Here is a 68,109-nt window from a genome sequence, read left to right as displayed (position 1 = left end):
ATCAGACCCAACACCAAGGGCACGCACAGATTAGATGGATCCTTGTTGGCACTGGGGGACAGGGACCCAGTGTGCCAGTCACCATGCGGCCAGGTCCCTGCTACCAGTTTGGCACCAACGCTTTCTCAGGCTGCCTCTCCCCTGGCTCCCATGCCTTTGCTGATGCCCACCTTCGATGAGTGGTTCTGAAACATACTCAGAGAGGAGCTGCTACAGATAGTGCAGAGGCACACCACTCGGGCATCAAGAGTGCTTGCGCCACCTGTGGAACAGCCTCAGGCCCACTCTGAGCCTCTATCAATACTGATGCAGAGATTTTCGACACCAGTGCCCCACAGTTGCATCTGATTATGCTGCAGTCTGATTGGGATCACTCATGGGAGTTAGGTGAGGATCCACTTTACTTATCAGAAGAGGAGTCATATGGAATACCATCTGACCCCTCTCCTCCTCAAGAGAGATGGAAATCTCCACCTGAGGCGCACTCTTTCATTGGTTTTGTCAATGAGATGGCTGCAGCTGTCCCATTTAACTTGGAGCTGGAGGAGGAGCCCAAGGCAGAAATGTCTGTCCTAAGCTACTCCTCCTAAGGAAGGGGTCACTATCATTGCACCCTATCCTGAAGGATGTACTGTTGAAGAACTGGGAATCTCCCTTCACAGGTCAGGTCACAACTAAAAAGGTAGATACGCAGTACCATATCCAAAATGGTAATGGCTTCGAGAGGGCACAATTGCCACACCACTCCATGGTAGTTCAGTCTGCTCACAAGTGGGCCAAGTGTTCTCAGTCTCATGCCTCGGCACCTCCAGGATGAGAAGCCAGGACCTTGGATTCGTTTAGGAGGAAGACTTTTCAGGCCTCTAATCTCTGCCTGCATCCAGTCCTACCAGCAATACATGAGCCTATACTTGGAGTCTTTGGTTAACAGTACATTTTGGCGGATTCTCTCCCACTGGAGCAGGCCACAGAGCTTTGCCAGTTGGCCAACAAGCAGATGGAGTGTAGGCATTATCTGTCCAGGAGCGCCTATGATTCTTTTGGTGTTGTATCCGGACTCTGACATGGGTGTCAAAATGTGTAGACTCTCATGGCTGCATATCTCTAACCTTGAATCTGTGGTTCAAGAGAAGTTAGCAGATGTGCCGTACCAAGGGGAAAATCTGTTCTCCCAGGGTCGCTTTACTCATACTACCCCTCTCCTCAGGTCGCTTCACTGGCTCCCTATCCGTTTTCGCATCCTGTTCAAACTTCTTCTACTAACCTATAAATGTACTCACTCTGCTGCTCCCCAGTATCTCTCCACACTCGTCCTTCGCTACATCCCTTCCCGTGCACTCCGTTCCATGGATAAATCCTTCTTATCTGTTCCCTTCTCCACTACTGCCAACTCCAGACTTCGCTCCTTCTGCCTCGCTGCACCCTACGCCTGGAATAGACTTCCTGAGCCCCTACGTCTTGCCCCATCCTTGACCATCTTTAAATCTAGATTGAAAGCCCACCTCTTTAACATTGCTTTTGACTTGTAACCACTCGCCTCCACCTACCCTCCTCTCCTCTTTCCTCTACACAATTGATTTGCTTGCTTTTTGTCTATTAGATTGTAAGCTCTTTGAGCAGGGACTGTCTTTCTTCTATGTTTGTGAAGCGCTGCGTACGCTTTGTAGAGCTATAGAAATGCTAAATAGTAGTAGTAGTAGGTCATTGACCTCATTAAAAAGCATACAGACACCATCTCCATTCTGTCTTGGCATCCTCCATCTGCGTCTTCTTCAGCACGAAAGTTTTCAAGTGGGCCTAGGCGGCGACCCTATTACTCGCATAGGCTCCTGCCTCCTGCTCACTCGGCCTAGCGTCTTAGGCCTGGCCAGCCCCATGCCCAGAAGCCCCAGCTGGTTCCTCAAAGCAAGGCATGTGCAGAGCATAGCTGCACTCAAAGTAACCATCTTACTGGTAAGGAGGAGACTGAAAGTTATCATCACAGATGGCCCCTTGTAACTGCCAACTGGTGGGTTCTTCAAGTAGTCCATATCAGTTATGCTCTAAATTGGCATCTGAGCATCTTTCCTAAGCTCTCAGCACAAGCAGGTACTTATAGAGGAAATCTTGTCCTTCTACAGGCCCAAGCAGTTGAACCTGTGCCACCATGGGAAGAAGGGAAGGGATTCTATGCCAGGTACTTCCTTGTGACCAAGAAAACAGGAGGATTCTGGCCCATCCTAGACCTATGGGCCCTGAACAAATTCCTGGTCAGGGAAAAGTTAAGGATGACTTCCCTGGGCACCCTTCTCCCTCTAATTCAGAAAAATGATTGGCTATGCTCTCTGGATTTAAAGGATGCCTATACCCACATTTCAATACTTCCCAGTGACAAGGGAAACACCACTTCCAGTATCGCATTCTGCCATTTGGTCTAGCATCCACTCCAAGAGTATTTACCAAATTAGCACTAGTAGCAGCGTATCTACGCAGACTGGGAGTGTATGTGTTTCCCCCTTTGGACAATTAGCTGGTCAAGAGCACATTGAAGGGATGGAGCATCATAATGTCAGAGCCATGGCTACTTCAGTAGCTCACTTGAGAGCCTCCATAGAGGAGATTTTCAAGGCTGCAACATGGTCTTCAGGCCACACTTTCACATCTCATTACTACCTTGATCAGGATACCCGACATGACAGTTGGTTTGAGCAGGCAGTCCTGCAGAATTTGTTTGGTATCTAGAATCCAACTCCACCCTCCTAGGCCCTGTTTTATTCTGTTTGACTGCACCTACAGAGCTAGAATCTATATAGTTTCAGGTTGATTGGAGTTTGTCTTGATGTTTTGAGACTTGATTGTCCTAGCTTTGTTGTTTTCAATGAGACTGGTAGCTAGGGAGTCCCACATGTGAGAATAAGAAGGCCCTACTTGTCCTAGGAGAAAGTAAAGATACTTAACTGTAGCAGATGTTCTCCGAGGACAGCAAGTTGATTATTCTCAAAATTGCCACCTCCCCTAGGAGTTGAAGATATCTTGAAAACCTGATTAGTCTGCATCCCTCAAGGATTATACTTGGATATCCCTGGCCTACACTGTTACCATATCTATACCTTCTATAAAAATAAAGCTTCCACATTTTATACAACATGTCCCCTCTTTTCTTCTTTTCTCTCATAAGTTAGTCTATTGTCGAGCCTCCCAAGCTGACCTGAACATTCACCTGTCGATGGAGAAGCTTGTGTTCTCACCATATATGACCGATGAGCAGGTAGATGCAGAAATGATAAAAGACATCAGAGACGCAAACAAAATGGGCAATGTGATAATAATGGGTGACTTCAATTATCCAAATATAGACTGGGTAAATGTAACATCGGGACACGCTAGAGAGGTACAATTCCTTGATGAAATCAAGGACAGCTTTATGGAGCAGCTGGTGCAGGAGCCGACGAGAGAGAGAAAAATTCTAGACTTGGTCCTTAGTGGAGCGCATGATCTGGTGAGAGGAGTTATGGTACTGGGGCCGCTTGATAGCAGTGATCATAATATGATCAGTTTTGATATCAACCTTGAAGTAACTATACACAGGAAGTCAAATACGTTAGTGTTTAACTTTAAAAAAGGAGACTATGATAAATTGAGAAGAACGGTAAAAAAAAAACTTGGGTAACTGAGAGAGTAAAAACTGTACAACAGGCATGGACGCTGTTCAAAAATACCATCCTGGAGGCCCAGGCCAAACATATTCCGCGAATTAGAAAAGAAAGACGGAAGTCCAAAAGACAGCCGGCATGGTTGAAAAGTGAGGTGAAGGAAGCTATTAGGGCTAAAAGAAATGCCTTCAGAAAATGGAAGAAGGAACCGTCTGAAAATAACAAGAAGCAGCATAAGGAGTGTCAAAGCAAAAGCAAGGCACAGATAAAGAAGGCCAAGAGGGATTACGAAAAAAAGATAGCATTAGAGGCAAAAAAACATAGCAAAAATTTTTTTCAGTATGTTAAAAGCAGGAAGCCGGCAAAAGAATCGGTTGGGCCGCTGGATGACCGAGGGGTAAAAGGGGCGATCAAGGAAGATAAAAACGTAGCAGAGAGATTGAATGAATTCTTTGCTTCAGTCTTCACCGAGGAAGATTTGGGTGGGATACCGGTGTCGGAAATGGTATTTCAAGCGGACGAGTCGGAGAAACTTACGTCACGGTAAACCTGGAGGACGTAATGGGGCAGTTCAGCAAACTGAAGAGTAGCAAATCTCCTGGACCAGATGGTATTCATCCTAGAGTACTGATAGAACTGAAAAATGAGCTTGCGGAGCTACTGTTAGTGATATGCAATTTATCCTTAAAATCGAGTGTGGTACCGGAAGATTGGAGGGTGGCAAATGTAACGCCGATTTTTAAAAAAGGTTCCAGGGGAGATCCGGGAAATTATAGACCGGTGAGTCTGACGTCAGTGCTGGGGAAAATGGTAGAGGCTATTATTAAAAACAAAATTAAAGAGCACATCCAAGGACATGGATTACTGAGACCAAGTCAGCACGGCTTTTGTGTGGGGAAATCTTGCCTGACCAATTTACTTCAATTCTTTGAAGGAGTAAACAAACGTGGGCAAAGGGGAGCCGGTTGATATTGTGTATCTGGATTTTCAAAAGGCGTTGACAAGGTACCTCATGAAAGGCTACAGAGGAAATTGGAGGGTCATGGGATAGGAGGAAATGTCCTATTGTGGATTAAAAACTGGTTGAAGGATAGGAAACAGAGAGTGGGGTTAAATGGGCAGTATTCACAATGGAGAAGGGTAGTTAGTGGGGTTCCCCAGGGGTCTGTGCTAGGACCGCTGCTTTTTAATATATTTATAAATGATTTAGAGATGGGAGTAACTAACGAGGTAATTAAATTTGCTGATGACACAAAGTTATTCAAAGTCGTTAACTCGCGACAGGATTGTGAAAAATTACAGAAGGCCCTTACGAGACTGGGAGACTGGGCGGCTAAATGGCAGATGACGTTTAATGTGAGCAAGTGCAAGGTGATGCATGTGGGAAAAAAGAACCCAAATTATAGCTACGTCATGCAAGGTTCCACGTTAGGAGTTACGGACCAAGAAAGGGAGCTGGGTGTCGTCGTCGATAATACGCTGAAACCTGCTCAGTGTGCTGCTGCAGCTCGGAAAGCGAATAGAATGTTGGGTATTATTAGGAAAGGTATGGAAAACAGGTGTGAGGATGTTATAATGTAACATACATAGTAACATAGTAACATAATAACATAGTAGATGATGGCAGAAAAAGACCTGCACGGTCCATCCAGTCTGCCCAACAAGATAACTCATATTTGCTGCTTTTTGTGTATACCTTACTTTGATTTGTACCTATGCTCTTCAGGGCACAGACCGTATAAGTCTGCCCCGCACTATCCCCGCCTCCCAACCACCAGCCCCACCTCGGCTCTGGCACAGGCACAGACCGTATAAGTCTGCCCAGCACTATCCTCACCTCCCCAGCCCTGCCTCCCAACCCCGGCTCTGGCACAGACCGTACAAGTCTGTCCAGCACTATCCCCGCCTCCCAACCACCAGTCCCGCTTCCCACCACCGGCTCTGGCACAGACCGTATAAGTCTGCCCAGCCCTATCCCCGCCTCCCAACCACCAGCCCCGCCTCCCGATCTTTACTAAGCTCCTGAGGATCCATTCCTTCGGCACAGGATTCCTTTATGCTTATCCCACGCATGTTTGAATTCCGTTACCGTTTTCATTTCCACCACCTCCCGCGGGAGGGCATTCCAAGCATCCACTACTCTTTCTGTGAAAAAATACTTCCTGACATTTTTCTTGAGTCTGCCCCCTTCAGGAGCAATACTTTACTTGCCGCTTGGCCATTTCCTGTAGGAAAGTCAGACGTCTCTTTTACCAGCTGCGGCAAAAGGGGGCCTCACAGTGTGTGTAAAACACACGCCAACACCAGCGCTTGTTCCCGATTGCCGCAGCTTGGTAAAAGGTGCCCTAGTTGATTTTTGAAAGTACAGAGCTATATATATGTACATACATTTGGGGAGGGGGGGTTGAGTAGATTTAAAAGGCAAAATGAAATCCAGAGCCATTCTCTGCAGCAGCTGGATGGTTTCATGAGTACGAGGAGGTGTGCAGTGTGTTGTTGAAATATGTAAATGTTACCAGCGATACAGCGAATGGCAGGTAGTAGTTACTGTGATAGCAACTTCACAACAGCACTTACCATTAATCTTTGCACCTAGATAAATGAAGAAAAGCTTCATGTATCCCATTTTGGACACTCTTGAGACCATGAGCAAGTACACAGAAAATGATTGGCAGCAATATCACGATTCTGCACTGCAGTCTGTGCGTAAAGTCGGTCATTTTGGATGTTAATAGGCAGTTCAACCATAAAATTTTTATCACCTTCTTTAAAATATTTTTGATAAAAAATTGATAAAATTTTTATCAATTTCTTTAAAATATTTTACGCTTACTCGCTTCCACCTCTTTTCTGGAAACTCCAGATATAAATCTCAAAAAAACGGGCTCAACTGATCTCAAATCAGGAAGTGGCCTGATCAGTTTGCACTGAAGAAAATATTGCGACAATTGAAGAACTTGTGCTGAGTCAAGAGAATACACCTATCCGTTTGTCAAATTAGTTGAGCAACCGGCATTTCTCATTCAATGGTGTTTTGGATCATCCACAGTGATCTTGACCTACAGTGTCTTAAGCAGAGGCAAGCGCAACAGCTAATCGAGAACAATTGCATTGCTCCTATGACATGGTCTGTCCCGTTCCTTTACAAGATCTATCCACATACTGTCTGTTTCATTTGGTTTACAGGTGATAAAATTTTATGGTTGAACTGCCTATTAACATCCAAAATGACCGACTTTACGCACAGACTGCAGTGCAGAATCGTGATATTGCTGCCAATCATTTTCTGTGTACTTGCTCATCTTTCAGCAAATTGGTCATGGTCTCAAGAGTGTCCAAAATGGGATACATGAAGCTTTTCTTCATTTATCTAGGTGCAAAGATTAATGGTAAGTGCTGTTGTGAAGTTGCTATCACAGTAACTACTACCTGCCATTCGCTGTATCGCTGGTAACATTTACATATTTCAACAACACTCTGCACCTCCTCGTACTCATGAAACTATCCAGCTGCTGCAGAGAATGGCTCTGGATTTCACTTTGCCTTTTAAATCTACTCAACCCCCCCCCCCCCCCAAAAAAAAAAAATGTATGTACATATATAGCTCTGTACTTTCAAAAATCAACTAGGGCCCCTTTTACCAAGCTGCGGCAATCGGGAACAAGCGCTGGTGTTGACGTGTGTTTTACACATACTCTGAGGCCCCCTTTTGCCGCAGCTGGTAAAAGGGACGTCTGACTTTCCTACAGGAAATGGCCATGCGGCAAGTAAAGTATTGCTCCTGTATCTTCAAGGTGTGCCGTGGGGGGAGGGGGATCTGAGGGGTCCAGGGGTTGGATCAGGTGTGTAGGGGGTGCTGTTTACAACAACAAAAAATTCCTAGGAGGGGGATTAAAGCAGTGCTGAGTCTGACAATTCTCATATTGGGAGGGGGGAATAAAAGCCAGTTCTGGAGGCTCTGCTCCCATCAGGTGGAGGGAGGGATAGTGAATAGGGGTCAGTGCTAAGTCTGGCGTTTGTGCTTACATCATGAGAGCTATTCTCATATCTTGGAGGGGGGGTAGGCCCAGTAAGAGTCTGGGGCTGCTCTTATATCACAGGAGTAGGGGGGATGGGGCAGTGCTGAGTCTGTGGGCTATTTTATATCAGGGGCGAGGGAATGGGGCAGAGAAAGTCCAGGTACTTTTCTGAACATCACAGGGGTGGGGAGGAGGATGAGGCAGTGCTGAGTCAGGGGGCTATTTTATATCACAGGGAGGTAGCGCAGGTGTAGCACAGGGGAGGTGGTGGAGGGAATAGTACAGAAAAAGCCCAGCTACTGTTCTGACATCACAGGGTAGAGTGGAGTGGGGCAGTGCTGAGCTGGGGGGCAGGGGGGGTGGAGGGAATAGAAACAGAGAAACACGATGGCAGATAAAGGCCATATGGCCCACCCAGTCTGCCCATCCTCTGAAACCCCTAACTCTTCCTTTTCCTAAGCGATCCCATGTGCTTATCCCATGCCTTTTTAAATTCTGACACAGTTCTTGACTGCACAGCCTCCACTGGGAAGGCCATTCCACGCCTCCTCCACCCTTTCTGTGAAATAATACTTTCTTAGATTGCTCCTAAACCTAGTTCCTCTTAACTTCATCGTATGCCGTGTTGCTCGAATTTATTTATTGTTACATTTGTATCCCACGTTTTCCCACCTATTTGCAGGCGCAATGTAGCTTACATAGTGATGTGGTAAGATAGTTCATGTGCTACAGCCACATTAGGGAATCGTTCAACGGAAGAGTTATGTAATGGCCATTTCGTACATTAGGTATGTTGTGTTGCAGAGATCAGGCGTTTATAATGGATTGGTCGGGTATGCCTTTTCGAACAGGTTAGTTTTTAGTTTTTTACGAAAGTGTATTTGGTCAAACGTGGTTTTCAAGGCTTTTGGTAATGCGTTCCACAGTTGTGTGCATATTATGTAGGAGAAATTGGAAGCATAGGTTGATTTGTATTTTGAGTCCTTTGCAGCTTGGGTAGTGCAGATTTAGGTACGTTCGTGTGGATTCGGATGTATTTTTGGTTGAGAGGTTGATCAGGTCTGTCATGTATCCCGGGGCTTCACCGTAGATAATTTTGTGGACCAGAGTACAGATTTTGAAAGCAATGCATTCTTTGATTGGGAGCCAGTGTAGTTTTGCGCATAAGGGTTTCAAATCACGTTTTTCTGAAGATGAGCCTAGCTGCCATGTTTTGAGCGGTCTGGAGTTTCTTTAACGTTTGTTCTTTGCATCCCACATAAATTCCATTTCAGTAGTCTACGTGGCTTAGTACCATTGATTGTATCAGGTTCCGAAATGTTTCCCTTGGAAAGAATTGTTTCACTCGTTTGAGTTTCCACATTGAATGGAACATTTTCTTTGTTGTGGACGTCACTTGGCTCTCTAGTATTAGGTTGCGGTCCAGTGTAACGCCTAGGATTTTCAGGCTGTCTGATATAGGGAGAGTGTAATCTGGGGTGTTGATAGTTGTGGGATTGTCTGTATTGTGTTGGTATGAGAGGATAAGACAGTGTGTTTTTTCTTTGTTGAGTTTTAGTTAAAAGGCATTTGCCCAGGAGTCCACGGTGTTCAAGCTGGTTGTGATTGCATTGGTGATTTCTGTCAGTTTGGATTTGTAAGGAATGTATATTGTGATGTCTGTGTAGATTTTTTTATTGCACTTGTATCCCACATTTTCCCACCTCTTTGCAGGCGCAATGTGGCTTACAAAACATCATGGATAATGGAAATGAGAAGAGAATATACATTTGGTGTTACAGAAGGATGTTGGATTGCTTGGTGATGGAATACATGATAGTAATATAATAGAATGCATTAATAACATTTCTGGGTATATGTATGAGGTTCACATGATTTGATCTTTGTGGTATATCTTGTCGAAGAGATGGGTCTTTAGTAGTTTACGGAAGTTGGTCAGTTCATAGGTCGCTTTTAGGTTGCGTGGCAGTGCGTTCCAGAATTGCGTGCTCATATAGGAAAAGGTTGATGTGTGAATTAATTTGTATTTTAGACCTTTACAGTTGGGGAAATGAAGATTGAGGAATGTTGCGAGATGATTTTTTAGCATTCCTGAGTGGTAGGTCTATCAAGTCTGGCATGTAGGCTGGGGCATCGCCATGGATGATTTTATGTACTAGGGTACACATTTTGAACGTGATACGTTCTTTGATTGGGAGCCAGTGTAGCTTCTCTCGTAGGGGTTTTGCACTTTCATATTTTGATTTTCCAAATATGAGTCTAGCAGCCGTGTTCTGGGCTGTTTGGAGTTTTTTTGAGTATTTGCTCCTTGCAGCCAGCATAGAGAGAGTTGCAGTAGTCTAGATGACTGAGTACTAATGATTGTACAAGATTACGGAAGACGGTTCTTGGGAAGAATGGTCTTACTCTTTTTAATTTCCACATTGAGTGGAACATCTTTTTGGTTGTGTTTTTCGTGTGATTCCCAAGTGTTAGGTGCTGATCAATGGTAACTCCAATAATTTTCAGGGTTTCCGAGATTGGTAAATTTAGTTATGGTGTTTTGATGGTGGTGAATTTGCTCGTGTTGTGTTGAGAGGTGAGTATTAAGCATTGGGTTTTTTCTGCGTTGAGTTTTAATTGAAAGGCATCTGCCCAGGAGTGCATGATATGTAGACTTTGGTTGATATCATTGAAAATTTCTTTTATGTCTTGTTTGAATGGGATGTAGATCGTTACATCATCAGCATAAATGTATGGGTTGAGGTTTTGGTTTGATAGTAGTTTGGCCAAGGGTGTCATCATTAGGTTGAATATAGATGAAGGGGTTGAGGCCTTGGTTGGATAGGGACTTGACTAGAGGGGTCATCATAAGGTTGAAGAGGATCGGTGATAACGGTGATCCTTGTGGTACTCCGCAGTTTGCTTTCCATGGTGATGATATGTTAGAGTTTGATTTTACTTGGTATGTTCTTCTGGTTAGGAAACCTTGATCCAGCTTAGTTTGTTTCCAGTAATATTAATATATTGTGGTTTACCATGTCGAATGCACTGGACATGTCGAATTGGAGGAGGAGAATGTTTTTGCCTATTGCTATTTCCTGCTTGAATTTGGCTAGGAGAGTGAGTAGTACTCTTTCTGTGCTGTGTAGGGGGTGGAAGCCTGACTGTGATTCGTGTAATATTGTGAATTTGCTTATGTAATCTGGCAGTTGTTTGGTTACCATGCTTTCCATCAGTTTGACTGACAACGGGATGGATGCTACTGGGCGGTAGTTAGTGATTTCATTTGCTTTTTTCTTGGTATCTTTTGGTATTGGGGTGAGTAGTATATTGCCATTTTCCTTAGGGAAGAGACCTTGCTGTAGCATGTAATTTAGGTGGGATGTGAGGTCTACTATGAAGCGGTCAGGGGTGGATTTCATTAAGTAGTTGGGGCAGGAATCAAGTTTACAGTGGGTGTTGGAGAACGGGCTGATTGCCCGTGCAACTGCATCAACGGTCAGCTGGATATTCTCCTGTGGTTGAGTCCAACTCGTTAAGGAAGTTTTCGATGTCAGTGTTGCCCTGAGATAACATGTTGCGTAGGTTTACAGTTTTTTCGTTGGAATACTTAGCAAGTTTGTCTGCAGATGGGACGTCTATGTTCAATGTGGTGACCAGGTTGGTATCTATGAGTTTGTTCACGAGTTGGTATAATTTCTTCATGTCTCTGTAGTCTGTCCCTATTTTAGTTTTATAGTATGATCTTTTGGTCTGTCTTATGGCGTATTTGTACTTTCTTAGTGATTGTCTCCATGCGTTGAGTGTGTGTTCATCTTTTGTTTTTTTCCATGCTCGTTCGAGTTTCCTGGATTGTTTTTAGCTTTTTTAGTTCCTCATTGAGCCACGGTATTGAGTTGTTCTTACGTGAAGATCTTGTTCTCAAGGGTGATATTTCATCTAGTATGTATTTGCGTCTTTTATCCCATTCTAAGAAGTAGTATATGGAGTCTGTTTGTGCTATCCATTCATTGTTGTATATCTGTAGCCAGAATGTTGTATGGTCTACTTGGCCTCTTGTTCTGTAAGTTGTGTGTTCTTGTATTTGGTGTAGACCCTTCTTCCACCAGTGTAGGGATAGGTTTAGTTTGTAGTGATCAGACCAGGGTGTTTCTGTCCATTTGATATCTGTTATTATTAAGTTCTGGTCCGTTGAAAGTTTGTGTGAGATGAGGGCCAATGTGTGCCCTTTGATGTGGGTTGATTGGATTTGTGGCCATTTGAGATCCCATAGTTGGAGGAATTCCATACATTCTAGTGCGTTGGTTGAGTTCGGGTCTTTTAAGTGAAGGTTGATCTCTCCTATTACTAGTACATTGGAGTTGGTTACACATGTGTTTGAGATGAACTCACTGAAGAGGAAACTACACATCTTTCCTCCTTGAAACTAACTACCTGTTCCTCTGATGCTATTCCCACCCATCTACTTAACACTATCTCTCCTACTGTCATCCCGTTTATCTGTCATATCCTCAATCTTTCACTGTCCACTGCGACTGTTCCTGATGCCTTCAAACATGCCGTAGTCACACCACTCCTTAAAAAACCTTCATTGGACCCTACCTGTCCTTCCAACTATCGCCCCATCTCCCTCCTCCCTTTCCTATCCAAGATACTTGAACGTGCTGTGTACCGCCATTGCCTTGACTTTCTTTCATTTCAAGCTATTCTTGATCCACTTCAATCTGGCTTTCGCCCCCTTCATTCTACTGAAACCTTTGCTAAAGTCTCCAATGATCTGTTCCTAGCCAGATCCAAAGGTCTCTATTCTATCCTCATCCTTCTCGATCTATCTGCTGCTTTTGACACTGTTGATCACAGCCTACTCCTTGATACGCTGTCCTCACTTGGATTTCAGGGCGCTGTTCTTTCCTGGTTTTCTTCTTATCTCTCCCAGCGTACCTTTAGTGTATACTCCAGTGGATCCTCTTCTACTTCTATCCCACTGTCAGTTGGTATACCTCAGGGATCTGTCCTGGGACCTCTTCTCTTCTCCATCTATACTTCTTCCCTTGGTACTCTGATCTCATCCCATGGTTTTCAGTATCATCTTACGCTGATGACTCCCAGATCTACCTCTCCACACCAGAAATCTCAGCTGAAATCCAGGCCAAAGTATCAGCCTGTCTGACATTGCTGCCTGGATGTCTCAGCGCCATCTGAAACTAAACATGACCAAGACTGAGCTTCTTATCTTTCCCCCTAAACCAACCTCTCCTCCTCTACCATTCTCTATTTCTGTGGATAACACTCTCATCCTTCCTGTCTCATCAGCTCGAAACCTTCGACTCCTCTCTCTCCTTCTCTGCACATATTCAACAGACTGCTAAAACCTGTCGTTTCTTTCTCTATAATATCAGCAAAATTCGCCCTTTCCTTTCTGAGCACACTACCAGAACCCTCATCCACGCTCTTATCACCTCTCACTTAGACTATTGCAACTTGCTTCTCACAGGTCTCCCACTTAGGCATCTCTCTCCTCTTCAATCTGTTCAAAATTCTGCTGCACGATTGATATTCTGCCAGGGTCATTATGCTCATATTAGCCCTCTCCTCAAGTCACTTCACTGGCTTCCTATCCGTTTCTGCATACAGTTCAAACTCCTCTTGTTGACCTATAAGTGCATTCACTCTGCAGCTCTCCCTACACTCCTCTCCACTCTCATCTCTCCCTACATTCCTCCCCGGGAACTCTGTTCACTGGTTAAATCTCTCTTATCTGCACCCTTCTCCTCCACTGCTAACTCCAGACTCCGTTCCTTTTATCTTGCTGCACCATATGCCTGGAATAGACTTCCTGAGCCGGTACGTCAAGCTCCATCTCTGGCTGTCTTCAAATCTAAGCTAAAAGCCCACCTTTTTGATGCTGCTTTTAACTCCTAACCCTTGTTCACTTGTTCAGAACCCTTATTTTATCATCCTGACTTTAATATTCCCTTATCTCTTGTTTGTCCTGTTTGTCCTAATTAGATTGTAAGCTCTGTCGAGCAGGGACTTGTCAGCGCTGCGTATGCCTTGTAGCGCTATAGAAATGCTAAATAGTAGTAGTAGTAGTAGTAGCAAATCCCTCCAGTAAGATCCCTGCAACCTGCACTTTAGGCTCTTTTAGTAATTCAGACTTCACATTCTGTGCCTGCAACATCAGGGTCCAATGGACTATTCTCTCTGTCCTAATTCTACTACAAGCCAACTTGCCCCCACAATGAATTTAAGGGGGGTGTGGTGGCTACATATGTAAGTGGTTTGAGCCCCAATAATGTACGTAAACTTTTGCATAGCAGCATATGCAGCCAGAACATGTTTTTTACAGGTTCCCATTTTAAGTTCTGGAGAAGTGAGAACTCTGGAAAAGAAAGCAATTGGCCGGTCTGTCCTTCCTAAGCGCTGTGTTAGGGCAGCTCCTATACTGTTCTCACCAACCACTGGGTATAGGAAAAAATTCTGCTTGTGATCTGGGGGAGCAAGGACAGGAGCAGAAGTCAAAGTCTACTTGAGTTTAGTCACTGCCTATGTGTGTTCTGCCTCCCAAACATATTCTTTACGTTTAAGCAAGGAGTGTAGTGGAGCAGCCACTTCAGCATAGTTGTGCGTAAAATCACGGCAGAACCCTGTAAGCCCTAGAAATGATTGGAGGGATTTCTGGTCTGTAGGAAGAGGTATTTTCTGTATGAGATCTATTCTCTGAGAATCTATGGATTTCCCTTCCTGGCCAATAGTGACTTCTAGAAAGGAAACCTGTGGTTTACACAGCTGAGCTGGGTTTACTTTAAGTCCAGCTTCCAAAAGAGATTTTAAAATCTCTCTTACATGGGCCCAGTGGTCAGATTCAGTTTCAGTTTGAATTAGAATGTCATCAACATATTGGATTATATTGTCTCTACAAGACACCTGAGCTATGGCTTCCTGCATGTATTTGTGGAAAATGGATGGAGAATCCTTATAACCCTGGGGTAACGCAGTCCATGCGTACTGTTTATTTAGCCACTGAAATGCTGTTTTGTACTGGCATTCTGGGGCCAGGGGCAGGCTCCAAAACCCATTTGAAATGTCTAGGACAGAAAAAAAATTACAGTTGGGGTTTAATTTCGAGATCATTTCCGGGTATGAGGCTGCCACCGGTACCACAGATTTTGATTTGATTTAGGGCGCGGAAATCTATGGTCAGTCTAAAGAAGCCTCCTGGTTTAACTATTGGCCATGCTGGTGAGTTGCATGTAGAAGAGATTGGTCTAATTATGCCCCTCTCTTCCAGTACCTGTATAATCTTAGCTACAGGTTCTGTTGCCTGATGAGGTACTGGATATTGCTTTTGTGGCGGAGGATCCTCTCCTTCCAACAGGATTTCTGTGGACATTCTGCCACATTCTAGTTTGTCTTGTGCCCAAACAGGGATGTCTGTAACCTCTGTGGGAATTACACTCGGATCATACTGTTGGTCAGCTTTTGTGCATTGTGTGGCCAAATGCGTGGGAATTGCTTCGTGCACCAAAATTGTAGACATTTTTGGAGATCCAATACATTGCCACAATGTAAGATTAGCCATATCCACTACCAAATTTAACTGGTTGAGGACATCAATTCCAATTATCCCCTTTTTTGTGCTTACTATAGTGGCGGCACTGGTTTCCAAAATTTCATTATCGGGGGTGGGCGTTTCCAAGATGGCGACACGATGTTGAATGTGAGCGATCGAGCTACTCTGGATTAAGAATTGTTACCTCGTTTATTACCTAAAATGCCTCATACCAAGAGGAAAGGAGCGGTAAAGAACCTACTGCCAACGGTTCGCACCTCTTCGCCTATCCAGACGACGCTTGACCGCTTTACAACAAATTTCACACAAGATACCGGCGTTCAGCAGGCCGCTGTGAGTGCTGACGAAGGAGCGTCAGCCCACCAGGCAATAGAAACAACTCTCTCGCCGCCGGAGGTTAATCCCCCACCTTGTCCAGCTCATCAACGGGAGAGGGGGTCAGACCCAATTGCTTCGGAAGACGAGGGCGACGGATCTGTAAATGGCGGCTCCCCCCCCCCCCCCCCCCAACGAGAGCAGAGGAATCATTCTTGGAGCAACAAGCTCCCCAGGTGGACACGCTGGAATTGATCTGGAAAGCCATACAAGATCTCACAAAGACGGTAGTGAATTCGGCCCGGGAGACCACATCACTTGTGAGTAAAGTTAATGCCTTAACTGAAACTGTGGAAAATTTAAAAACAGATACAACAACAAGAATTGATTCGATTCAATCGGAAGTAGCGACACTGAAAACGATTAACACGGCTTTGATTAAAGATAAGCTGGCGATACTGAGGAAGATTGAACAAATGGAAAATTTTAAAAAACGTCTTAATTTAAGGATATTGAATTTTCTTGTAATAAATGGCCTGAGCCCGATGGAATTATTTCGAAAGTATTTGATTGAAAATTTACAATACTCCCCATCTCATATTCCTCCAGTAAATAAAATTTACTATATCCCTTTGTCTAAAAAGAAAGATGGGGTAGTGAAAGAAATCGGAGACCAGGCAGTTTGTGGAGGGAGTGAACAAGAAACACAAGATCTTTCAATGTTTCTGGAACAATCTTTTTCAGTGGTTACTCAGCGGCAAACTTTGATCATATCGTTAGTATTTGAACAAGCTCTCAGTGCTATATTAAAACTATATTTTAAAAATTCCAAGAAAATCTTTTGTGGATCCCGGGTTTGGATATACCCGGATGTGAATAAAAATACTCAAGACAGGAGGAAATTATTCCTTGCACTTAGAGAGGAAACTAGGGCAATGGGAGCGTCATTTCTCTTGTCTTATCCATGTAAATGTATTGTAAAATATCTGAATGTTAAATATGTTTTCTTTGAGCCTGAGCAACTTAAAAGTTTCTTGGATCAAAAAAGGCTCTCCAGTGGATCCCAGTGAATAGTTTAACAGCTGATTAATATATTAAGAAAGTGAATTTGAGTTAGGCCGATTCCTTTATGATTTTGCATGTGATCTCCTTATCTTTATGAAACGACCCCTATTTTTGAGGTCTAAGAAAGAGATTAATAATATTGATGTTTGTATTGTGGAAAACGTTTTGTTTAAAACAAATTTCTCTGTGTTACTTTTACAAGATGTAAGGCTTGTTAAAATTAATAAATAAATAAATTAAAAAAAACTAAATTTCATTATCATGTTCCCTCTGCATCTGCACTGGGATACCCCATTTAACTGGGATAGCCACACAGTTGGTAACTGTGTCATTGATCCCTTGGATTTTATATGTTTGCACATTTTCCTGGTCTGAAGTGGGAGAAACCCTGCTTGTAAAACTGATTCCAGCCCCTGTGTCAATCAACGCTAATTTATCCTGACCCCCTATCCTGCTGTTCACATTGGGGCATCCACAAGTGTCCAAAATCAAGGGTGCCACAAACTTTAATTTATATTCTGAATCTGTCTCCTTTCCCTTATCCTGAGGTGCTGGAAGTGTGTGCTCAGGTAAGTGAAAGGAGTCAGGCTGGGCACAAAAAACTTGGGATTGTTTGATATTTGGACTCTGGAGATCAGGACATCCCTATTCCTTTTTTTCTTGATTATCCTGGGCAGCTATCAATTCACTTTTTATTCTGTCTAATTCTTGCTGCATGGTATATTTATCTTGCTCCCACTTAAAGCGAAAACTACATACCTGTAGAAGATATTCTCTGAGGACAGCAAGCTGATTGTTCTCACTGATGGGTGATGTCGACGGCAGCCCCAGGACCGGAATTCTCTCTAGCAACAAAGAGTTTGCTAGCCTCGTGCTCCCATGCATATCGCGCATGCGTGACCGTCTTCCCGCCCGAACGCGAGCGTGCTCCTCAGTCCAGTGAAAAGCAAAGAAAGGGAAGACACAACTCCTAAGGGGAGGTGGGCGGGATTGTGAGAACAATCAGCCTGCTGTCCTCGGAGAATACCTTCTACAGGTATGTAGCTTTCGCTTTCTCCAAGGACAAGCAGGCTGCTTGTTCTCACTGATGGGGTATCCCTAGCCCCCAGGCTCACTCAAAACAATAAACATTGGTCAATTGGGCCTCGCAACGGCGAGGACATAACTGAGATTGACCTAACTTATACAACTAACTGGAACAGAACAAAAATGGGACTGGGGGGAGGAGTTGGATTCTAAACTCCAAACAGATTCTGTAGCACAGACTGCCCAAATCGACTGTCACGTCGGGTATCCTGCCTTCAAGTGGGCCACTGAAGCAGCCATGGCTCGAACATTATGAGCCGTGACATGACCCTCAAGAGTCAGCCCAGCCTGGGCATAAGTGAAGGAAATGCAATCTGTTAGCCAATTGGATATGGTGTGTTTCCGTACAGCCACTCCCCTCTTGTTGGGATCAAAAGAAACAAACATTTGAGCGGACTGTCTGTGGGGCTGTGTCCGCTCCAGATAGAAGGCCAATGCTATCTTGCAGTCCAATGTATGCAGTTGACGTTCAGCAGGGTGGGTATGAGGACGGGGAAAGAATGTTGGCAAGACAATTGACTGGTTCAGATGGAACTCCGACACCACCTTCGGCAAGAACTTAGGTGGAGATGGATAGTCCAGGACCTGGAACATCTCAGCCCTGGGCTCATCCACCGTCTCCATAGGGAAGGGAATGGCTGTAGACATTTCCCGGACAAATGAAGAGAAAGAAAGACTCTCCGGGGGAGAAAGCTTTCTCTCAGGTGAGGGAGTAGGATCGGAAGGGAGTCCACAGGACCCCTCATCTGAGAAATACCTGGTGTCCTCCTCCGCTTCCCACGAGTCCTCTCCATCGGTATCGGACATGAGTTGGTGAACTTCGGTTCGAAGCCGGGCCCGTCAATGCTGAGGAACGATGTCCTTCGTGGCGTTGTCGAGAGGGAGACCCCCGAGCCGCAGGTGATGAAGCTTCCTCCAGCGACGTCGGCGGGGAGTCAACCTGGGTAGTGGCCGATACCGGTACCGCAAGCCCCCACCCTACCCATCTTCAAATCCTTGCTCAAAGCCAACCTCTTCAATGTTGCTTTTGGCACCTAACCTTTATACCTTTCAGGAAATCTAGACTGCCCCAATTTGACTGCCCCTACTTGACTGACTGTACATTTGTCCTTTAGATTGTAAGCTGTTTGAGCAGGGACTGTCCTTCTATGTTAAATTGTACAGCGCTGCGTAACCCTAGTAGCGCTTTAGAAATGTTAAATAGTAGTAGTAGTCGGAGACCTCACCACGGGCGACGAGCCAACTGCTGCCTCCCTCAACGGTACCGACGGCGCAAGCACCTGTGGTACCGGAACAGACGGTACCGATGGCGCAAGCACCGAAGGTACCGGAGATGGTCGCAACAGCTCTCCCAGAATCTCTGGCAGTATGGCCCGGAGGCTCTCGTTCAGAGTAGCTGTAGAGAAAGGCAAAGGAGCCGGTACAGGCGACGACGACAGAATCTGTTTGGGGCTCGGAGTCGGTACCGGGCTGTCCTGTGGAGGGCGCACCGACACCTCCTGAATGGAGGGTGAGCGATCCTCCCGGCATTGGCGCTTCTCGGGTGCCGAAGACCTTGGCGTCCCGGAGCTCTCAGTACCGTGGCGGGCACGCCAACGGTACCCTCCGGTACCGAAGAGGAAGACGTGGAATCCACACGTCTCCTCAGGGCCGGGTCTAAAGAAGGTTGATCCCGGGGGGCCTGTAGAACAGGAGTCCTCGAGGCAGGTGGAGACCCGCTCGATGGCTCACTGCCACCAGCATGGGACCTATGGACAGCCCTTACCTGCACTCCGGACATCGATGCAGTCTCCGGTACAAAGTACAGGCGTTGGGACGATGGCCAGCTCCCAAACACTGAAGACACAAAACGTGTCTGTCAGTGAGCGAAATTGTCCGGTTGCACGACGTGCACTTTTTAAAGCCGCTGGTAGGCCTCGTGGACATGGGCAGAAAAATCACGCCGGCGAGGTCAAACGTGATGGTGTCGAAAAAAGAGGACACCAAACAAAGAAAAAAAGGGGTCCCGCATGGGCGACCCAAAATAGCCGCTGAAGAAAAAGAAAGAAAACTTATGGGAGCAAAGTTCTACGAAATAAAGGAAAACAAAAACTTTTTTTTTTTTTAAAGAGAAGATCGCGAAAATAGCCGAAAAACCAGCGAAAAAACTCATGGGGAGTCCGTAAAACCGCAGCGAGGGGTCTCTGGGGCAGAGAACAGCAGTGAAGCAGCGTCCCGAGCTGTGGAAAAAACAAGACTGAGGAGAACGCTCGCGTTCAGGCGGGAAGATGGTCACGCATGCGCGATACACATGGGAGCGCGAGGCTAGCAAACTCTTTGTTACTATGGAGAATTCCAGTCCTGGGGCTGCCGTCGACGTCACCCATCAATGAGAACAAGCAGCCTGCTTGTCCTCTTGAGAATTTGCTGCTGTTCTAACTGATCGCTCTGTGCTTTGAGTTCATGAAACGGGATGTAGCCTGAGGAATTTCTAAAATTACCTCTGCCCTGCCCTCTCCATGGGGCCTGTCCTGTGTTTCCTGACCTATTGCTGTGGGATGGCCCTTCTGCTTGCCATTTTTTTGCTTCTGACACAGTAATACCTGGGATGGCTGAGTTTTCCACACAGATCCAATCCTGAGCATTAGCGTGTCAAAAGGAGTTTCTTTGGGGTCCTCAGCAAACAATCTGAGATGTTAGTAATTTCAGGGGATAGGATTTCCAATAAAAATGCTTTATGATGTTCCTGACCATAATCTTCTGTTTTGGCCCAACCATCCTGGTCTCAAAAGGCTGCTTCCAGTACCCACAATCGGTGCACAAATTGTTCTAGTGTGTCATTTGGCAGGGGTGCAAGTATTCTAAATGCTTGCATTTGAATACAGTGAAATAATTGCTCAAGACCCTTTTTCACCAACTGATATGGGTGGGTGAGAGATCCTATTTTAAAATAGAGGGGTCCTAAAGCCACATGCATAAGTCTGTCAAAGTCAGATGTTTTCCTCTTATACTTTCCTAGGCCCCAGTGAATCAGAATATCAGTGGCCCATTTGCACCATTCATATTAAAAGGCATAGGGCCGACCTTCTGTGTTATCCTTTCAATGTCACTATCTTTTAATGAGTCATACAGTACCAGGTTTACTGGTGTTCTGGGGTCTGTACTGGACTCAGTCTCTGTCTGCAGAATCCTCCCTAACCCTCAGGTCAGTGCTTGAGCCTGGGGTTTCCTCATCTATGCATATTTGAGTGCTTAAGTCAGCGTTTTCAGTCTTAGAATTGCCCCCACTTCTCAAATCCACTACACACACTTCTGTGTGCTTTGTGGTTCTATGAATTGAAAACCTGGCTTATAGGGTGTTTCATAGGCTGGAGGTGCTGAGGGAGAAATAATCGGGGCCTGCCAGTGCACAGAGTTAATCTTGTCCTTTGAGGCACATTTACTTTTTAAATGTTTTGATTCTGTTTTAGCCTCGTCCAATTGTTCATTTACATGTAAGAAGGAATTTGTTGCTTGCACAACTTGGGCCCTTTGCATAGAGATGCAAACTTGTGCTTCCTCTAGGTCCCTGGTTAATTGAGTGCACTGAGTGGTCAGGTCTGCATTTTCCTGTTTCAAACTAATGAGCCCCCTACACAAGCCTTGTTTAAAAAGACATTTCTGTTTGTTTGTTTTCTTTTTGAACTCTTGGGAATGTGTATCATTTGTTTTTGGATGTTATACCAGGAATCCTCTGAGAATTCCCCTTCATATGGGCTTCCCTTTTTGTTAGAATCCGTACAAAAGCACACAATATTGGAACGCACTACCCATGGCCCTGAAAACCATAACCAATCTAACAAGCTTTCGCAAAGCTCTGAAAACACATCTCTTCAACAGAGCCTACAAAAGTCACCCTCAATGAAACATATCATTCCGTAAACTTTATAAGGCACCTACAACACCTCCCACACGACCTTACCTAACACCTTTCCATCTGAATTCCTCTTCCACCTCAGCTTATGATTGACTGTTTTTGTTCTTTCAAATCATGTAACGACGTTTTCATTTTCCATTCTCTGTAAGCCACATTGAGCCTGCAAAAAGGTGGGAAAATGTGGGGTACAAATACAATATATATATATATATATATATATATATATATATATAAACTAGCTCTGTGTGGCTCTTGGAGTTGGAACAGCCCTCTTTATAAAGAAGAGGGACTAGAGAGACAGTGCAGAATTAATATACATTAAGCAAGGCAGGTGTTAAAAGATTAGATATGCCAACTGTCAGTTCCTGTCAGGCAGAGCTGACTTTCACCAAGACAGAGACTGGCTGAATATAGAGAAATAGTTCAAAGTGATAGGAAATTAAGTGATTACCAAAGACAGATATGTAGTGTTTAAAAATGTGGGACTGTTTAACTTGGTACCCCTTCCAATAAAGTTGGAAGATCTATCGGTCTTTTCTGAGCAGCCCCAAACACAGCATTAAATTAATTCAACTTTTAATCCCCCTTAACACGCCTAGAATTACATATGCAAACATGCAGAGAGCAAAAAGAAATTTTCTTACTTACCCAGCTGGAGATCCTCTAGCGAGACCGAGAGGAGCCCCCAAATGTCAGCAATCATTGTCTAGGGTTGGTCCCGACCGAGGTCCAGTTCACAGCGGCAGTGAGTTCGTAGAGACAGTAGGTTCTCAAAGAATACACAATCCACACGAGTTTGGATATATAAAGTATATTATATTTGCAGATATGTATAGGCTCACAGCACTTAGTACAGGTAACTGTACAGCGCTGCGCAACCCTAGTAGCGCTTTAGAAATGTCAAGTAGTAGTAGTAGTAACTGGTACAGGCTGTCTCTGGGTGTGTGTTTAGAGAGAGAAAGGCTAGGGTGTTTGTTCAGAGGAAGAGAGAAGCCTTGGGGTTGTGCTGCAAGATGTATATATGTGTGCAGAGAGAAAAACTGCCATCCCCAGAGCCCTGTGCTCTGGGGCTCAAGATGGTTGTGGGCAGAGGGAAAGAAAGAAGTGCCCCCAGAGCTCTGTGCTCTGGGGCACAGAGAAAGACAGAGCGAGAAAAAGATGGAGAGAGATCCCCTGCAGATCCATGTGCTTCTGCTTTTATACCTCCAGAACAAAGAGATCAAAAACTTATCTTCCTTCCCAGCCAAACTCCAGTGTACCTTCTCTGAAGTCAGGAAAGGTGACCAATTTCACAGGTTCTCCTTTTGAAGTCCCAGGCTATGGGAGCCTCTCTGGCTTCCTTTGTTCTCAGAGCTCTGGTCCCAGATGGAACAAAAGGTATGGTAATCAGGAGTAATTAAACACAGGGCTAGCAGGCAGCTCAACACCATTTGGTCCATTTTGCCATCCTCTGATTCCTGAGGGAGGGGGAGTTCTCAGAGGTCAGAAGCTGGTTTAATATTACTGTATATTAATTTTGCATATGTCCAGCCATCCTGACAGGACTGTCTCTTCATGTTCAAGTGTACAGCGCTGCGTACGTCTAGTAGTGCTATAGAAATTATAAGTAGTAGTAGTATGAAGTCCATGAAGTTAGTCTGGCTTTCGTTCCAGTTACCTGGAGGTCTGTAGAATAGGACGCATGACAAATGTTCGCGAAGAGTTTTGTTGTGGATTTTGATTGAGGCCATTTCAAGTTGAGGTGTCATGGACTCTGCAGTAGTTTCAGTGGTAAAGTGAGATGGGTAGATTAGTGCTAAGCCTCCACCTCTCTTTTCCTTTCTGGTCCAATGTGTGATTTTGTATCCTGGAGGGCATAGGTCTAGGATTATAGGGTCCTTCTGGTCATGGATCCAGGTTTCATTGATGAAGAGTAGGTCAAGGTCCTCTGCCATGATCCAGTCAGTTAGTATTTCTGTTTTGTTTACTGCAGATCTTGCGTTGATGTAGCCTATTTGGATTGTTTGGAATGGGTCTCCTGCGTTTGGTGTTGTGTAGACTTTTATTATTTGTCGTTTTTTTGTTGATGTGGGTTTGTTTGGACCCTTCTTTGCATTCTGTGGTGGATGTCCGCATGTTGGTGATCTTCCTTTGTTTAAGTTGTTGTCTGTTTGTTTAGGCATGGTGAATCTGATTAATCGTTGATTGTTTAGTAAGGGTATAGTGTTGCTTTCTGCAAGAGGGTTGGTTGGTGTTGCGTGAATCAGTGTTAAGGAGTAGGTTATTAAAAGTAGTTTGAAGGTATGCATTTTGGTTTCTATTGTCTGGGGCTACTGATGAGACTGTGTTCCGGTGTTTGGATGCGTGATGAGACTTTGTTCTTTTTTTATATATATACCTTTATTTTTGAATTTTAACAAATTACAACAAAACAATCAGCTGGAAAGCAGCTCCAGTGCTAATCATACACTACAAGATAACATTACAATCATTTCTCTCCTTCCCCCTTCCCTCTTCCCCCCCCCCCTTTCCTCCCCCCTCCCCTACACCTGTAGCTGTCTTTAAGTATCGCAGTTACTATGCTAACAAAGAGGGACCAGGCCCTGCAGACCACTGGCTATATGGATCCCAGATGCGATGGTAGGGCCCCAACTGCCCCGTGCGTAAGGCTGTCAACTTGGACATTAAATTAATATAGTCCACCTTTCGCAGAACTTCTCGAAGACCCAGGAGGGTTGGTTGCTTCCATGCTGCTGCTAGCAACAATTTACTAGCTACAAACACATAGGCAATTAGCTGGTGAGTAAAGGATTTCACCCCGTAAGGTCTAACATGTAAGAGGCAATGTTCCATCTTCAAAGGATATTGTATTCCTGTGAGAGCAAGCACAAAGTCCAGAATAGTAGCCCAGAATTCCTGCGCACGTGGGCAAGTCCACCATATATGCACCATATCAGCCTCTAATCTGCAATGGCGCCAACATAAGGCTGAACTGGTAGGGAACATCTTGGAAAGCCTTTTTGGCGTGTAGTACCAGCTATACAAGATCTTATGGCCATTTTCCATCAAATTACTAGAAATTGACACTTTAAGCAGAGATTTAAAAATACGTTCCCACTGGTTAGAATCATAAGATACACCAATGCAGCCTCCCACTTAGACAGATAATATATGATCGGCCTTTGATAAGTCAAAAGAGCTCTATATATTCTTGAAATACATCCCCTAGTTGCTCCACTCATCAGTGCCCACTCTAAGGGTGCTTCAGTTAAATTCAATTCGCTTTTGGCTCTCCGATTCACAAAGTCCCGCACCTGCTGATATGAAACTCAGTGAGTGGGAGGCCAAACTCTTCTTGGCTAACTGGAAATGATACAAACTCACCCTTCTCCCAAATTGGCCCAACGTATACAAACCCAGCCTTTCCCAGGAACGAAAACAGGGATCAATGGTCCCTGGCATGAAAGACGGAGCAAATCTAATATACATATGCAAAAAATATTTTCGTCCCGGGAAAAACCTGTTTCGGATTGCAATCCAAGTCATCAAAGGCCATCTAATAAGTGGTGAGGCAGCGTGAGCAATCCTTCGCACAAGCTGTTCCGGCATCCAGGGAATGGCCTTCAGTGGATAAGAGGCAAGCTCAGCCTGTTCAAGAGACTGCCAAAATTTTCCAGACCCCCTGAGCCACTCTGCCAAGACAAGAAGATGTGCAGCATGATAATATTCTACAAAAGAAGGAACCCCCATACCCCCATGCTCACACTTCTGGAACATCACTGCCGCCCGTACTCTTGGGGCTTTCTTTTTCCAAATATAAGAGAACACTTTTTTTTTTTTCAGGTTTCGAAAGAATTGATCTGGCAGAGAGGTAGGAAGAGCCATAAATAAATATAACAACTTGCGAAGTATTATCATTTTAATCGCACTGACGCGGCCCATCCAAGAGATCGTTAAGCCCTCCCAGCGATCTAACTCCAAGAACAGTTCTCGCAGTTTCCCCGGGAAATTCACATCATATAAATCTGCTATGTCGCTAGTCAAATTAACCCCCAGATATCGAATAAACTTCTTTGCCCAGCGGAAGGGGAAGTCGGATTTCAACCTGGATACTTGAGCATCAGCATAACCAACATTTAAAGCTTCCGACTTCTCCAGATTAATTCTGAATCCCGAAACCTGCTCATACCACTCCAAAGCAGACGACAATGCGGGAAAAGAGACATCCGGATTGGTCAGTGTCAGTAAGATATCATCTGCAAATAACAAAATTCGCGACTCCACCCCTTTAATACACACTCCCACAATATCCGGATGTTCGCGAATATAACAAGCCAGGGCTCCACCACCAATGCAAAAAGTAAAGGCGATAAAGCACATCCCTGCCTTGTGCTCCTGCTTAATAAAAATGAGGGAGAACTATGTCCATCGATCTTCACAGAAGCACAAGGCTCCGCATATAAAAGATGAAGCCAAGAGAGAAATTGATCTGCAATTCCCACTTTTTGCAAAACTGCGAACATGAATGGCCAGTGCACCCTGTCGAACGCTTTTTCTGCGTCTAAAGAGAGCAACCCCATAGGTATTTTTGCCGATCTAGCATAGTAGATGAGATGGAGTGCACGTCTGATATTATCAAATGTCTGCCGATCCTGAATAAAGCCCGCCTGGTTCTCATGAACCAAAGTAGGGAGATAATTTTGTAGGTGAGTAGCTAATATTTTGGTAAAGATTTTATAATCTACCCCTAACAAAGAAATGGGGCGATAAGAACCACATTGAAGAGGGTCTTTACCTGGCTTTAATATTACTGAAATAGTCGCTAAGTTCCAAGTTTTCAGGATCGGCTGACCTCTACCAAAGGAGTTAAACAGACGCAAAAAGAATGGCCCTAAGACTTTAGCCAAAGGTCTTGTAAAATTTGTAGTGAAACCGTCTGGCCCCGGAGCTTTACCCACAGATAGGGCACGAATCGCTCACAGAACCTCATCCAACTCAATAGGCCGAGATAATTGATATTGAGCCCCCACTGAAAGCATCGGTAGCTTGACCCTACCCAAAAACATCAAAATATCCTCCATCGAGGGATCAGCATCGGGAGTATATAGAGTTTCATAAAACTGTTGGAACAGGTTTTGTATATGCCCTTGCTCTGATGTTATTGTGCCATCTCTAGTTTTGAGAGTAGAAATATGATTCCACAAAGCCTGTTTTTTAAGCTTGTAAGCTAAGAGCTTACTGGATTTGTTCTCAAATTCAAACTGGCATTGTCGCACCCGCTGCAACTGTTCAGCTATATCAGCCAACTGCTGCTCATGCAGCTCGTGTTGCAATTTCTGCATCTGTTCCAACAAGAATGAGGAGTGTTGCGGAGCCCTCCGATGTAAAATCCTCTCTATTGCTAGCAATCGTCTCCGCAAATCATTTTCCACTGCTCTTCGTTCACTCTGTACATGGGCTTTTAATGCTATAAAATGGCCACGGCGTACAGCCTTCAACCCGTCCCATACAACCCTCAAGGGAACTTCGCCATTATCATTAAATTGAATATACTCTTTAATTTGATTTTCTAATTGGACGACATATGACAACTCTGACAAGATAGAATCATCTAGATGCCACTCCGATCGGGCTCTCTGCGCCACCGGCATGTCCAACTTCAGTACTACGGGACTATGGTCTGACCACGTGCGGCTAGCGATTTGATGTTCCAGAATTCTGTGAATCAACTCAATATCCCCCAACCAGAGATCAATTCTTGAGAATGACTTATGAACCTGTGAAAAACAGGTATACTCCTGGGCAGCAGGATTCATTTGCCTCCAATAATCTGATACTTGCCAGCGCGCCAGAAAACTCCGAAACAGTTCGCGATCTCTCTTCGCGTACATCACTGTTGTGTTAGAGTTATCCAAATAGGGGTTGAGGGTTAGATTAAAGTCTCCCCCAATTAACAAATGTCCAACTCTGTGCTTCAGCAATGCTTGATCCAGTTGATAAAAAAAAAATGTCTTGTGATCAGAATTAGGGCCATACACATTCAGCAAAGTATAATGAAGATCCCCTAATGACATATTAAGTAGCAGATATCTACCCTCTTTATCTCTAATAACTTTATCCACAACCCAGGGCCGTGACTCATAAGGGCAATACGAAGCCCTTTAGTTTTAGTACCATCTTTATTGGAAGCAAAATATTGATAGGGATTCTTTCGATGTCTGCAGAGTAGCTCATGAGCTGGCTTCAAATGCGTCTCCTAAACAAAGGCAATATCCGCCTTTAAACACAATAACTCCCTGAACAATAATTGACGCTTTGTCGGTATATTCAAGCCTCTAACATTTAAACTTACAAAAGTTATGTGAGACATTTACATTCATAGCAACATAATATCATGCCCGAAGCCCCATCAAATTCCAAATACCTAGACCCCTCCTCCCAAAGCTCTCCCTCTACCCCTATTCCATATAGATATTTAACAGGCATATCTTTTGTAACAGGATTCCCCCCCTTTCCCCCCACCCCATCCAAATCATTTAGAACCTCCCTTAAATATCAACAGAGAGGTATCCAATAGAGGAAAGTGATGTACTCTCACTGCCCCTTCCCATTCTCAAAATAACCACATACTTGTGCTTAATAAATGCATACGAATCCCAACAGTGTAAAACCATGTCAGTTATTTACTTACTCACTGACCCAGAAACATATTCTTATCAAACAAAAACAATAGCCTAGCATAGTAGTAGATTCACTTGAGTCATTCATGTAGGTTGTCCATCTGTCTTTTGCTGCTGCAAACGCTTATGACCTTTCTCTACTCGCTGCCACTGTGGACGCGCTGACAGAGAGGTCGCTCTAGTGCTTCTCGTAGTTGCTGATGACTCTTTAGCATTTCCCAAGGGCAAAATCAACTGCGCTTCCTTGAGAGACTTAAATTGGTGCATGCGGCAATCTTTGTAAAAAACTAACGCAAATGGATGTTGCCAACGGTACTTGATTCCCAGCTCTCGAAGCTTAAAAGTGATGGCCTTCAGCTCAGCTCTGCGTTTCAGAGTAGCCAGGGCTAGATCTTGATACACCTCAATAGCATATGTATCCCACTTGAAATTTTGAGCTTTACGAGCTGCTTGCAATACCTGCTCCTTGAGCTTAAAATCTTGGAAACAAGCTATAAGATCCTTAGATTGATTTCCTCGAACAGGACCAAAATGCTCTATGCGAGCGTTCCAGACTGATCTCTTGTGGTTCTATCGGTGTTCCCACCGCAGCTAGCTGACAATTTTCTACACTGTTGCCTCACAGTCTTGATATAGTGGGACTTCAGGTAAGCCCCTAAAACGTAAATTGCGTCGCCGGCTTCGATTTTCAAGATTCTTGATTTTTTCAGTAAGGTGTTGAACATCCATTTGCATGTCCGAGAATCTCCGATTTAATGCACAGAATTCCTCTGTCTGCTCATCAATCCTATTTTCGGTGTCTTCCACCCTTGCTCCTAGCTCGCGGATCTCTCCGCGTAAGTCTGCTCCCAGGGTCACCAGCTCATCCCGGACTGCCTTGAGATCCCTTCTAATTTCCTGGAGCCATTCTTTAAATTCAGAGAAAGGCACCATTTCGGATGGTGCAATATCTGTTTGGGAGTCGAACAGATCTTTCGGGGATGATTCCCCCGAGCGCGGGGCCTGCCTCGAGGCTTCCGACGTCGGGCTCACCACGCAGCTTGCGGTAGCGCCGGAGAAGCCATACTTCGATAAATCCGACTGCCAATTCATCCTTTCAGGTCAGTATTTTGTTCCTGCAGGCAAGCCTAACAAGAATCTTGTATTTCCCTCACTGCTGGCTGCACGCGGCAAGAGATAAGCGCGATTTAATTAGGAAGGGAGCAGGAGCTTGTTTTTCAGGCGACCATTACAGTCGGTGACATCACTTCTTCCGAGACTTTGTTCTTTGGTCGGTTTCTTAGCGACTGATTGCTTCCCTTCCTCCTTGCCTAGAGTCTTCAGGGCTCTGTGTCTGGTTTTGGCTGGGAGGAGGGGGGAGCTTCAGAACACCTTCAAGGTAATTAGCAGGGAGGTGTCATGCATGCAGCATTAAGGAGCTCAAGTTGGGACATTCCTTTTCCCTCTGTTATCCTGCTTCAGAGTTTTTAGTCAATTCTGCTACAGAATTGTGGCAGAGAAACCCAGGTACTTTTCTGAACATCACAGGGGTAGGGGGGAGTGGGTCAGTGCTGAATCTGGGGAGCAGGGGGGTGGAGGGAATAGAAACAGAGAAACATGATGGCAGATAAAGCCCATTCCACACCTCCTCCACCCTTCCTGTGAAATAATCTTCAAATCTTCAAATCCTTGCTCAAAGCCCATCTCTTCAATATCGCCTTCAGCTCCTAACCACTTTACCTCTATTCCTAACCACTTTACCTCTATTCTGGAAATCTAGACTGCCCCAACTTGACATTTTGTCCTTTAGATTGTAAGCTCCTTTGAGCAGGGACTGTCCTTCTTTGTTAAACTGTACAGCGCTGCGTAACCCTAGTAGCGCTCTAGGAAATGTTAAGTAGTAGTAGTAATACTTAGATTTCTCCTAAGCCTATGCCCTGTCACTTGAATGGGGCAGAGAAGCCCAGGTACTTTTCTGAACATCACAAGGGTAGGGGGGAGTGGGTCAGTGCTGAGTCTGGGGGGGCAGGGGGTGGAGAGAATAGAAACAGAGAAACATGATGACAGATAAAGGCCATATGGCCCACCCAGTCTGCCCATCCTCTGAAACCCCTAACTCTTCCTTTTCCTAAGCGATCCCACATGCTTATCCCATGCCTTTTTTAATTCTGACACAGTCCTTGACTGCACAGCCTTCACTGGGAAGCCATTCCACGCCTCCTCCACCCATTCTATGAAATACTTTCTTAGATTGCTCCTAAACATATTCCCTCTTAACTTCATTGTATGCTGTGTCGCTCGAATGGGGCAGGCAGGTACGTTTCTCAACATCACAGGGGTTGGGGGAGTTGTGCAGTGCTGAGTCTTTTTTTTGGGTGGGGGGGGAATGGGGCAGTGAAAGCCTGGTACTGTTCTCACATCACAGGGAGTGGGGGCAGTGTTGAGTTTGGGGGGGAGAGGGAATGTGGCAGTGAAAGCCCACATACTGTTTTCACATCACAGGAGTAAGGGGGATGGGGCAGTGCTGTTTGGGGGGTGGGTGGAGGGAATGGGGCAGTGAAAGCCTGGGTAACTGTTCTCACTTCACAGGAGTAAGGGGGATGGAGCAGGGCTGAGTTGGGGGGTGGAGGGAATGGGGCAGTGAAAGGCCAGGTACTGTTCTCACATCACAGGAGTAAGGGGGATGGGGCAGTGCTGTTTGGGGGGGGGGGGTGGAGGGAATGGGGCAGTGAAAGCCTGGGTACTGTTCTCACTTCACAGGAGTAAGGGGGATGGGGCAGGGCTGAGTTGGGGGGGGTGGAGGGAATGGGGCAGTGAAAGCCCAGGTACTGTTCTCACATCACAGGGGTAAGGGGGATAGGGCAGTGCTGAGTCTGGGGGCTATTTTATATTAGTGGGAGGGAATGGGGCATTGAAAGCCCGGGTTCTGTTCTCACTTCACAGGAGTAGGGGGAGTGGGGCAGTGCTGAGTCTTGGGGTGAGGGGTGGAATGGGGCAGTGAAAGCCCAGGTACTGTCCTCACTTCACAGGAGTAAGGGGGATGAGGCAGGGCTGAGTTGGGGGGGGGGTGGAGGGAATGGGGCAGTGAAAGCCTGGGTAACTGTTCTCACTTCACAGGAGTAAGGGGGATGGGGCAGTGCTGTTTGGGGGGGGGTGGAGGGAATGGGGCAGTGAAAGCCCAGGTACTGTTCTCACATCACAGGAGTAAGGGGGATGGGGTAGTGCTGTTTGGGGGGGGGGGGGGGGGGGGGGGAATGGGGCAGTGAAAGCCCAGTTACTGTTCTCACATCACAGGGGTAAGGGGGATAGGGCAGTGCTGAGTCTGGGGGCTATTTTATATTAGGGGGAGGGAATGGGGCATTGAAAGCCTGGGTACTGTTCTCACTTCACAGGAGTAGGGGGAGTTGGGCAGTGCTGAGTCTTGGGGGGGGGGGTGAAGGGAATAGGGCAGAGAAAGCCCAGGTAATGTTCTCACATCCTAGGGGTAGGGGGAGTGTGGCAGGGCTGTCGGGGGGGGGGGGGGGTTGGTGGTAGAGGGAATAAAAATAAAAATCAGACAAAAGATTGCAAATTAATACTGTCAAGTACTGAGCATGATCTAAATAGGAACAACAAACATAGTTTGAAATGTCTATATGCGAATGCCAGGAGCCTAAGAAATAAGATGGGATAGTTAGAATATATTAATCTGCAAACGAACCTTTTCCGGAGATGCGAAGGCGGTAGAACGAGAGGACATGAAATGAGATTGAAGGGGGGCAGACTCAAGAAAAATGTCAGGAAGTATTTTTTCACGGAGAGAGTAGTGGATGCTTGGAATGCCCTCCCGTGGGAGGTGGTGCAAACGAAAACAGTAACAGAATTCAAACATGCATGGGATAAACATAAAGGAATCCTGTTCAGAAGGAATGGATCCTAAGGAGCTTAGTCGAGATTGGGTGGCAGAGCTGGTGGCGGGAGGCGGGGATGGTGCTGGGCAGACTTATACGGTCTGTGCCAGAGCCGGTGGTGGGAGGTGGGACTGGTGGTTGGGAGGCGGGGATAGTGCTGGGCAGACTTATACGGTCTGTGCCCTGAAATGGACAGGTACAAATCAAGGTAAGGTATACACAAAAAGTAGCACATGTGAGTTTATCTTGTTGGGCAGACTGGATGGACCGTGCGGGTCTTTTTCTGCCGTCATCTACTATGTTACTATATGTTACTATGTTACTGTTGGAATGTTATTGTATTTTACATGCATTGCCTGTCACCTATTATTTCTCTGTGATTACTCTGTGACCTCTGATGTGAATTACTTAGAGAGGTCACACAGCTATGCAACTTCCTGTGGGGGTTAGACACTGCAGATGCAGCAGATGCAGCACATGGAGCACATGGAGCTCATGATCTCTCCTAACCTGAGAGGATCTATGGTGGTGTGAGCATCCATTACCATCTAAGCACATGGAAGGAGCTGATAATACAAATGTATAGTAATATGTATATATAAGCCTGTCTGATTATAATCTAACTACAAACTGTGAGTAAACAGATGTTTTGTTACTTCAACTTTAAAGTGACTCAGCAGTGAATTATTCAGGGGTGAATGAGAGAGAGATGAAGAAAGAAATTAACATTTCTAAAGCTGAAGCTGTGTGTACTAAAATCTGCTAATTATTTACTACAAATAATCCAACAAAAGGGTTATGGGCCTGGGCCAGGAATTGAAAAAGAAGAGAAATATTACCAGGCAGAAAAAAAGGCCACATTTTTCTCTTAAGTTTTAAAGGAAAGATTCAGTCTGTCTCTCTCTCCCCCCCACACAGCAGACAGAAGGCTAAGAAAATGGCTGAGGGAAGAAATTCACCATTGTTCTATCTCTTCAAGGTGCCTAAACTTAACTGAGTTTAATTATCGGCAGTGGGAATTAAGATTTCATATGTCTCCTTCGAGCAAAAGGATTTAAATATATGCTTAGACCAAGACAGAACAGATGAAAATATGGCTGAATGGGACAATGCAAACTATTATGTGAAGTGCATGCTTTTGGAAGCTCTCTCAGAGAAACAAGCCATATTAGTGGAGGGAAAAGATACCACCAAGGACATTTTATATAAACTGAGAACTCTGTATGCAACTACATTGCAAAGCAGCAACCAATTTGGTTGGCAGAGTTGAATGAAACCAATTAAGGGATAAAAGTAAATGTAATGATCACATTATGCATCTTATGTCTTCATTTCAAAAGCTAGAACTTTCTGGAATTCCCATGTGTGATGCATTGAAAAGAGCATTTCTTTTTACCTCACTATCAAAGAAGTTTGATGTTTTTAGGTCTGTAAATGAGGCCATTGAAGGGCAATCTTTTGAACAGGCAACATCAAAACTAAGGCAGGAATGCATAATAAATGATTCTGAGGAGATGTGTTCTCAAAGCAAGTCAGAGAGAAATGAAACAAATTTCTTGGCAAAGAACAGAGGAAGGCGGAGCTATGGGAAAACTCCACCCAAGGGCAAGCTGATTTGCTACTCATGTGGAAAGGAGGGACATGTATCTAAATGGTGTAAGGAAACACAAAACACTCCCTCTAGCTCACCTAAGCCAATGGAACTAAAGAATTTTCAAACCAGGAAATGTATGAAGGACAAAGATAAACACAAGGGCTTTCTAATGGCAGAAAAATCTTTGACTATGGTAAATAATAATTCAAATGAAAGTACTTGGATTTTGGATTCAGGGAGCACATGCCATTTAACCAATTCTAAAGATTTCTTTCAGGAAATGTGTCCAGAGGAAGGTATTCTTAAACTGCAAACGCAGGGACTGCTAAGATCCAAGCAAAAGGTATTGGATTCTTAAATGCAAAGTGTCTAATGAAGTTAAAGAAATTCCTGTAAGTGATGTCTTGTATATTCCCCAAGCAGTTTGCAATATGCTTAGTGTATCTACATTAGATAAGAAGGGATTTGTGATTCATTTTGAAAACAGTAAGTGCACAATCTCTAAAAATGATGAAGTGTATGCTGAAGCTTTTATGCATAATGATGTTTATAAGCTGAACATTTCAGGTGAAGCCTCACATCTGGCGCAAGTAAGGAAGAATGATGGTAAATGTAGTCTGGAAATCTGGCACCGCCGCCTGGGACATCGTGATTCTAAGGTGATCCAGGATCTTTACAGTAAGCAACTGGCCACCGGCATTCAGATAAGTGCAGATGCTGGTAATATGGAGAAATGCATAGACTGTGTTACTCAAAAAGGTGTGAGACCCTCATTTCCTGCATACACAGGAAATAGGAGTAATAAAGTACTGGACTTAATACACAGTGACTTATGTGGACCGTTTAATATCCCATCATTGGGAAATAACAGATTTGTGCTAATATTCTTGGATGATTTCTCTAGATATTGTGTGGCCTATTTGCTGAAAGAGAAAAGTCAAGTCACAGACATGCTGAAGAAATACGTAGCCATGGTGAGCAATAAATTTGAAAGAAAACCAAAGGTTCTTCAGACCGACAATGGTGGTGAGTTCACTTCACAAAGCATGCGCACATTTCTAGAACAAGAAGGCATTCAGCATATCACAACAGTAGCTTATACACCAGAGCAAAATTCTGTTGCAGAGAGAAAATTTAGGTCACTTGTGGAAATGACCAGATGTATGCTGTCAGATAGCAATCTCCCTAAAAGACTATGGGGGGAAGCCATTCTCACAGCAGTGTACCTACAAAACAGAATGCCAACTAAAGGCGCTGAGCGCACACCACATGAGACATGGCATGGTAGGAAGCCAAACCTGTCACACATAAGAACATTTGGAAGTACAGCATATGCTCATGTACCAAAGCAAAGAAGGCATAAGCTGGATTCCACAACAGAAAGGGGCATTTTAGTTGGCTATACTCCAGGACACAAGGATATAGAATTTTGAATCTGAAAACTGGCATTGTTAGCATAAGACATGTTACATATTTTGATGAAAACAAAAGGGTTGATAAAGGCTGGATTATCCCAGATGAGCCTTATCATCCAGAATATGAAACTAGAACCATAATAGACATGCCAGTGTATATAAATGCCATACCAAGGCAGATGTCTGAAAGCAACTCACCTGTATCTAACGAGGAACAGGCAGAGGAAGCAGACACAGAAAGGATCATTGAAGAAGACAGTACAGTTGGAGAAGGGGAATCAATTGGAGAAGAACTCTCAGATTTAGAGGATGCGGAAAGGTCAGACCAACCTGTGTCAGACGCTCATCCAGGGAAACAAAGGGTGTTCCACCCCCAAGACTGTCTTACCTAACAAAGTCAGCAGAAGCTCAAGAGCCCTTAACATGGGATGAGATTGAGAAAATGCCAGCAGAAGAAGCTGCTGAATGGCATAAAGCTGCACAAGAAGAAATTGATGCATTGGATAAAAATAATACTTGGATTCTTACAAAATTACCTCCTGGCAAGAAGCTATAGGATGCAAATGGGTATTCAAGTTAAAAAGGAATGCACAAGGAAAAGTGGAAAGGTATAAAGCCAGATTAGTCGCAAAGGGATATCTTCAAAAATATGGAGAAGATTTTGATGAAGTGTTTGCACCTGTAGTGAAACACACGACAATAAGAACACTTCTGAGCATTGCAGTCTCAAAAGGCATGCAAGTCAACCACATTGATGTGAAAACAGCGTTTCTTCACGGAGATATAACTGAAGACTTGTACATGGAACAACCAACAGGTTTCATAAATACAAACCAAAGACAGCTAGTGTGTAAATTAAACAAAGGTCTTTATGGATTAAAGCAAAGTGCAAAATGTTGGAATGAAAAATTGCATGAAATATGACAAATTAGGATTTAAGCAAGGTGAAGCAGATAAATGTTTGTACACTAGGTGCACAAATGGACAATATGCATACATTTTAGCTTTTGTTGATGATCTGCTCATTGCAAGCAAAAGTGAGCAAGAGTACAAGGACATTGTAAGTGTTTTAAACCACAATGGTGAGATAAAAGAACTGGGTAATGTGTCATACTATCTTGGTATAGAAATTGAGAAACAAAATGATGGTTCTTATCTTCTAAGCCAGAAGCAGAAAATAATGAGCTTATTGAAAGTTTAGGTATGCAAGATGCCCAAGTTGTAAGCACTCCCATGATCACTGATTTTCTGAAGGATGAAACAGTAAGAGAACCTTTACCAGATAACATCCAATATAGATCAGCCATAGGTAAGCTTTTATATCTAGCTACCACATACAGGGCTGATATAGCAAATGCAGTAGGAATTTTGAGCAGAAGGGTCAGCTCACCTACCAAATCAGATTGGACTGCAGTTAAAAGGATGGTAAGGTATTTAAAGGGTACCATTGATTGTAAATTAAAGGTTTCAGCCAATAGTAATCCAAAACTAATATGTTACTGTGATTCAGATTGGGCAGGGGATCATTCTGATTATAAATCCACAAGTGGATATGTGTTTATGTATGGAAATGTACAAATTTCATGGGCCAGTCATAAACAAAGTATTGTGAGTTTGTCTTCTACAGAAGCTGAATATTGTGGCCGTATCGGAAGCGTGCAGAGAACTGATGTGGATTGAAAAACTTTTGCTGGATTTTGGAATAGCTGAAAAGAGACCAATCCAGATAATGGAAGATAATCAGAGCTGCATCCGACTGTCACAGAATGACAAGGTTCAGTCACGCACCAAGCACATCGCAACGAAATACCAACAACGTGCGAGAGTTGGCGAAAGAAGGGGTCATCAGTCTACACTATTGTCACACAAGTGATATGACAGCTGACATCATGACCAAACCGTTACCCAGAGAACATTTTGTGAATCTGCGTATAAAGCTTGGACTTTGTATGAATAAATAATTGCATGACAGTTATGCATGAGAAGGGGTTTGTTGGAATGTTATTGTATTTTACATGCATTGCCTGTCACCTATTATTTCTCTGTGATTACTCTGTGACCTCTGATGTGAATTACTTAGAGAGGTCACACAGCTATGCAACTTCCTGTGGGGGTTAGACACTGCAGATGCAGCAGATGCAGCACATGGAGCACATGGAGCTCATGATCTCTCCTAACCTGAGAGGATCTATGGTGGTGTGAGCATCCATTACCATCTAAGCACATGGAAGGAGCTGATAATACAAATGTATAGTAATATGTATATATAAGCCTGTCTGATTATAATCTAACTACAAACTGTGAGTAAACAGATGTTTTGTTACTTCAACTTTAAAGTGACTCAGCAGTGAATTATTCAGGGGTGAATGAGAGAGAGATGAAGAAAGAAATTAACATTTCTAAAGCTGAAGCTGTGTGTACTAAAATCTGCTAATTATTTACTACAAATAATCCAACAGTTACTATATTGCACTAAATGAAAAATTAGATACAATAGGCATCTCTGAGATCTGGTGGAAGGAGGATAACCAGTGGGACACTGTCATACCGGGGTACAAATTATATCATAGTGATAGGGTGGATCGAATTGGTGGAGGGGTAACATTGTATATTAACGAGAGCCTTGAATCAAATAGATTGAAAATTCTGCAGGAAACCAAAATGTCTTAGAATCACTGTGGATTGAAATTCCATGTGTAAAGGGGAGAGGTGTGGTAGCCGTGCTAGTCCACTCTTAAAGGTTATCAATAGAAATCAAACAAAATAAAACATGGAAAAGAAAATAAGATGATACCTTTTTATTGGACATAACTTAATACATTTCTTGATTAGCTTTCGAAGGTTGCCCTTCTTTGTCAGATCGGAAATAAGCAAATGTGGTAGCAGATAGTATATATAAAAGAAACATCAAAGCATTACTTTGACAGTCTGACAGAGTGGGAGGGTGGGGGTATGCATGGGGACATCAAAGCATTTCATTGATATTCTAACAGGATGGTGTGGGAAGGTGAGAGGAGGGTGATAAACAGAGAAATAAAACTTTATAATGGGCTAGAAAACCCTGATCCTTATTAAGTCCTGTCTGTTGGGTGTCAAAATATTCAATCATTCTGACTTCAAATGTCTTACGTTCTTGTATTGTTTTATTATTATTATTATTATTATTAGCATTTGTATAGCGCTACCAGACGCACGCAGCGCTGAACACCTGATACAAAGAGACAGTCCCTGCTCAAAAGAGCTTACAATCTAAATAATACAGACAGACAAGACAGTTACGGGTGAGGGAGTAATGGGAGCTAAAAAGCACAATCAAACACACTGAACTGGGCTGGTTCATGTGATGTAATTTGTGACTTTCTTGCCTCTGGTGAGCAGAAAACATACCACTGAATCATCAGGGAACTGCTTACAGAAACTCTTAAAAGGCACCTACCCATCCCCTTCTTAAAAAAAAAAAAGTTACCTTTCAGGATTCTTACTGTGAAATCACTAGTGCAGTGTTCTGGTCTTGTAAAGTGTTGGCCCACAGGGGTGGGGGCCTGACTGGCACCAGCTATTTTCATGTGATGCCTGTGCAGATTGAATCTTGTCCGCCTGGCCAGGATGAACAAACGGATGCAGAAATGTTAAAGGAAATTAGGGACGCAAACAAACTGGGCAACACAATAATAATGGGTGATTTCAATTACCCCAATATTGACTGGATAAATGTAACATTGGGGCACGCTAGGGAGGTAAAATTCCTTGAGGAAATCAAGGACAGCTTTATGGAGCAGCTGGTACAGGAGCCGACGAGAGAAGGAAAATTTCTAGACCTAGTCCTTAGTGGAGCACATGATCTGGTGCGGGAGGTAATGGTGCTGGGGCCGCTTGATAACAGTGATCATAATATGATTGGATTTGATATTAGCTTTGAAGTAAGTATACATAGGAAATCAAATACGTTAGCATTTAACTTTAAAAAAGGAGACTATGATAAAATGAGAAGAACAGTGAGAAGAAAACTTAGAGGAGCAACTGCGAGGGTCAAAAATTTACATCAGGCATGGATGCTGTTCAAAAACACTATCCTGGAAGCCCAGGCCAAATATATTCCGCATATAAAAAAAGGAGGAAGGAAGACCAAACAACAGCCGGCATGGTTAAATAGTAAGGTGAAGGAAGCTATTAGAGCTAAAAAAAAAGTCCTTCAGAAATGGAAGAAGGAACCGACTGAAAATAATAAGAAATGGCATAAGGAATGTCAAGTCAAATGCAAAGCGCTGATAAGGAAGGCTAAGAGGGACTTCGAAAAAAAGATTGCGTTGGAGGCAAAAACACATAGTAAAAAATTTTATAGGTATATTAAAAGCAGGAAGCCGGCAAAAGAATCAGTTGGACCGCTAGATGACTGAGGAGTAAAGGGGGTGATCAGGGAAGACAAAGCCGTAGTGGAGAGATTAAATTAATTCTTTGCTTCGGTCTTCACCGAGGAAGATTTGGGAGTGATACCAGTGCCAGAAATGGTATTCGAAGCTGACAAGTAGGAGAAACTTAATGAATTCTCTGTAAACCTGGAGGATGCAGCAGTTCTACAAACTGAAGCATAGCAAAATCTCCTGGACGGGATGGTATTCATCCCAGAGTACTAATAGAACTGAAAAATGAGCTTACAGAGCTATTGTTAGAAATAAGTAATTTATCCTTAAAATCGAGTGTGGTACCAGAAGACTGGAGGGTGGCCAATGTAACGCTGATTTTTTTTAAAAAGGTTCATTGAAAACATACTTATTATCCAATATTAGTTAGCAATAATACATCTGATTACATTCTTTCTCTTTTAAAAACCAGAAGTTATTTAACAATACATATACTTAAGTCTCTAACTCAGATCCCACTGATTAAAGTAATCCCAGTTTTCACAGGCTTCACTCCTTTTAAAGTAATAATTGAGGAAATATTTCCGAGGAAAGGTAGAGACTATTCTTAAGAACAAAATTACAGAGCATATTCAAAAGCATGGATTAATGAGACAGTCAACATGGATTAGTGAAGGGAAATCTTGCCTCACCAATCTACTACATTTCTTTGAAGGGGTGAACAAACATGTGGATAAAGGTGAGCCAGCTGATATTGTGTATCTGGATTTTCAAAAGGCGTTTGACAAAGTACCTCTTGAAAGACTCCAGAGGACATTGGAGAGTCATGGGATAGGAGGTAGTGTTCTATTGTGGATTAAAAACTGGCTAAAAGATAGAAAACCCAGAGTAGGGTTAAATGGTCATTATTCTCGATGGAGAAGGGTAGGTAGTGGGGTTCCCCAGGGGTCTGTGCTGGGACCGCTGTCTTTTAACATATTTATAAATGACCTAGAGATGGGAGTAACTAGTAAGGTAATTAAATTTGATGACACAAAGTTATTCAAAGTTGTTAAATCGCGGGAGGATTGTGAAAAATTACAAGAGGACCTTACGAGACTGGGCATCTAAATGGCTCATGACATTTAATGTGCGCAAGTGCAAAGTGATGCATGTGGGAAAGAGGAAGCCGAATTATAGCTATGTTTTTATTTATTTATTTATTTATTGCATTTGTACCCCACATTTTCCCACCTTTTTGCGGGTTCAGTGTGGCTTACAGTAAGTTATGAAGACTGGAAGTACATTTTGTTACAGCTCAGTTATGGATTACATTATGAAGTGTTATGAGACAAGTTTTGTAACAAGGAATATAATAATGGAAAAGATCATTGAGACATTGGAAGGAAAGAACGGGAAACTAAGTGGGGCGATACATTGGAGGGAACCCGCGGGAAACAGGTATGATTGAGGTAAGTTTGCGGGAGATGAGAAGGTGAGGTAGGGGAAGGGAATTCAGAGTGGCTGTAGTGATGCATCGTTGGACAGTGAGTGCGGTTTTATGTGTTATGGTTCTTTCCGTAAATTTCCTCAAAGAGGTGGGTCTTCAGTAGTTTGCGGAAGGTTTTTTGCTCTTGAATCGTTTTCAGGTTGCGTGGCAATGAATTCCAGTACTGCGTGCTCATGTAGGAAAAGGTTGACGCGTGCAGTGTTTTGTATTTCAAGCCTTTGCAATTAGGGAAGTGGAGGTTGAGGAAAGTTCTGGATGATCTTTTGGCGTTTCTTGGTGGTAAGTCTATTAAATCCGACATGTAGGCTGGGGCTTCACCGTGAATGATTTTATGGACTAATGTGCATACTTTAAAGGTAATGCGTTCTTTAAGTGGGAGCCAGTGTAGCTTCTCTCGTAAGGGTTTTGCACTTTCATATTTTGGTTTTCCTAAGATGAGTCTGGCTGCTGTATTCTGGGCTGTTTGGAGTTTTCTCAGTATTTGCTTTTTGCAACCTGCGTATAGTGAGTTGCAGTAGTCCAGATGGCTGAGAACGAGGGATTGCACCAGGCTACGAAAGACGGATCTTGGGAAGAATTGTCTTATTCTTTTCAGTTTCCACATGCAGTAGAACATCTTTTTGGTTGTGTTGTTTGCCTGAGTTTCGAGTGTTAGGTGGCGGTCGATAGTGACTCCAAGGATTTTTAGCGTCTCTGAGATTGGAAGGTTTAGTGTTGGTGTGTTTAAAGCGGTGAATTCTTTCGTGTTGTATTGGGACGTGAGTATCAGGCATTGAGTTTTTTCTGCATTTAGTTTCAAGCGAAAAGCATCTGACCAGGTGTTCATGATGTGTAGACTTAAGTTGATTTCACTGGAGATTTCTTTAATGTCTTTTTTGAAAGGGATGTATATAGTTACATCATCGGCGTAGATATATGGGTTGAGGTTGTGGTTCGATAGGAGTTTCGCCAGGGGGATCATCATTAGGTTGAAAATGGTTGGTGAAAGGGGAGATCCTTGTGGTACTCCACATTCGGGTGTCCAGGCAGCAGACGTGGTTGAATTTGATGTAACTTGGTATGATCGTTGAGTTAGGAACCCCTTGAACCAGTTTAGGACATTTCCTCCAATACCAAAGTATTCAAGTATGTGTAGTAGGATTCCGTGGTCGACCATGTCGAAGGCACTTGACATGTCGAATTGTAGGAGGAGTATATTGTTGCCGGTTGCAATCATTTGTTTAAATTTAGTCATGAGGGTAATCAGTACTGTTTCTGTGCTGTGATTCGACCGGAATCCTGATTGGGCATCATGCAGTATTGAGTGTTTGTTTAGATAATCTGTGAGTTGTTTAGTTACCATTCCTTCGGTTATTTTGGTTGTTAGTGGTATGGATGCTACTGGTCTGTAGTTGGTTAGTTCGCTTGCGTTTTTCTTTGTGTCTTTAGGTATTGGGTGAGTAAAATTTTTCCTTTTTCTTTAGGGAAAAGTCCGTTTTGTAGCATAAAGTTTACGTGGTTCGTTAGGTCTGTTATGAATTGTAGAGGAGCTGATTTCATAAGGTTGTTTGGGCATATGTCTAGTTTGCAGTGAGATTTGGCGTATCTTTTTAGAGTTTTCGAGATGAGATCTTCTGATATTAACTCGAAGTCGGTCCAGGTTCTGTCTGCTGGGTATGTTCCAGCTTCTGGGTCTAGGCATTCTAGAAGTGTGACGTATTCGATAGGGCTGGTGGGTATTTTAAGTCGTAGTTGTATGATTTTCTCTTTGAAGTATTTCGCAAGGTTGTCAACATCTGGTATGTCTTTGCTGTTGTTTGTAACTGGTGTGGTGTCTAGAAGTTTGTTCACAAGGTAGAAGAGTTTATGTGTGTCATTGTAGTTTGGTCCTATTATTGTTTTGTCATGCAAGGTTCCAGATTAGGAGTCACGGACCAAGAAAGGGATCTAGGTGTCTTCATTGATGATACGTTGAAACCTTCTGCTCAGTGTGCTGCTGTGTTTAAGAAAACAAATAGAATGTTAGGTATTATTAGAAAAGGAATGGAAAACAAAACTGAGGATGTTATAATGCATATGTATCAATCCATGGTGCAACCGCACCTCGAATATTGTGTTCAATTTTGGTTGCAGCATCTCAAAAAAGATATAGTGGAATTAGAAAAGATGCAGAGTAGGGCAATGAAAATGATAAAGGGGATGGGACGACTTCCCTATGAGGAAAGGTTAAAGCGGCTAGGGCTCTTCAGCTTGGAGAAAAGGTGGCTGAGGAGAGATATGAGTGGAGTTAAATGGGTAGATGTGAAGCGTCTGTTCATGCTTTCCAAAAATATTAGGACTTGGGAGCATGCGATGAAGCTACAATGTAGTAAATTTAAAACGAATTGCAGAAAATTTTTCTTCACTCAACATGTAATTAAACTCTGGAATTCGTTGCCAGAGAATGTGGTAAAGGCAGTTAGCTGAGTGGAGTTTAAAAAAAGGTTTGGACGGCTTCCTAAAGGAAAAATCCATAGACGATTAATAAAGAGACTTGGGGAAAATCCACTATCTCTGGGATAAGCATTATAAAATATTTTGTACTTTTTTGGGATCTTGCCAGGTATTTGTGATCTGGATTGGCCAACTGTTGGAAACAGGATGCTGGGCTTGATGGACCTTTGGTCTTTCTCAGTATGGCAATACTTATGTAGGGGGGAGTGAGGCAGTGCTGAGTCTTGGGGGGGGGGGGGGGTGTGGAGGGAATGGGGCAGTGAAAGCCTGGGTACTGTTCTCACATCACAGGGGTAAGGGGATGGGGCAAGGCTGAGTGGGGGGGGGGCAGTGAAAGCCACATCACAGGGGGATGGGGGGTGGAGGGAATGGGGCAGTAACAGCCACATCACAGGGGTTGGGGGTTGGAGGGAATGGGGCAGTGAAAGCCACATCACTAGGGTAAATAAGGGGAATGGGGCTGTGCTGAATCTGGGGGCTCTCGTCCTGCTTTGCCCCCTGCATCTGCCGCTTTTCTCATCGGTCCTGAGGAGTTGCCCTCTCTTCAGTCGTGGTGGGTCCGAGAGGGGAAAGTGCTACAGTCCAGGCTGCAGTAAGTTTGCGTAGGAGGTTTCCGATTACAGGGGCGGAGGGACTGGGAGGGAAAAGGAAGAATTTCTTTGTTCCTCACTTCGAGCCAAAGCTTAAGTGCTCGGTCAGGGCTGAGTCATGTGATCTCTCCCAAAATCGTGGCGACTGACTGGCTGTTCCTCCGGCTTTTGTGTGCTCTGAGCTCCAGGATCGCCCGGATCTGCCCCGACCACCTCTGCTGGGTAAGTGCGAAACAGCTGCTTTAACTTGTGAAACTCTCTCCCTCCTCCCCGGGGGTCTCTCCGGCCGGAGCTTGGCACCCACCACCTGGTACCTGGCAGGAGAGTTATGCTGTGCGAGTCAGGGCAGGAGGTTTGGAAACGTGGCAGTAAGTTGGGGTGGGGGGAGGAGAGAGGATCAGGCTCTATAGAGAGGCAGTGCGGGATGTATGCGCTTTGGAATTAAGTGTACGGATAAATGCAAGGAAAAAAGGACGGGGTGCGAGAAGAGAGAGATTATAGCCTCAGGAGGGATAGTTGGGTGGGTGGGGGGGGGGGGGGGGACGAGTCACTGTAATCCTCTAGGGGAGGTTGGGAATGGGGAAAGCAACAGTAGCTATGCGCCTACAGAAGGATGGGGAGCGATTGTATGTATAAATTGGTGGGGTTGGGGAGTAAGTTTATTTTTCAGTGTGGGGGAGATGGGGTTCGGGAGTAGTTATGAGTTGGGGGGGGGGGTTGGAGAGCGAGTGTGTTTGATTGCCACCCCCTAAGGCCGGCCCTGATGGGGAGCCAGTGTATATGAGTGGGGGGGGGGGGGGGTAGAGAACGAGTGTATTTATGTGTGGGGGAGGCGATTCTATAATTTGAGTGGGGGTGGATGGGGAGCGAGTGTACTAAGTTATGTGCCTAAAGGGAATAGGGAGTGTAGAAAGCCGTAAAAGGTGTGTGTGGGTGGGGGGTATCCTGGTGGAAACCCCGAGGACTGGGTTGAAATCCTCTGAGCAAAGCACGTGGGAGGAAGCACAGTGAGTGTACCTGGGTGGGTCGTTTAAAGTCTGGGTGCTAGGGAGTGAGTTTCAGAAAGGATTAGTGGAGGGAAAGCGTTCATATCTGCCATTTATTTTGCTTGGAGCCATATATCCACCTTCAGCTGTCCGTGCTGTATTCGCACGTTAACACCTGCGCAGGGCTTTGGTGAAGAGATCTGCTGCTTGTCCCGGGACAGGAGGTAGACTGAGTATTCTGTCCCAGGACAGAGCTGTCTGTCGTGGGGACCGGGAGTACAGCAGATCTTTCCCTGCATTTGAATTTCTTTGCCCATGGGGCGTGGGAGGGAGGCATTTCTGGCTTTTACCTAGGGATGGGGGTGGACGTTTTCTCGAGGAGGGTTTCATCCTAATCAGGGTTGGCATATGCTGAGAGTTGGGGAGGGAGGGTCTCTCTCCCTACACTTAGATCTGTGTGATGAGGGTGGGGGTGTTTAGGCATCAGCTTCAGTTGTCAGATCAGTGAAGCCCAAAATGCTGCCCCATCCCTCCCCAACTGCCTCTCAGTTTATTTTTCCACTCCCCTTCCTGGATGATTGTTTCAACTACCACACAAAGAGACCAAGCCAAAAAGAAATAAAAAGGTACATACATTTTTTTATGAATTAATAAGCAATCAAACTGTACATTTTAATAATTTTTGAAACAAAATAAAAGCTGACATGTTTGATGGAGCCTACATAAGGGGGTACAAGCAACAAGGGTGTGGGTGAGTCCAGAACCACCTTTTCAAACTGTGAACATTTTCCATAGGGTCCAAATTGCCCTCCGTGTTGAAAAGTAAAGGAATTGTGCCATGCCGGTGGAATGAGTTGGCCTATGAGACCAATCAATATTATCAAGTTGTCTATCCAGGTCCTTAAGCCAAACATCTTGAATACCAAGTAAATGTGGAAATAGAATAAGTTTAGTTCCAACATTAATTTACCTTTGGGAAATATAGAAACACCGAAATCATATAAATCAGATTATTTTGATAAAGAAGTTAGATCAATATTACTTTTTTTGATAGCGTGTGTTAACTGTAAACATTCAGATGTTTGGTTGGGAGATAAGTCATACTTACAAACTAAAACTTCATCAAATAGAATAAAAGCCTGTCCAAATAGGAGTTAATTTAATGATCAAATATTTATTTGTTACTGTAACTTCCATGATATAGTTTTCTTTTCTATTCTCATAGCTTTATCAATTTACAAAAGAGCAAAATTTGTATCTTTGATTAATTTATGTGATAAAGATATTATAATAAGCAAAGAGGTAGGTGTTGGTGAAATTAGATCCCTTTCAACATTATGATCTGTAGAAGTTAATAACCCCATATATACCAAATTTAGCTAATGATGTAATGTGATAGTGGTAAAAATCTGGAAACCCTAAATCACCATTCAATCTAGAGCCTTTGAGAGTTTTCAAAGAGATTCTTGGGGCTCTGTTATTCCTTAGAGATTTTGTTAATTTACATTCATTGCTTTTATAGAATGACTTTTAACTTTATTTATTTGTTGCATTTGTATCCCACATTTTCCCACCTATTTGCAGACTCAGTGTGGCTTACGATAATACATCATGGCAAGCGCCATTCAAGAGTAGATAAACAATTGGTTGCATACAAAAAACAAGTATAGCGTAATGGATATAAACAATTCAGTAAATCAGAAACAGTCAGACTATCTAGTAAGTAATGATGCACTGGAATTCCTATTATTGATTATTATGGTAAGTCTTATTAAAAAGAAAAGTCTTTAGTGGTATTTGAAAGTTGATTAGGTCGTGAATAGTTTTCAGATCAAGTGGTAATGCATTCCACAGCTGCGTGCCAATGTAGGAAAAGCAGGGCGCATGTACTAGTTTGTATTTTAGACCTTTACAACTAGGGAAATTAAGTCCCAGGAATGTACGTGATGATCATTTACAAATCAATAAGGTCTGACATGTAGGTAATCCAGGTAACATCGTTAATATGTAGTTAATTTGAAGAGTATGCATCATCTTTATGGTGTCCAGTCTGCCCCTCCATGAAAGACGTAGTGGAGACCAATTAAATTAGTGATTTTAGTTGTGTCAAGTTCAGTAGTTTGTATGGGGGTTTTTGTTTAACCATATTCCTAAATATTTTAGTTGAACTGCATAGTCTTTACAGCAAACTCTTGACAGATACCAATTTGCCTTAAGATCAAACTGTACTTTTAGGCAGCCAGAATCACAGATGGTGATTTATTTTTACTTGGTTTGTGTTTGCGTTTTGGTTGGCGGGAGCAAAGCTGTGTGGGTCACTTCACACTGAGTCACCACTACCCAGGCAAAAGGAATTAAGACCTGCACAGGACCTCCAAAGTGGATTTGATTCAGCTGTTCATGCCATTATGTGATGGGGACAGGTCTGTTTCTTGCAGTGATATTACTAATTTGTGCTGTTTCAGCATCCTTCTTAAGTACATAAGTATTGCCAACAATGGTCAATCCAGGTCACAAGTACCTGGCAAGATCCCAAAACAGTGCAATACGTTTTATGCTGATTATTCTAGAAACAAGCAGTGGATTTTCCCCAAGTCCATTTTAATAATGGCCTATGGACTTTTATTTTAGGAAGCTAGCCAAACCTTTTTTAAACCCCGCTAAGCTAACTGCCTTTACTACATTCTCTGGCAATGAATACCAGAGTTTAATCACACGTTGAATGAATATATTTTCTCTGATTCATTTTAAATGTACTACTTTGTAGCTTAATTGCATGCCCCATAGTCCTAGTATTTTTGGAAAGAGTAAACAAGCAATTCACATCTACCCGTTCCATTCCACTCATTATTTTATAGACCTCTATCATATCTCCCCTCAGCTGTCTTTTCTCCAAGCTAAAGAGCCCTAGTCGCTTTAGCCTATCCTCATAGGGAAGTCATTCCATCCCCTTTATCATTTTCGTTGCCCTTCTCTGTACCTTTTCTAATTCCACTATATATTTTTTTAAAATGCGGTAACCAGAATTGCACACAATATTCAAGGTGTAATTCACTGGCTCCCTATCTGTTTACGCATTCAATTCAAACTTCTCTTATTAACCTATAAATGCATTCACTCTGCTGCTCCCCAGTACCTCTCCACTCTTGTCTCTCCCTAGACCCCCCCCCCCTCGAGTACTCCGTTCTGTAGATAAATCTCTCTTATCTGTCCCCTTCTCCTCTACTGCTAATTCCAGACTGCGTTCCTTTTATCTTGCTGCACCTCATGCCTAGAATAGACTTCCTGAGCATGTACGTCTAGCCCCGTTTTTGGCCGTTTTCAAGTCCAAACTTAAAGCCCACCTCTTTACCACTGCTTTTGACTCCTAACCACTACTCACTTGCCCTGTCCTTTTATCCTCACCTCTTTATTCCCTTAGCCTTAATTGTTCTGTCTGTTTACCTGTCTTATCTAGATTGTAAAGTCTTTGAGCAGGGACTGTCTTTTTTCGTTTATGGTGTACAGCGCTGCGTATGCCTTGTAGCTCTATAGAAATGGTAAGTAGTAGTAGTGCAATAGCACCATGGAGTGATATAAAGGCATTATAACATCCTCATTTTTGTTTTCCATTCCTTTCCTAATAATAATACCTAACATTCTATTTGCTTTCTTAGGGGGGAAATGGGACTTGATATACCGCCTTTGTGTGGTATTTTCAACTATATTCAAAGTGGTTTACCTATATTCAGGTACTTATTTTGTACCAGGGGCAATGGAGGGTTAAGTGACTTGCCCAGAGTCACAAGGAGCTGCAGTGGGAATGGAACTCAGTTCCCCAGGATCAAAGTCCACTGCACTAACCACTAGGCTACTCCTCCACTACGCACACTGAGCAGAGGGTTTCAATGTGACACCTAGATCCCTTTCCTGGTCAGTGACTCCTAATGTAGAACCCTGAATTACATAGCTATAATTTGGGTTCCTCTTTCCCACGTGCGTCACAGTTGCTCACATTAAACGTCATCTAGCATTTGGATACCCAGTCTCCCAGTCTCGTAATTTTTCACAATCCTTGCAATTTAATAACTTTGTTTCATCAGCAAATTAAATTACCTCACTAGTTACTCCCATCTCTAAATCATTTATAAATATGTTAAAAAGCAATGGTCCCAGCACAGACTCCCCACTATCTACCCTTATTCATTGAGAATACTGCTTTTATACTTCACTGTAAGGACAGTAAGGTCTCATTTTTCTTTCCTAACAAAGTTCAATTTCTGCAAGAGCAGAACTGGAAAAAGTTATATCCAGGACTCCTGTAATGAAATGTCACACACTGAATTTTCTCATGCTATCTCCCTGGCAAGAGGGCAGCAGAGTTTCTGGATGATTTGCCAGACATGGCGACACTCACATTGTTAATCTAACGTAGAATGCAATCTAAGATTCATGCAATAGCGTAAACCCAGGCCTGAATCAACCCTGTCCAGCAAATCAGAATCCAGGTGGCAGCTTGAGGTGCACTCCATCTTTACCCCTCTAACAATCCTCTCTGCTTATTCTAGGCTTTACCCCTCACTCCCACCCATATAAGGATCCTCTGTGCTTATCCCAAGCTTTACCCCTCACTCACTCCCCCAATAAAGGGATCTGCTGTACATATCCCAGGCCTTATCCCTCACTCCCCCCCATTTTAAGGATCCTCTGTGCTTATCCCAGACTTTACCCCCCCCCCCCCCATACGGATCCTCGTTGCATATCCCAGGCTTTACACCTCACTACCCCTACAGCTAAGGATCCTCTGTACATATCCCAGGCTTTATCCCTCTCTCCCCTCCCCACAGCTATGTTTCTTCTGTGCATATCCCATTTTTTACCCCTCATCCCTCCCCACCACCATGTACGGATCTTCTGTGCATATTCCAGGTATTACCCTTCACACACCCCCACAGCTAAGGATCCTCGGTGCTAATCTCTGGCTTTACCCCTCACTCCCCATACTAAAGATTCTCTGTGCTTATCCCATGAATTACCCCTTACAGGTAATGCTCAGGCCCTTGGGCTCCTTTATTGTATTTCAATGTCGTGTATGAATAAAGAAAGAAGTTCCCAGTTTTAGGAGGGTTCGGAGGTGATGATATAAGTCTGAGGGAGGAAGCGTGCTTTTCACAAGGGTGGAGAAGGATTATTAAAATGGGGGCTTTGAGAGGAATGGCTGCGGAATCAGAACAGTGTTTGTGAATCTGATGGCAGTTGGGAGGTTCTGTTCTCAGGTTCTCCATGGTTCGGGAAGATAGGGACCTCTCTTTTGCTATGCAGGATTGTGTTTCCCCAGGTTTTTAGGATTGATTAAAGAGAACACTCAGTTGAGTGGTATCCAGGAGGGTGCGGGGGCCCCTATGTGAGAGGTTAGAAGCCTGGCTCTAAAACGCTGTTCAGCAAAATGATTTTGAAGAGGAATATAATAGACCAGGGGTAGGCAGCTCCGGTCCTCGAGAGCCGCAGGCAGGTCAGGTTTTCAGGATATCCACAATATCCTGAAAACCTGACCTGCCTGCGGCTCTCGAGGACCGGAGTTGCCTACCCCTATAATAGACCATTATGCAGTTTTCCTGATGTTGAAGAAGAAACATCTACAGTGGGTGGTTCAGATTTCCGTTTCTGTTGAGGTTGGTTTGTTTGTGGACTTTGTGAATTTTTATTTCTGGTCTTGTGACTCCCTTTTCCTGTTGAGACTGCTCCAAGCAGAATCAAACAATTACATTGTTATAAAAAAACACAGAAACAGTGAAAAATCATAAGGAAAGTAAAATAATTCAGCAATAGCCCATCTAACTTATACAGATTAATTTCTATTAAGTTCTCTTAGAGGGGCTGTGCCACACTGAGCCTCCAAACCACAAGGTGATTTAGGAAGAACATCAGAACAGTCACCACAGCTGCTTTCTGGGAGTCAGTCAGTCCCATTTATTTCCTCTCGGATCAAGGCCTTTTGCGCAGCAAGGATGGGAGGGAATGTTAGTGCAGTACTTGAAATAGGTCCCACTGCTGGAAGGTGTCCCTGTGTATCCCCCTCGGGATGCTCCTGCCTGAAAGAAAAAGATAGGAAGACCTTCAGCCTCCCCACCCCACCTCAGCCCCTTTGGTGCACTTCCCCTGGCTCTCTCCTGTTGTTAGTGCTTCCTCTTTAGGGGGACTGAAAGCGAAGAAGCTGCATGTACCTTGTCACCACTGCAAAGTGCTGGCAGGCAGAGCATTTCACTCAGTTGCTGAGCGGGAAATGGAGCAGCAACCCATTGTCACTACTTCCCTGGTTGGTAAATGATTTCTGTACTGTCTTCCACTCATGCATGACATTTAAGTATCCATTATCCCAGCCCTCCTCTCCTGTTTATGCTAGTGTTTAGTTATATAGGGAAGGAATCCTTTGTGTGTGGTGAGGGGAAGGAGCAAATTGGTCAGTTGATATCAAAGTGGCCAACTCAAGAGTTATATTCAAATCCTGCCTAAAAACTCACTTTTGAGATTGCATTATAGGGAAGTAGTTAAAATAAGTGTTCCTGTGTGCGTACTTGATTGATTAGACTACACTGTAAGCTCCTTGGAGCAGGAACTGTCTGTTTAGTGTGATCTGTAGTAGTACCTGGAGTCAGGTGGGTGGGGAATCTGTGCAACAGGGTCAGCTGGGCTGATGAATTTTCTTAGGCTGCTTTGATCTGTAGTAGGAGAGTGTGAGGCTCTTAGATGCTGGGCAAAGAGTACAGTAGTCCATCCTGGGGAGGGCAGTTCGCTGTACCAGTTTCTTTAAATCACAGCAAAAGTGTTTGACAGTAAAAAAGATGATTTACTAAACAAAAGTTCAAGCAAAAGGTTGAAATCTGTCTGAGGGAGGAAGAGAAGGAAAGCGTTGGCATCAGTTCTGGGAGAAGGGGGTCTGTCTCTTCCCAGAGTGACTAGTTGTGCTTTGGGGATTTCCAGCTCTCTCTTTGTCTATTTCTAAGTTGTAGGCAGTGGCATAAATTGCACCCAAGCAGACCCTGCAGTGGAAGATAGCAGTGAAGGACTGTACTGCTGTTTAGTTTCTGTGTAGGGATTGTAGCAGTCCTGTTTGTTTCCCATAGAAGGTGTACTGGTATTATAGGGCCTGTTACTATATTTACAGTGCTCTCTTTTTATACTTTTCAAATCCTGAGTGTTGATGCTGTTATGGGATGGCATATTCAGTGTTTTTTGTACGATTTTGCGCTGTACCAAAACAGGGTAGTCATTGGAGGGAATTTGTGTTGCTGTTAATTGGATCTAGAACTTAATTGAAGGGGTCATTGGAGGGAAAGGGAATGGTAGAGGTAGAAAATAACACAGGAACAAAGTTTGTCCCCGTGCCTTTCTCTAGGGAGAGGGACCCAGTGGGCTCATTTGCCTAGGGCTCACCAAAGAGTCAGTGTTGCCCTGGTATTAGATGTTGCAATCATGTAATCCCAGTATTGGGGAAAATTGCATTGGCTACCAATTCTGGCCTAGTGGTTAGGGTGATGGACTTTGGTCCTGGGGAACGGAGTTTGATTCCCACCTCAGGCAGCTCCTTGTGACTCTGGGCAAGTCTCTTAACCCTCCATTGCCCCATGTAAGCCGCATTGAGCCTGCCATGAGTGGGAAAGCGTGGGGTACAAATGTAACAAAAAAAATTAATTTTAAGAAACATTTTGCAGTAGTTGTCTTGGTGTTTAAAGCCTTGCAAGGTTTGATACCAGTGTATTTAACATTAAGTCTATGTCCTTGTACTCTCTCTTGTGTCCTTGCCTTATCTGAAGAACTTTCTTGGCTTTCCTGAAGTTGCCTCGCTTTATGGAACGCTTTGCCTCAGTAGGTGCATTTGGTAAAGAACTTTTCATTTATTCTGCAAATGAGTTAAAGATCTTGTTATTCTCCCAAGCAGAACTTAGTTCTTAGGCAGAGATGCAGACATTTTCCCACGAGAACAGCAATAGTTCACTATAATTATGGGTTCTTGGTTTCAGTGATTTTACTGTAGCGATGCACAGAGTCTGTGAAAGAAAGGGGCTCTGAGCTGCACCAATGCCTGCTTCTTAAAGCTGCCAACCCTTAGAGCACCACAGAAGTGTTCAATCAACACTGTTGATCTGTTGAGCACAACATAGCATCTTAGCAAATGATATTAGGTAAGACCTAAATGGCACATCCAGTCTGCCCCATAACTCAATTTGATTTAACACTGGACTTTGTATTTCCCTTTGTCCCCATTCAGGTTTAAGGTAAAGTGTACAAGATAAGAACGTAACATAAGAACATAAGCATTGCCATACTGGTACAGACCAAAGGTCCATCAAGCCCAGTATCTGTGGCCAATCCAGGTCACAAGTACCTGGCAAGATCCTAAAACAGTACAATACATTTTATGCTGATTATTCTAGAAATAAGCAGTGGATTTTCCCAAGACCATCTTAATAATGGCTTATAAAGTTTTAGGAAATTATACAAACCGTTTTTTAAACCCTGCTTAGCTAACTGCTTTTACTACATTCTCTGGCAAAGAATTCCAGGGTTTAATCACATGTTAAGTGAAGAAATATTTTCTCCAATTTGTTTTAAATTTACTACTTAGTAGCGTCATTGCATGTGCCCAAGTCCTAGTATTTTTGGAAGAAGTAAACAAAGTGATTCATGTCTACCCATTCCACTCCACTCATTATTTTATATACCTCTGTCATATCTTGCCTCTGCTGTCTTTTCTCCAAGCAGAAGTGTCCTAACCACTTTAGCCTTTCCTCATAGGGAAGTGTTGTCCTATCCCCTTTATCATTTTTGTTGCCGTTCTCTGTATCTTTTCGAAAGGTTTTTCAGTCTTATCCTGATTATTGTAGTTCTGTCGATATTATTGCTACCAGTTTTGTAGTACAAAAAAAAGTCGCTGGGATAACGTGGGGTATATATGGAGTGATTCTCCAACTAAAAGGGTTGCATAATGCATTGACTGTCTATCATTTAGTATATAGTTTCAAAGTGTGGTGGTCATTTTGGCTGTCCTCTGGCATTGAAGCATGGTGTCGCTGCATTGACCTGCCCCCTCCTTCCAAGACCAAAGGACACTCCCAACTGACCCCTATAAGACAGCGCTGCATACATCTAGTAGCGCTAAAGAAATGATAAGTAGTAGTAGTAGTAACAAAGAGAGTATAGTTTTGTTTTGAAGCAGGGTGTCTAAACGGTTGGTTCAAGGTGACCCAAGAGCCTCTATAAAATTGGCTGAGGGCTCCCAGCATAGTCATTTTGCTCTCTGAGGCAAGAGTAAGGTAGGGGACAGGGAGTCCGTTACTAAAGTGGATAAGCCAGGGTTTGTACATGTTAATTTTTGCTGTCAAGAAAGGCTGTGGTCTAAACGTGGGGGGGAGGGGGGGTGTCTGGAGTTATCATTTGCCCAGCGTTTACTCCCCAGGGCACATATAGCAGGCCACTGCTTCACATGCAGTTTTAGATAGGGGAGGGGGGATCCTTCCATGTAAGGAAGGAATCCTGATGCCCCCTGGTAGTAATAGTAGTAGTATTGCCAGTGGATCCCACCCAAGAACCAGCTGGGAGCAGCTCCTGCAAAGTGCGGACATTGTCGTTTTATATTAAGTAGATGGGTTTTTATGGGGAGGAAGACGGATGTAGTGAATTAGAAACCAGACAGAAAAAAAAACCCCACAGCTGCTCATGCCTCCAGCCCCACAAGGGAATAAATGACGTTAGTTGTTCTCCACTCGCTCGGAGATGCGCACGAGCGACATAGACCCGCCTCGCGCGCAATCTCTTCGCTCTTCCCGCGCTTACAGGAACGGTCGACCGTTAGAAAAGGCGCCAACCCGCTGCGGCCGTGACGTCACCGCTTTGTTTGCCCGGGCCGGTCTATTGAGGAGGAGGAGGAGGAGGAGGAGCTGTGCGTACCGATGCTAAACATCACATCACACTGATAATATAAAACGTAGCGTGTAGAAAATAAACTGATCAGTCTAGTAAATTAAAAAAGCTAAGGACATGAATCGAATGAAGAAACTGTGTATAACAGCTAACATCCAAAAATATAACTCGAACATCGATTAAATAGTACTAATTCAAAATGAGGTAAAGGATACAAGTATCACGTAGTGAAATGTTTGAAAAATGAAACTAAGAAGTTGAAAAAGAAAAATACAAAGACAATGTGAAAATATATTTTTTATTTTTGTTGTTAATCTTTAATGAAGCAAAACCTTGTACATCTTAAACAGGCTCAGCTATTGATTTTCACGAAAACAATAGAAATCAAACAAAATAAAACATGGAAAAGAAAATAAGATGATACCTTTTTTATTGGACATAACTTAATACATTTCTTGATTAGCTTTCGAAGGTTGCCCTTCTTCGTCAGATCGGAAGTAAGCAACAAAGCGCGGACACTAACCACCTCCTAAAACAACTCTGCCAATGTGCATCACAAAACTCCATAGCTCTCCTACTTACAAGCAATTCTCTAGACACCCCATCTGCATGGCATTCGTTCACACGCAGCTCTCATAAGCGGCCCAAGTCTGCAACCAAGATAAATTTAGTTTCCACATCTATCCAACTCTAATCCCAATTTTATTAAGAGCGGTTCATAGTTACGCTAGTAAAGTCTAGAATGGGCACCTGTTATTTGAACCTCAGTTGCCAGAGAATGTAGAAAAAGCTGTTTAGCAGGGTTTAAAAAGGTTTGGATAGCTTCCTAAAGGAAAAGTCCATAGACCATTATTAAAGTGGTCCCCTTGGAAACAGGATGCTGGGCTTGATTGTCCTTCGATCTGGCCCAGTATGGCAACACTTACGTTCTTGTGATTTTATGCTGCTTATCTGAGAAATAAGCAGTGAATTTTCCCAAGTCCATGAACTTTTAGGAAGTTATAAACCCCTTTAAGGTAACTGCCTTTACCACATTCTGTGGCATAGAATTCCAGAATTTAATTATAAGTTGAGTGAAGAAATATTTTCTCCGATTTGTTTTAAATTTACTACTTTGTAACTTCATTGCATGCTCCCCCCCCCCCCCCCCTCTAGTCCTTGTATTATTGGAAACAGTAAACAAGCGATTCACATCTACCTGTTCCACTCCACTCATTTTATAGACCTATATTTACCTCAACCCTATTTGTTTGAATCGTATCTTCCCTATCCTAATACAACATTTTGTGCTTATCCCGTACCGGAATTGGTGAATGCCTTCACGATATCATGTAAGCCACATTGAGCCTGCAAATATGTGGGAAAATGTGGGATACAAATAAATAAAATAAAAATCTCCCCTCAGCTGTCTTTTCTCCAAGCTGAAGAGCCCTAGCCGCTTCAGCTTTTCCTGATAGGGAAGTCGTCCCTTCCCTTTTATAATTTTCGTAGCCCTTCTCTGTACCTTTTCTAATTCCACTCTTATCTTTTTTTGAGATACAGTGACCAGAATGGCACACCAGTATTCAAGATGTGATCGTTCCATGGAGCGATACAAAGATTATAGCATCCTCATTTTTGTTTTCCATTCCTTTCCTAATAATACCTAACATTCTATTTGCTTTCTTAGCCACCAATGCACATTGAGCACAGGGTTTCAATGTATCATCAAATATGACACCTTGAGCACAGGGTTTCAATGTATCATCAAATATGACACCTAGAACCTTTTCTTGGGTGTTGACTCCTAATGTGAGATCTTGCATCATGTTGCTATAGTTTGGGTTTCTGTTTCCCACATGCATCATTTTGCATTTGCTCACTCTTATTAGCCAGTGATGAGCAATACAGATTACATGGAATAAAAATATTTATTCACATAGGTAAGTTCATCTGAAACAAAGTTTTAGGACAGATTTAAAAACCTTTAACCTTATCTCCTAATGTAAACACTTAGGAAAGTTAATCTGAACAGAAGTCAGATATCAGCACACATGCCCTAGTGGCAAAAGCCACCTGTAAACCCAACTTTTATTGCGATCATAGAACTTAAGCGCTACCCTTGACAAATAATCATTGAATAAGAGAAGCTTTTGGTTGTCATAGAACATGTGGTCCACCTTCCCATAGGCTCTTAAAATAGCTTCCTTCTCAACCCAGTTAAGTAATCGAACAATAATTGTGTGGGGCCTGGTTTCCGTGTCTCAGCATACTCAAATCTTGTGGGCTCTCTTGCAGCTGAAAGAGGATGCAGTGCAATCCAGGCTGAGGTGCGTGAGGAGCCATGTGCTAAAGAACTTATACAGTTCGTTACCAGAGACTGTATCAGGAGCCCCACCACTCGCAGGTTCTTCTTACGGGCTCTGTATTCCTGCTCTTCTAGCCGGTCATGCAGCTCTGCTGTCTCCCAGCTGGTCCATCACTCCCACAGCCTCATCCTCTCACTCCGCTACATGGCGTTCCACGTCTGTGAGCCTGTGGAAGCGAGAGTCAAATTTTTAATTGATCTTGTCAACCGCCGATTGCAGGTTGTTTAGGCGGTATTCCAGCACTGCTGTTACAGTCCGGGAAATTTCATAGGCCCACTCCATTGCTGGCATGATGACCATCACGGTTCCCTCTGGGCATACTGCATTCCAGTCACCCTAAACATGCTTTGCCTCCTCCCGGAGTGCTTCAAACACTGCTCCAATGGTATATTTTCTATAGAAATCCCCCTGTAGATAGTGTATTTAGCAGATCATTGTAGGTCTTCCATGGAGCTCAGGCCTTCCACTGCTTGGTAGGAGAAAGGCATCACGTGACCCACTAAAGAGTCTAGACCATCCATTTTCAACTGGGGTTCTAAATACATCCCCAGATTACAAACTTATTTGTATTGAGGTTTCAGTTTCCATCAGATAAGGAAGACAAAGCAACATCTTTTCCCACCAAAGAAACTTGAGTTAAGTTTCAATATATGAAATTCTAGCCATCCTGCTCGTCTGCTACTGTGGTATACAACTGCATATAATCAGTAAGCAAAACATAGTCCCATGGGTATGAATCAGATCAGCCAACGGGAGATATACAAATTAAAAAGAAAAGGGATAGAATTGATACTTGAGGTAACTCACAAACCAGAGGTTTTGGGGCTGAATAGTTCTGCCTCTGTTTCATCATCAACAAATTCAAATCTCTCATTTCGTAATGTAGCTGTGACTACTTTCAATGGCAAAATGTTCTATATTTTCACCTTAGAGTAAACATTTCCTTTCCTTGGAAGATGTGAGATGTATTATTGTCCTTTGCTTTATCTGAAGTGTAATTAAAATACCCCTTAAATGTCCTGTCTCAATAAATAGCCCCGATTTGGACAGTCTTTCAGGATATGGAAACCTCTGTGTACCCTTTTTAAGCTTCATGGTCGTACTTTGCATTTCTAACATTTGGAGATCCTAAATACAATCCATATACTCCAGTTGTGCTGTACTACTACAATAGATCCACAGAAGCTTAGCAAAGATTGGGTGGCAGAGGCGGGGCTAGTGCTGGGCAGACTTCTACGGTCTGTTACCTGAAAATGGCAGAAACAAATCAAGGTAAGGTATACACAAAAAGTAGCACATATGAGTTTATCTTGTTGGGCATACTGGATGGATTGTACAGGTCTTTCTCTGCCGTCATCTACTATGTTCTTATCATTTGTATTGTGCTACTAGACGTACACAGCACTATACACTAAACACATGAGAGACAGTCCCTGCTCGGCAGAGCTTACAATCTAATCAAGACAGGGAGGGATTACGGAATTCCTTATGGTGGGAATGATTAAAACAGACATGGGTACTGAACAAGAGAATAGGAGTTAAGAGTTAAGCAGCCTGAAAAATATGGGCTTTTAGTCTAGATTTGAGTATGGTCAGAGACGGAGCATGATGTACTGACTCGGAATGTCTATTCCAGGCATACGGTGCAGCAATATAAAAGGAATAGAGTCTGGAGTTTGCACTGAAGGAGAAAGGTACAATAAGAGATATTTACTCGATGAATGGCGTTCCCGGGGAGAAATGTAGGGAGAGGTAAGAGTGGAGTACTGATGTGCTGCATAGTAAATGCACTTGTAAGTCAATAAGAAGAGTTTGAATTGTATGCAGAAATAGGGAGCCAATGAAGTGAGTGTAACGACAATGGCAGAATATAAGTCATATGACATAATTTTTAATGGATAGAAGGGAAGAGAGATGGTTTAGTGGGAGACCTGTGAGAAGCAAGTTGCATACTCTAAGCATGAGATAATAAGATTGTGATTAAGGGTTTTGGTAGCATGCTCAGAAAGGAAGGGACACATTTTGGTGGTACAGAGGAAGAATTGACAGATTTTAGCAGTCTGTTGGATTTGTGCAAAGAAAAAGAGAGAGAGGAGTCAAAGTATACCACCTTTCTGTGGTTTTTGCAACAACATTCAAAGCAATTTACGTGGCGGGGCATAATCGAACGGGGGTGCCCATCTCCGGGGATGGCCCCGGGAAGGGGCGGACCCAACCGTATTATCGAACAAGATGGGCGTCCATCTTTCATTTCGATAATATGGTCAGGGCCAGCCAAATCTCAACATTTAGGTCAACCTAGAGACGGTGGACCTAAATGTTGAGATCGCCGGACTTAGAGATGGCCGACCTCGGTTTTCGCCGATAATGGAAACCGAGGCCGGCCATCTCAAAAACGACCAAATCCAAGCCATTTGGTCATGGGAGGAGCCAGCATTCCTAGTGCACTGATCCTCCCTCACATGCCAGGACACCAGCCCGGCACCCTAGGGGGCACTGCAGTGGACTTCAGAAATTGCTCGTGATATTTCAGATCATATATGATTGACTGAAAGTTTATTGATCTAGAAAAGATTTTTTGTATCCAAAATCACTAGACCCCTGACGCAGGTCGTAAGGCCGAAACACGACTCGTGTCGGGTGTCGGGTCGTTATTTTATTTGAATAAAGACCTTGTTCAAGAACACCATCTGAGAGGGGAGTTTTTTGGATCCACTGTCTGCTTGCCTTTCTTTTTTCATGTGGAGAGTTCACCTTCTGTAGGTGTAGACATCATGGAACCAAACAAGCTTTTAGCAGTGATTAGATGGCAACACCAGTAATTGGGAAGCGAAGCCAGTGCTGGGCAGACTCCTACGGTCTGTGCACTAATTGTAGCTGGACAGATTCAGGTTCAGTAACTGGAGAACAGGGCCAGTGCCTGGCAGACTTCTATGGTCTGTGCCCTGAAAATTACAAGGACAAATCAAGATCAAGTATACGTATCATAGCTTATACTATGAGTTTATCTTGTTGGGTTGACAGGATGGACCATACAGGTCTTAATCTGCCATTCTCTACTATGTTACTAGGTAAGGCAGAACCTGCAGGTAGAGTTTGGGGCCCCCTCCCAAATTGCTGTCCTGGACCTCAACATGCCAAACAGTGGTCCTTTCAACAGGATCCCAAAGAATAGATCCATTCCTTGTTGTGTATACCTTAAGATAAACATTGGCTTTCCCAATTCTACAGGGCTAATAATGGTTTATGGATAGTTCCTCCAGAAACTTGTCTAAATCTTTTAAACCCAGCTATGCCAACTGTATTAACTACATCTTCCAGCATTAAATTCCACAGCTTGATTTATTGATTGAAAGCATAATTTCTTGTATTTACATAGTAAATGTCATCAGATAAAGTCTTGCACAGTCCATCCTGCCCAACAGGGTGACCAGAATTGAGTGTGCACAGGTTCCACTTCTTCACGATTAAATGCTGGTATACTTAGGAGCTCATTTTCAAAACAGAAAAGTATAAAAAAAAAGCAGCAGATGGACTTTTTTGTCAAAATTGATATTCTGAAAACACATTTTAAGACATTTATCTATGCAGTTTGTCTTCAGTGCATCCAAATCACAAGGGGACATGTTGGAGTGGGATTTTGGCGCTTCCAGAACTTTGATGTTCTTCTGCCATAATGGAACAAAGCAAAAATGCCCAAGGCTAAAAATTAGACATTTTGGTCTAGACTTGTTTCAGTCATGACTAAATCACAAAAAGGTGCCCTAAATGACCACTGGAGGATTTAAGGCATGACCCCCTTCCCCCCCCCCCTCCCAAAGATGTGAAAGAAACAGTGCATACCAGCCTCTATGACAGTGTCAGACAGTTATGGCCAGGCCTATTAGAGCAGCAAGCAGGTCCCTGGAATAGCCTAGTGGTCGGTGCACTGTAGAGAAAAGGACCCAGGCCCATATGTGACTCTAATTGTTACACTTGTGGTGGAAAGTGTGAGCCCTCAAAAAACCTACAGCACCCACACATAGATGACATCTGAAGCTATAATGGCTATTGTAGTATTGTACAGTTGGGTACAGTAGGATTTTGGTGGGTTTTGAGGGCTCCCTATACATAATTCCAGGAATAAAATTTATAGAATGTTTGTATGTTTGGGAAGCTTGCCAGGTGCCCTTGGCCTGGATTGGCCGCTGTCGGGGACAGGATGCTGGGCTCAATGGACCCTTGGTGTTTTCCCAGTGTGGCATTACTTATGTACTTATTATAGGAGAGGATAACAGTGAGATTTGTACCTGGAACCTTTTATGTGAAGTCCACTGTGGTGCCCCCTACTCTGCTGGAATTTCTGTGTTGCCTGTCTACTAATGCTGTCCCACACCGCAATTTATCCCAATGGCTTGTTTTTGTATGTTTTTTCCCTTGGGGTTTTTTTTTTGTTTGTTTTTTCTTTCCTTCAAAAATGGTCACCAGAAAGATGCACTGAGCACAAAACGTCTAGAAAATGGGCATTTTCAAAGCAAAAAGACAGATCTTTTTCTGGTTTGAAAATCACTATGTTTGCCACTATCCTTTTCTATGTAGTGAATCTCTGTTGTTATTCTACACATTTGTGATTTCTATCACTGCTTTTCTCTTCACAATCTCCTTGGGGGGGGGGCATTCCAGGCATCCATCATCCTTTCTGTGAAAAAGTAACATGCACCCTCAACTCATAACCTCTGGTTCTACTGCTTCCCTGTCTCTGAAAAAGATTAGTTTGCATATTAATACCTTTTAAGTATTTGTCTGTATCATATCTTCCCATTCCTCCTTTCCTCTAGGGTATACATATTGAGGTCTTCAAGTCTCATACATCTTTTGGCACAAGAACCCCAAATTGCCTAAATTGCTATCTTACTCATGATTTGATGAACTTCTTTCAGATCCCCTCAGCTGTCTCTTCTCCAAACTGTATCTTTTTGGTGATGGGGTGGTGAGAGTTGTGCATGATATTCAAGGTGTGGTTGCAGCATGGAGCGATGGGAAGCCATTGCAATATTCTCTCCTTATTTTACACCTGCTTTTTGACTGCCACTGCATGCTGAGTTGAGGATTTCAACATATTGTCCACAATGACTCCAAGATGCTTTTCCTGAGTGGTGACTCTGAACATGAAATCTGGTATTGTATACCCGGAGCAAAACTCCACTGAGCTGTAGTTCTGCATTCTGCAACTTTCCCACTGGTGCCTCCGTCCAGCCTGCTTTGCCACCACCAATAAGAAGAGACAGTAGTCTGGGAGCAATTTTGCTCCTGTCCATATTTCTGTCATGTTCAGTCACAGTGTTCACTTGTTCAAAACCCTTATTTTATCATTCTCACTTTAATATTCCCTTATCTCTTGTTTGTCCTGTTTGTCCTAATTAGATTGTAAGCTCTGTCGAGCAGAGCATGTTCAAGTGTATAGCGCTGCGTACGTCTAGTAGCGCTGTAGAAATGATAAGTAGTAGTTAGGGAAGGTGAGCCCTTGGGCTGTGATGAGATTGGCTCTACCTGTGCGGTGTAGAAGCTGCGTAGGCCCTCATAGGCAGATGCTGACGGGGGCCACCTGATAAGTCCGGGAGCTGGAGAAGGTAGGACCAGACTTGAACCTGACTGAAGTGTAGGACTAGGCAGTGCCTAGCAGACTGGCTGGAACACAACAGGGTGTTCTAGAGGTTGGCTCTTAAAAGAGCCCTTTGGGGCTGGCCCTATGGAGTTGAGACCAGGGAGTAGCTGGAACCAGGGGCGTAGCTGCTGTGGGGCCATGGGGGCCTGGGCCCCCGTAAATTTGGCCCTGGATCCCCCTACCGATGCCCCTCTCAACCCCCGCCATTACCGTCTGTACCTTTGCTGGCGGGGGACCCCAACCCCCGCCAGCCGAAGTCTTGTTCCTGCGTTTGGTTTCTTCTGAGTCTGACGTCCTGCTGCACGTACAACGTGCAGGGCTTCGTTCTGTTTCTGTGATTCTGACGTCCTGCACGTTGCACGTGCAGCAGGACGTCAGACTCAGAAGAAACCAAACGCAGGAACAAGACTTCGGCTGGTGGGGGGTTGGGTCCCCCGCCAGCAAAGGTACAGATGGCGACGGATGGCGGGCGGGCAGGTCGAGGGGGGGGTCAAACTTGTTGGAGGTGGTGCTGGCGGCAGCAGGGGGTGTCGGCGATGGCGGCGGGGGGGGGGGGCTAAAATGTGCCCCCTCACCTCGGCTCTTGCCCCCCTACCGCTGAAGTCCAGATACGCCGCTGGCTGGAACAGCAAGTCTGGAGACAGGAAGAAGCAGAGCTGGGGGTAGCAGAGCTGGAAACAGGAACGAGCTGGGCCGGAGGCAGGGACTGGCCAGATAACAAACACTGGAGAAGCACAACTCTGGAAGCCTGTTGCCAAAGCACTGGGAGAGAGTAGAGTACTTTCTTATATATCCCTAGGCAGGTACTGAGGTCATCTGCCAGTGCCCCATCTAGGGCTAGAAAAGAGACGTGCAGCAACCAAGTAAAGACTCCTAAGATTCTTAGGCATGGCATGCTGAAGGACCAGGTGATGGGTTTGACATACTCAACTCCCACAGGCTGTGTTTTCACTGACTTGTAACTGAGAGGGGGGGGGGTGCTTCTTTTTGTTTGTATATGTGTGTATGCAGGTGTGCACATGTTCCCAAGAACTGTAAGGAATACAGGTTGCGATGTGTGTGTGTGGGGGGGGGGGGTTGGTTCTGTAAGAGCTGTAGGTTTCTGTGTGTTCCACAATACTTGTATATGAACGAGTGTGCATGTTCAGGTTCTACAGCACCATGGTGGTGTCACATACATCACCGTGTTTCACAGGCCTAAGGGGTGAGAAGAAAGGCAAACATTACATGGAAAACACCAACCTATATGACATGACACAGTCTCCCCACTGTCCCCAAAATCTCTGACCCTGCCAGAGTCTGTGAAGGGAAGAAGCTCTGTCCTCCTAAAATGTGGATGCTGGGGTCTCCTCCCTTCTTCAGATCTAAGATGACTTAGGACCAGGATGCAGAGAAAAAAATATTATGAGAAGGGAAGAAAGCTGACTGCATGAAGGGCAAGTCTTTCTGCCTGGATTCCAGCAGACCTTCCCTTCTTCAGGAGAGAGAGAGAGAGCGAGCCCCAGCACAGTTGGCTCCCTCTTTTTCCTGTGCAAAGTTCAGGCGGTTCTGCTCAGCTGCAATACTGTTGGACTCGGGGCTGCTGCTGCGCAACGGCTGTGCAGTCTCTGGGGGTGGGTTTAGGTGGAATGCCAGGTCTAGATGCTCTTGTGTCATCTTCAGGTGTTTGAGCAATCAGCCCAACTCATGCTTAAGGGTTGCTGTGTGTTGAGGAGTTGTAAGTTGCAGTGTCTGTGTGTGCGCACTCAGATTCTACAGCACTGTAATGGTCACGGGTTGCTCTTTGTGTGAGGGGTTGCGGGTTGCACTGTGTATGTGTGTGTCTGCTTATGTTCCATGGCATGGATTTATATGGATGGATTATTCATATACTGTAGAAATAATCTAGAACATAATTGCCCTCTCACTCCAAGAAGTTAAATTATTATTAGTAGAATGCACTACGTTGATTTTGGTCCATGTGGGGAAGTCAGTAATTCCGGTATTAATTTTCAGCCTTAATGCATAGATTGAAAAATAAATTGCCGTATTTCTGGCTTCTGTAACTAACATATGGTCCATTTCCCTACCCCTAATCTTTTGTTTGCTGGATGTTGGGCTATATACTGTGGTTTGCTTTGCCTTAGGTCACACTGTAATAAATATAAGTGAATAATTTCCATTTTCCTGTCTCTTGATCACCAGTGACTGCTTCACGGCACCAGAATGAGTTGGAGTTTCCTTACCCGTCTCTTGGAGGAAATTAATAACCATTCCACCTTTGTGGGCAAGGTCTGGCTGACGATGCTAATTATTTTCCGCATTGTGCTGACGGCAGTGGGCGGAGAATCCATATACTACGATGAACAGAGCAAGTTTGTCTGCAACACGCAGCAACCCGGGTGTGAGAACGTGTGCTATGATGCCTTTGCACCTCTCTCCCATGTTCGCTTCTGGGTCTTCCAGATCATCATGATCACCACCCCCTCCATCATGTATCTGGGCTTTGCCATGCACAGGATCTCCCACATGCCCGAGTACCAAAAACGTCGGCAAGAGAAGAATCAGAGCAGAAAGAAGCCACAGCGAATGCCGGTGGTTCATCGTGGCGCTGTGCGTGACTATGAGGAAGCGGAGGACAACGGTGAGGAAGACCCAATGATCTTTGAGGAGATTGAGCCAGAGAAGGAGAAAGCAGATGAGGAAGGCCGGAAGCACGATGGGCGGCGCCGCATTAAACAGGATGGGTTAATGAAAGTTTATGTACTGCAGCTCCTGTTCCGCTCAGCGTTGGAGGTGGCCTTTCTCTTTGGGCAGTACATCTTGTATGGCTTTGAAGTAGCTCCTTCCTATGTATGTACTCGCAGCCCTTGCCCACACACAGTGGACTGCTTCGTGTCCAGGCCCACAGAGAAGTCCATCTTCCTTATCATTATGTATGTGGTCAGCGGACTTTGCCTTCTGCTCAATATCTGTGAACTCTTCCACCTGGGCATTGGAGGCATCCGGGATGTGCTGAGCAAGAGGTCGCGTCAACAGAGTTTCCACGACGCATCTGCAGAGCACCAGTACTCCAAGAAGACCCCCAGTGCCCCCCCGCATTACCATTCTGTACAGAAGAAGGGAAAGATTCCCAGTGACAAGCTGGCATATGGGGAAAACCTGGCCAACGGGACTGCAGAACACTTTGCTTTGCAAGATCTCCACCCTCAGCATGAGTTGGACCGACTGCGCAAACAACTGAAGATGACACAAGAGCATCTAGAGCTGGCATTCCACCTAAACCCACCCCCAGAGAATGCACAGCCGTTGCGCAGCAGCAGCCCTGAGTCCAACAGTATTGCAGCTGAGCAGAACCGCCTGAACTTTGCACAGGAAAAGGAGGGAGCCGTCTCTGAGAAGTCAGGTGAGCCAGTAGTTACTAGGGCTCTTTCAGCTTTCTGCCCTTCTCGTAATATTTTTTTCTCTCACCCTGGTCATCTTAGATTTGAAGGAGGGAGGAGACCCCAGCATCCACGTTTTAAGAGGGCAGAGCTTCTTCCCTTAACAGACTCTGAGTCTCGATGCTGCTTGAGATGGGGTTAAGGGTCAGAGATTAGCGTTTCCCTCAGCCAAGGGAATGAAGCGAGTAACACTGTTTGAAAAATCATTGGCTTTCCAAGCAGCAAGGCTTTGGAAGGATCTTGCTAAGTTTTATTCATTTCCTCAATTGAATATCTTTCATTTAGAAGGAAGATCAAGAAATTTATTTTACAAGAGAGTTGGTAGTTTTGTGTCAGGTTTATGCAATTTCCAGAAGTTGTTCTGACTTCTCGATCTTTGTGACCTGCTTAGAACTGTAAGGTGATAATGGGATATAAGTTAGAAATGTAATGTAAAAGATTTTGGGGACAGAGGGGTGACTGTGTCATGTCATATAGCATAGCATGGTTGGTGTTTGGCAGCTAATGTTCGCCTGTCTCTTCTCATCCCTTAGGCCTGTGAAGCACAGTGATCTATGTGAGATGGTACGCACAGTAACTGGAATACTCTTCGTGCATCATTTGTGAACTCGCTGCAATAATTATCCTGGAAAGAACCACTGGAAGCAATGCTAAAAGACCTAAGATTCCTGGGGAGGGAAGGGGTTGGGGACTAGGGAGAGGGGATTGAAGTCTGCATTTTCTATACTGCTGAATTTTGGAGAGACAGAGCCTCTCCTGGGATCCTATGAGTAAGAAATACTCAGCTTTTCTTTTTACATTTTTAAAAGGGAATTGTACCTTTAACTTGAAATTGTGCTGTAAGGAGCCAGTCTCACAGTGTTTACTACATTCCAGGTGCCCATGGTTCGTCCAGGGCTGCCAATGGTACTGTGTTGGGAAAAGCCAGACAAGAATAACCTAGCACCGCTAGGACTCGCTGATTGAAAGCATTACATTACCAGTGCCACAGTGCCTTACCAAAAGCCAAGCCGTGGAGGGTGCCAGACACCAAGGATTACAGCCATATATAGTAGACATGCCCACGTTTGCAGTAAAAGTGGCAGCTGCCCGTTTACATCCTCTGCTTTGTACCTTTCGCAGGGATTTCTAGTCATTCCTGGAAAAGAAATGCTTTTCCCTAATGTTGACGCTAGGCAGCAGGGTGTGAATGTAGGTTTCTGAGTCTAGTGTACACATTTGCTGGGAGGCAGAGCCCATGAAGTGTGGGTGCTGGGCTCAAAGGACCTGTGCTCGCTGACACCCAAAGCTGATCTATAGAGAAAGCAAAATGTGTGTGTGTGGGGGGGGGGGGGGGGGGGGGGGAGTGGAGGCAGAGGCCTGAGGAGTGAGAGAGTACAGCTGAAGTGCATTGGTAGGGAGTGTCTGGTGAGGAGCAGAGAGCCAAGAATTATGTTAGTGGTTTTAAGGTATTTTCCAGTGCCACCCTCTCTTCGATAAATCAGTCAGGCTGGCTGGCTAAGTACCAGCCGTTTGAATCTGAATTTGACAGCCTAGTTTCCCACATGATTGCATCATTTTTTCCATTCCCTCTTCCATCATTCTCGTTATATTCCCCTCCACCTCCTCCTCTTCCTCTCCTTTGTCTCTGCCTTCCCCTCTGGATTAAAAGCACCAGAGTTTTCCGTAGTGACCAGTAAACACTGGCTGCTTTCAGAACTTCACAGGAAATTGATCTGAACTGCAAGAAGCAGTGTGTGTTTGGGTGGCAACTGAGAATTTGTGTGAAAATGAAATCATCACGAGAGAGACCT

At 44.0% G+C, this 68,109-nt stretch overlaps 1 protein-coding gene across 1 annotated transcript; it reads left to right on the top strand.

The window, feature by feature from the left end:
• Positions 1-44,158: 44,158 nt before the first annotated feature.
• LOC115458673 (gap junction gamma-1 protein-like) lies at positions 44,159-66,981 on the top strand. Its single transcript, XM_030188503.1, has 3 exons — positions 44,159-44,238; positions 65,079-66,279; positions 66,850-66,981. The coding sequence occupies exons 2-3, from the start codon at positions 65,100-65,102 to the stop codon at positions 66,855-66,857; spliced, it is 1,188 nt and encodes a 395-aa protein (XP_030044363.1). The 5' UTR covers positions 44,159-44,238; positions 65,079-65,099; the 3' UTR covers positions 66,858-66,981.
• Positions 66,982-68,109: the final 1,128 nt, after the last annotated feature.

This window comes from Microcaecilia unicolor, unplaced genomic scaffold (assembly GCF_901765095.1).
Source record: "Microcaecilia unicolor unplaced genomic scaffold, aMicUni1.1, whole genome shotgun sequence".
NCBI classification, from domain to species: domain Eukaryota; kingdom Metazoa; phylum Chordata; class Amphibia; order Gymnophiona; family Siphonopidae; genus Microcaecilia; species Microcaecilia unicolor.
Note: the sequence above shows the minus strand (reverse complement) of the source record. Positions and strands in the feature narration are given on the sequence as shown.

Bases quoted from the DNA above. Each gene is read 5' to 3' on its own strand.
- LOC115458673 (XM_030188503.1), top strand. From the start codon at position 65,100: ATGAGTTGGAGTTTCCTTACCCGTCTCTTGGAGGAAATTAATAACCAT.